This window comes from Phaseolus vulgaris, chromosome 3, assembly GCF_000499845.2.
Source record: "Phaseolus vulgaris cultivar G19833 chromosome 3, P. vulgaris v2.0, whole genome shotgun sequence".
Taxonomy (NCBI): domain Eukaryota; kingdom Viridiplantae; phylum Streptophyta; class Magnoliopsida; order Fabales; family Fabaceae; genus Phaseolus; species Phaseolus vulgaris.
This window is the reverse complement of record NC_023757.2, coordinates 48,232,813-48,300,928: the sequence shown is the minus strand read 5'-3', so window position 1 is coordinate 48,300,928 and position 68,116 is coordinate 48,232,813. Positions and strand designations below refer to the sequence as shown.

Sequence of the window (68,116 nt, the reverse complement as noted above, 5' to 3'; positions counted from 1 at the left end):
AAAAATCTAATATATAGAAAATAATAAAAACATTTAAACATTATTGCAATTAACATGGACTATAAATTAAAGTAAACTCGTATCATAAACAAAGGAATTCGTTATATAAAAAAAAATATTCCTCTTTTAGTCAATTCGTTTACAGAAATATTCTGTTCTTAAATTGGTTTTGTCTTTCACGAATCCCAAATTCAAAGAAGAAGGAAAATAAAAATAAAAAATTAATAAAATTTGATTAGTGAAAATAGTGACAGTAGCTTCACTGAATCCTTTCCACATGGATGTTACATGGTGGACCATTCAATGTTCCACATCCTCTCTTTCTTACACCTTCAATTCATAAATCGTAAAATAAAATAATTTGGAGTGTCTTAAAAACGAGCTCGCCAAAATTGATTAAAACACAAGTGTACTTCAATTCTTTAATAAATATTTGCATGCCACTTGTCTGTATTCATAAAAACAAGAAAAATGATACTTTATATGCGTTAGAGTTGTATATAATTTTTTTATGATATGTTTAGAAATAAATATATACAATAAAAAGATAAATTTAAAATTAAATGATATATATTAAAATAATAATATTAAAAATTGTAATATAATTATATAAAAAATTGGATTGTGAAATAATGATCTCTAAAATCAAACAATGAACATATGTAACATCATGTACTTTCTTGCAATTTCTTACAATTAATAAAAAAACACAACACTGGTACTACAACGTAGTCGAAGAAGAAGTTAAGAAGAAGAGTTATCGATGTAACTACGTCACTCCCATAATAACAATAAGCTACAAATTTAATTTGGTTGTTTCCGTTGGGTGCAACAGAAAAGGCGAAACTCTTCTTTATTTCTTATCACTTTCCTCAGATCTCTCTCTTTCTTACTCATCTTCTTCCTTTCTTCTCCCCAAACCATTCTCATTCTTCAACTCTGTCACCAACCCAACCTTAATTCCCACAAAAACCCAACCCATTCATTTCCGAATCTGTTTCAACTCTTCAAGTTCCCTCCTTTGACTTTAACCTGGGATCATATCACAATGGGTCTCTGCGGCTCAAAGCCTCGTGCGAATCCCACACTCTCTTCATCTCCCAATTCCAACACCCACTTCACAGACACCAATGCCAATGAACAATTGCCGAAAAATCCTATTCCTACTCCAAAAAAATCTCCCCTTTTCCCGTTCTACACTCCGAGCCCGGCCCACCACTTTTTCTCCGCCAAGTCTCCGGCACCAGCGACTCCCCGGCGGTTCTTCAAGCCTCCGTCTCCAGCGAAGCACATTCGGGCCGTGCTGGCCCGTCGTCATGGGTCTGTTAAGCCCAACGAAGCTACCATCCCAGAAGATGAAGTGGTTGCTCTTGACAAGAACTTCGGATTCTCGAAACAGTTTGAGCAAAAGTTTGAGGTTGGGGGCGAGGTTGGACGAGGACACTTTGGTTACACTTGTTCTGCGAAGTTCCTTAAGGGCCAACTCAAAGGCCAACACGTCGCCGTCAAGGTCATCCCTAAAGCCAAGGTTGTCTCATAACCATTTTCTGTTTCTGATTTCAAATCTCTGTTGTAAATTGGATTTAGAGTTAACTCAGTCCAAACCCAAAAAGCTAGTCATGTCCTTATACTTTAATACGTTATTTTGGCTGTATTATTATAGTCAACGTGGTATATGTAACTATCTGAAGTGAATAATGAGTTGATTTGAATTTATTTAAGATGACAACTGCAATTGCAATTGAGGATGTAAGGAGGGAGGTGAAGATATTGAGGGCCTTGACTGGACATAAAAATCTGATTCAGTTCCACGATGCGTATGAGGATAATGACAATGTCTACATAGTAATGGAGTAGGTTGAATTATTGTGTCATTTTCCTTCTTTTGCTGCTTTTCTTTTTGTGTGGTGAATGTTATAACTGTTTTTTCTTGCTCTTGTGGTTCTCAGGTTGTGCGAAGGTGGGGAGCTTTTGGACAGAATATTGTCGAGGTATTTGTTTATTAAAATGTTTGTTCTTTTGGAGGTGAATTGTTCGGATACTATGAATGAAAATGATTAAAAAGGAAAATGTGTGATTATTTGCCGGTGTGAGAAATTTGTTTCCTTTTGCAGAGGAGGGAAATACACGGAGGAAGATGCAAAAGCTGTCATCATACAAATACTAAATGTTGTTGCGTTTTGCCATCTACAGGGTGTTGTGCATCGCGATCTCAAACCAGAGGTGAAGTGTATTTGCAATTTCTTTTCACTTTTTTAATCTTCATCATAAGATTGAGTGCCATGGCCTCCCTGAAAAAGTGGGTGAAAAGAAAAAGGTGGAAATGGGTTGGTAGAGGATAACATAGGGACATGTGATCATCTATTAGGATGGTTTCCAATATCCTACTTAATGAAATGGTCGTGTTTATGTTTAGTTTTGGTTATTTGGCTTTATCTTATCAATTCTTATCAAGTATGATTTCTAACGATGGGTCATTTCTGGATCAGAATTTCTTATTCACATCAAAAGAAGAAAACTCTGAGCTGAAGGCCATTGACTTTGGATTGTCGGATTTTGTCAAACCAGGTAATTTTACAGTCCTTTTATGCATGATTGCCTGTTTTCAGTCCACTTCTGTTTGAGTTACAATTTTGGTTTTTCATCGCCTTACAGATGAAAGGCTTAATGATATTGTTGGTAGTGCATACTATGTGGCTCCTGAAGTTTTGCATAGAGCTTATAGTACAGAGGCTGATGTCTGGAGTGTTGGTGTGATTGCGTATATTTTACTATGTGGCAGTCGTCCATTTTGGGCACGGACTGAATCTGGGATCTTCCGTGCCGTATTGAGAGCTACTCCAAGTTTTGATGAACCTCCATGGCCTTCTCTATCAGATGAAGCAAAGGATTTTGTTAAGAGACTTCTAAATAAAGATCCAAGGAAAAGAATGACTGCAGCGCAGGCATTGAGTGAGTTTCTCATCTATCACTTGACGGTATTGATTTTTCTTGCACTCTATTCTGTTCCTTACAGGTGTATACTGCAGGTCATCCGTGGATTAAAAGTTATAAGGACGTAAAAGTACCTTTGGATATTCTAGTGTTCAAGCTCATGAAGATATACATGCGTTCCTCCTCTCTACGAAAAGCAGCTTTAAGGGTATGTATATTTCTGAAATTGCTTCAAAATCTTGATATTCAATGGAAAAGAGCCTTTGGTAAACTGTACGACCTTTTGTGTCCCCTCTTCACTCAATTGGTTTATAATCTTCACCTTATTAATAGGTGTACTATAAATTCAAGAGTTTAACTGTTTGTTTAAAATGAGGTTGAGTTGATTGTTGCATGAATAATCTGAGTAATAAACCAGTAGAATTTTGTTTTGCAATTCCAACTAGATGGACTCAAATTTAGTGAACTAATGAAATTCTATTTGGAAGTTAGAAGTTAAAGATGGCAAAATATTTTGATAAGCACCCAAGTATTTGAAGAGAACTAAAAACTTGAGTACTCCACCGACAAATCGACGTCTCAATGACTTTCATTCTACTATACTTGGTAATTCTTCACTTGACTTCCTTATTGGTTAAAACCGTCTACAGATATAACCTTGCCTCGTGACTAACAATTAGTTCTGATACCACTTGATACTAATCACCCAAAAACTAGGAAAACCCAGTTGGTAAGAGGAGAGAACCAAATACTTAGATACTTCACCCAACATCCCATACTACTCGATATGAGATTCAAACATTCCATAATATCTAAGTTCCTATATCAAAATTCTACATATGCATAGTTTCTATATATAACTGTCGAGGTAAGACTTAGAGACATCCATAAGACCTAATTCTATATCAAAATTCTATATATGTAGAGTTTCTCTTTAGACCTGCTAAGTGTGTCTTTTTGAGTACTGTTTTTAAAGTAATTTTTGTCTCTAATACTTTTCTCTGCTACTGTTCCAGTGCTCCCCATTGCTTTTTTTTTTTTATCAAACTTCCTGTATGTTTCCCAATAACTTACTAGCTATATGGTGGGCATTGGAACAGGCTTTGTCTAAGACATTAGCTACTGAAGAGCTGCAGCATTTGAAGGAGCAGTTTGCACTTTTAGAGCCAAACAAAACCAACACTATTAGCTTGGAAAATATCAAAGCGGTTGGTTTCTTTCCAGCTCTTTTTATACACTATATTAAGAGAATGATGTTTGGAATCTCATAATTTGAGCTGGTCAGGCCTTGATGAAAAATGCAACAGATGCTATGAAGGAATCACGCATTCCAGATTTTCTGGCATCAGTAAGTGCTTAGCTTTGGAATGCCTATATATATATATATATATATATATATATATATATATATATATATATATATATATATATATGCTATTTTGTGAATATACTGGTTGTTGATACAAATTATTTTGGATGGAAGCTTAATGCATTGCAATATAGAAGGATGGCTTTTGATGAGTTCTGCGCAGCCGCACTTAGTGTTCATCAGCTTGAAGCACTTGACCGGTGGGAGCAACATGCACGCTGTGCCTATGAACTTTTTGAAAAGGATGGAAATAGAGCTATAGTCATTGAGGAGCTAGCTTCGGTATGTTTGATTTGACTGTGATTTCAATTAATTTGGAATTCTTTATATGGATAATCTTACAGTGTCAACTATTTTGTAAATGAAGATATCTAACAGCTTCCCCTACTTTAGTTTGTTACAAATTTCTGACCAACATAGTATTCTCTAAATTAGTAAAGGAGAGCATTCTATGTTGCTTTTTTAGCAATTGTGTTATTCTAGTTTGAGTTTTTAATTTATCCACAACCAGTTCCTTTAGTTAGGAAATACATTTCATTTCTCATGTGTGGTTTTGACTGAATAATCAGGAGCTTGGACTTGGTCCATCTGTTCCTGTTCATGCTGTTCTTCACGACTGGATTAGGCACACTGATGGAAAGTTGAGCTTCCTTGGATTTGTCAAGTTATTGCATGGTCCATCTCGAAGTCTTGCAAAACCTCACTAGCATGTTTAGGCCCATCGAAAGATCCAAACGCACTCAATTATACTCATGATAATCAATCTGACCAATCAAATTCTGGTCCACACATTACAATCCAATATCATCTAAGGATATATGCCACTGTTGAATTACACTCAACATAAATCATCTGGGATTTTGTCCCTGGTTTTATACTGGAGCCCCTCTACACTTGAAGATGGAGTAAAACTAGCTTCTACAGGCATTAAATTATGTGTTCCACAGTAAAGTTGTAGAATGTTTAAGGTACAGGTGTTAATGTTTTGTGATTGTTGTAGATGATTTTACTACTCTTAATATTCTAACATCTTTTGAGGTTCACAATCGAGGGGTATCATTCATGTCTGAAGTAGCTATGTCTTGTCTTCCATTGCTTACTCCTGAAATCGACTCTGCATTGGTAAACTGTGTCAAATAGTTTTAACATTCTCACTAGCTCAGTTGAATTTTATATTTCAATTTTTATATTTGAATGCATCGGTAACACTGTTCACTTCCAACAAGTTGAGCACAAATAAATACTCACTCCTAATAAATCATTATTTGAGTTCTCATTAACAAACATGTTTATATTTAGGTTTAGTTGTAATTTTAGTTTCTATAGTTTACAAAATTAGCAATTTTAGTCTTTTTAATTTTTTGACAATTTTATTCTTTTAATTTTTAACTGTTCATAATTTTTTGTTAGTTTATGACATAGTAAGATTGAGAGAAAACATTAAATACTCATGACTTTTTAATGTAATAGAAAATAACAGTGCTGCATGACCTTATCACCAAATATAATTTGACAGATTAAAAAAATTAAAACTAAAATTAAAACAAACATAATAAAAAATTAAAAGATCAAGATTGTGTTAAAAAAATTAGATACCGAAAAAAAATCAATTACCCTTATACTAAAAATTTAATAATCCAAATTGTATAAAAAGATATTCAAAAACAAAAATAACACATAATTAAATACTAAATAACTAAAATTATGAAGAAAAAATTAAAAATAAAAATATTTTTGAAAGAAGATACCATGGTAGAAAAAAATAGTGTATACTGATTGGATTCTGAATTTCATAATGTGATCCATCAGGAAGGAAATAAGTGCCTCATAAAATTGATTGGATGAACAGTACTGTACTTTGCATGGACATGGTCCATATCTCTGAACATCACAAGTTGTATCATTATATATATGTAGTTGAAGGATTTTTTTTACTGAAACTAAATAATGTGAGTTCTTCTTCTATTTCCCATTTTTTTATAAAACCATTTATTTCTTCAACTTACACAACAAATGTATATCATCATTAAGATTTATCTTCTTTTTTCATAAGAAAGCTAAGTTGAGTTCTTCATCTATGTATCAAATAGAAAATCAACTTTATTTGATTCGGAAAAATCATATGATTTTGTGAATTCCTCTATATATATAATGAGATTTTCTCTAAATTTATCAAGAAAGTTTCATACTTGAGTCAAGCACTTAATATTGCATGAGATCAATGATACTGTTCTAAGTCCTTAAGAAGAATACTGTTATATGGATTTCTTTATATTTATTTAAGTGAAAACCAATTCAAAAAACTCTTATACATTAATCAACAATGTGATACAGTTGAATATGTACTGCTAATTTGCTGGGGGTTGAAGAATTCAAACTTTTGCTTACTAAATGGCTTGTTCCAGAAATAGGAAACATAGATTTTGCGTTGATATGAATTCACATATAGATCCCAACATTAAGTAGCCATATATGTACATTCTCATAAAAACTTTAAGCAGACTCAACTTTGAAGTGAAGGATTTGAATGTAGAAAAAGGTACAGGGTCCAGTGATTAAAGTCCATTTGTCTGTTCAAGATCTACCTCTCACAGTGAAGATTCAGACTCCATGCAGTTTAGTTTCCCTTTTTTCAAACCTAAAACAGTGGTAAGCCCTTTACCACACTATTTGTTTCACTCCTTAGGGAAATAAAGAAGGTGGGAAAATCTGTGGAGCTTAAAGTTGAACATTTGGATTGCTTTGCAGTTTCAGAAATATGGTTTTGGATATATAAAAGAAAAATATATATATTAGCTGGTTCCCATAGATTGTAAGCAATTAATGCAGAGCATACTCTGATGAGAATGTTAAATATCTTGCTCTTGTTTTGTTGTGGTACAGAGGATTATTGCAATGGTCCCCCAATGCATTATTCGAGTGGTTTTATTTTATTCTGAGTTCCAACTCATAAAGCTTTCTCCAATTGCTTTGTAGTCAGTCAAACACATTGCATCCTTTCTCCTTCTTTATTAAGACTGTAAAGTGCGGTCCTGCTTCATTACTCAGTCTTCGTTAACATTTTTTTTTCTCATTTCTCTTTTCTTTTCTCTTGTTCTTATCTCTTTGCTACATTTTTATAGAATATTAAATTAGCTTTTAGATATTAGTGTGGGCTAAATAGTAACACTATTTTTTATTTTTTCTGATAAATAAATATTTGTTTAGTATTAGATTAGGTAATAGATAAATATCTGAAAGCTGACCTAGCTAAAGAGTAACAAATGTTTTGTGCTTATAAGAGATTAAAGCGGTGATGTATTTGGATGGTAGGTGTTTTTTTTTTTTGGATAGCAATGTGGGTTGGTTACATAACGCAGGTGCTAAGAGTCTGTGGAGGGTATGGGCTTCATAGTTGAGTACGGACAGTACTTAAGGTCTAATCTGAAATGTACGATTGTAAATGTGTATGCAATGTGTAATATGAAAGATATAGTGGCCTTGTGGGAGGACCTTTTAGCATTAAAATCTGCTACCCTAAACCTAGCTTGGTGTTTCGTCGGTGATTTTAATGTGGTTAGAAGGTCTTACGATAGGAAAGGAGTCAGAGTTTGTGGTAGCCAAAAGAGTGAGATCTTTGGTTTCAATAACTTTATAGATAGGAACCTTCTGGTGGAATTTCCAGTCGTGGGTAAGAAGTATGCGTGGTATAAATCAAACGTCTCAGCTAAAATTAGGATCGATAGAGTTCTTGTATTTGATGATTGGTTACAACAATGGCCTATGGGTAAACAATATATCTTGTCGAGAGAGATATCAGATCATTGTGTAATAGTGGTCAAATCCTCGGTAAAAGATTGGGGGCCGAAACCCTTTAGGTTTATTGATGTGTGGCTGATGGAACCTGGGTTTAAGGATATGGTGAGAGATAACTGGAATTCTTATTCTGGTAAGGGGAATAGTATTTATGCTTTCAAAGGTAAGCTGAAGAGTCTAAAAGTTGATCTCAAGGTGTGGAATCGAGATGTGTTCGGCCACCTGGAATCAGAGAAGAAGAATTGTTTGATGGAGATTGAGGAGCTTGATGTCAAAGATGAGGGTGATGCTTTACCGGAGAGTTTGAGGACGAGAAGGTTGGTTCTCATCAATCGTGTAGAAGAGATCAATAAGAAGTTGGAATCTATGTTTAGGTAGAAAGCTTGAGCTAATTGACTTGCGTTTGGGGACTGTAATTCCAAGTTTTTTCATTCTGTAATTAGATGGAGGAGACTTAGAAATGAGGTTAAGGGAAGTGGGAATTTTGTGGGTTGAGAAACCTGAGGTAATGGGCAGGGAAGCGGTGAAGCTTTTTGAAGCTAGATTCTCGACTACTCAGGATTTTGGAGTCAGACTTGAGCATGTTGAGTTCAAATCCATGTCAGAGGAGGCTAGCTTAAGTATGGTGTCCCAGATCACAGAGGAAGAAGTAAAGGATGTTGTCTGGATGTGTAAGGGGTCAAAAAGCCCTAGACCAGATGACTTTAATTTTAATTTTTTTAAGAACTGGGAAGTGTTGAAGCTTGATGTGATAGTTGTTGTTCACTATTTTCACGGGACGAGTTATATTCCTAAAAGGTGTAATGCGTCTTTTATTACCTTTGTCCCCAAAGTTAGGGACCCTACAAGTTTGAACCAATGCAGACCTATTTCTCTAGTGTGCTCATTGTATAAAATTATTTCGAAGGTCTTATTGTGTCGCATCAAGCAAGTTTTACCTGAGGTTATAGATGACTGTAAATCGACTTTCTTATAGGAAAAGGGGATGCTAAATAGCGTTCTAGTGACTAATGAGATCATTAATGAAGTAATTGAAAATTAGTAGCATTTATTGTTCACTTCATTATTTTCTTTTTGTTTACCAGTGGTGTGTATGTAAAGTTAATAGCTTGTTGGAAACATGCTATACTATAATGATTTGATCGATGTAAACTGAATTTTCAAGCAAACATGTTCACAATTTTATCATTAATTATTTTAAGGTTGACACTAGTATTTCCTTCTCATACATTATTTGTTTTAGATTTTTTATTTTTTTCCTCTTAAATTAAATTTTATGTTGCGTACTAATTTTACCTAAGCTCCATTTGTTTTTAAGCTAGGAAAGGTAAAGGTTTATTGTGCATGAGTATAATATGAAAAACAAAATCATAAATAATACAAAACACAAAAAAACAAAACCGGTTACCTGCTTATAACTTTTCTCGCATCTTAAAGAAAGAATTGCGAAAAGAAAGTTGCTTTATAATTTACTTTAATCTTTATTTTAAACTAAAATTGTTATTATTTATATTTAAAATAAGACTACAATTTAAATATAATTAAAATTGTAAAAAATAATTATTTGAAATAATATAATTAAACATATTATATATATAATAAATTATAAATATAAATAATAATAATAATAAATATATTTTTAATAAAAAATATATTTATATAATAATTATATTAATTATAAAAAATAAAGATAAAATAATAATTTTATTTAATTTATAAATAAATCAATTCAATTAACTTTTTAACAATACTTAAATACAAAGATAAATTTTTAAATTTATATTTTTACCAATTAAAAAATATAATAATTTAATATATCACATCACTCTTAAATTTTCATAAATTTTTTCCGTATCTTTTATTTTATTTATTTTAATTTAAACAATTTCAATTTTTTTATATTTTTTCTTCAAATTATTTCAAGAGAAATGATGTTTTTACAATCCTAAAAATTATATAAAATGAATTTAGATATAAATATATATAATAAAAAAATTATAATTAAATAATATAAAAATATATTAAAATAATAGTATTAAAAGTGTTAACGTACTTATGTAAAAATTTTGAGTTTACAATGTATTATTACCCATATTTCATATCCACTCTCTAATTAAGAATATAACAGGAAAGGATAGTGTGTCGGAAATTGAGAAGTGAACAGGAGCATTAATGTGGTATTGTGGCGAGAGTAGCATGACACGTTGCTGTAATTAAACTTTTCAGATACGAGTTGGGACCTCTTTTATAGAGTGAGGCATATGACATGATTCATCACCAATCATCATATCATATCATATGGTTTTGCAAACAAACAAAAGCACCTCCAATCATGCAACTAGCATCATCGCACCAACCATTTCATGTGGTGGAACCTGCCTCTCGTCATCAACACCTGTTCCTATTTCTATTCCTATTCCTTGTAGCTGTCAATGCAGCTGCAGCTAGTGCCAGACCTAGTGCCACTGTTGACCTCAACATCTGTGACGGCTCCTCCAATAACTCTCATCCCTACTTCCCACACATTCTTCTCCCATTCATCAACCATCACTTCATTTCCCTTCTTTTTGGAAAATCAATTCAAGACCAGAGAATATATATTGCTTTTTCCAACTTCTCAGCGTAATAAATATTAAAAAAATTAATTTAACTCTTATAAAATGATATTTATACACAGTAAATTAATCTAATATTTAGTTAACCTGATATCTCCATTCATAATTCTTCTTTCCATCAATAGCATGAAAATAACAGCACTTAAACAAGCTTTAATACATACTTTTGGAGATTCAAGCAAGTAAGTACACATAGTTTTTTGTGTCCAAAATTAGAACACGAGTTCCTACTATTATCCATGCAATCATGTCCCCATCCTACGCCTTAACTTTTTCACAGCTGGGACCCATACCTCCCATCCTAAACAACTCGACCCATTATGGACAAATTACTCATCAAACCACGATTTTGTAAATAACAAATATATTTTGACAAAATAGAATAATCCAAAACCAAATTAGCACACAAAGGGATGATGACATGATATACTGATATATAATACATCATTGTCTTCTTGTTTTTTTTCTTTCCCAGTCTCTACAAAAACAGATATTACTCAACTCACCCAAATTGACGACACACCCTGTAATCTCTGTACACATAATTTAGGTAGCTGGCTAGCAAAGCAAGCAAACTGAGAAGCCCCCACACGTGATTGGAAAATCATAGATGAAAAAGGATTGAGATGTGAAACTGGAGAGGAGAATATAGTATGGCACAGAGTGAAAAAGAAATAATTGAGGGAGACATGAAATTAATAGGAGTGACTAGAAGAATCTGGCAGAAGGGGAACGAAGATCCATCTCCTGGGTCCATGCGTTCCGGTCCTGGACGTGCAAGTGCCAGAAGGTTTGAGCCAGTGCGTCCGGGTCCATTGTACCCTCACCTCCTCCTCCCACTACTCCACTGCTTTGCTCCCCCGACGAATTACCCCTCTGCAATGACGTCGTCAATGTTGCTCCTCTGCCCCACAACATGCAAATTCATCATTAACATCATTTCTTTGTTTTAACCAGTGTGATTGTAAACATACTAGTTAAAGGAATATGTGCATATATAACAACCTCTCCTAATATCAGAAATTAACCAAATAGTTATTGTTGGACAGCTAGATCCCATTTATGAAGCCTTTTCCAGACTATCTATCTATAGATACTCTAATTAAGGTAGGAAATGGAAGTGTGTAAGTGCATAAGCGAAAGCTTTGTGTATATAGGGAGGAAGAAGTAAAGAAAGAAAAGGAATTGACCTCGGTGGGCCGATAAGACCGTCAATGATAACATGAGCTACGTGCACTCCCTGAGGTTGAAATTCCTTGGCCAAACATTGCGATAGTGCTCGCAAAGCGAATTTCCCACAGCCTGTCTCATCTCCCCCATTGGGTCCAGTGTTCACACAAATTCAATTAATTCAACTCAATTTAATTACTCTTCTAAGAAGAAGAAGGAGAAGAAGAAGAGATAAAAAAAAAAGTTGGTATTTACATAGTTGGGAGTATCCAGCAATGCCGTTGAGAGACGCGGAACAGCCGGTGAAGAGAAGGGTTCCCTTCCCTCTTTCAACCATGCCGGGCAGCACCTGATGAATTAATGTGATGAAGGAGAAGTAGAGTGATTAATTAAGGGATTGATATATAGAAGGGTAGGTACCTGTTGAGCGCAGTGGAAGGCACCGACGGAAGAAACAGCGAGGGATTTGTGGAAGGAATCGATGCGAAGGTCATGGAAGGAGGTGGGGTAAGAAGGAAGGGGTTGGTATGCATTGTAGACCAGAATTTCGACGAATCCCAGAGAGAGGACTCCCTCGAATGCCTCAATGACGCTTTGGGAATCGGAACAGTCTATTCTTATGGCGAAAACCTGCGCCTTCTCTTCCCTCGCTATTTCGTCTGCGAATCTCGACAACCTCCCTGTACTTAATCAGTTATTCAATCATATCATATAATATAATATAGTAATAATATAATAGTAATAGAAATGGTTACGGACCCAGGTCACGAGCGAGGATGGCGACGGTGTAGCCTTCGTGAGCGAACTTCCGAGCGATGGAGAGGCCGAGGTTGGGGCCCACACCGACGATGGCTGCAATGCCTCGTGAGGAAGCGGCGCTGGGCATGTTTCGCATCTCTACAGCTCTACTGTATGAGAATGGTTTAAGAAATTGAAGTTTGAAGGAATGTAGTGAGATATTTAAGTAGTGGAGTGGAGTGAAGATAGATGAGTTGTGTCTGAATCATTGCCTCCCTTACAACCAGCATTCACTCTCCTTTCTTTCTCTACTACTTCCTCTCAACGTCACATGCCCCATTCCTAACCACAAATATTACTCCTTATTTTCCTCACCTCTTTTCTTCATTAATAGCCTGCGTTTCCATCTTCAATATTCAACCAACCTAAACATATCATATCAAAATCTCTTACTTCTTTCAAAATACGTTAATTAACTTGTCTTAAGAATATTTTGTGTTTATCAAAAATTGTGTTAAGTAAGTAGATGAAAGTGATAATAAGAGTTATTTGTAAACAATTGATAGCATTAATTAGGTAGATGGTGAAATGAATGGAATATGATATTGTTGGCTAACGGCACAGATAATTAGGACTTGATAAATTAAGCGAGGAATTGATTCCTCACCACTGGTTGTTACAGCTCGTTCGTAGGAACATTGCAGATGTGGTGTTTTCTCGCAGACACGGTGTTCCTGTTCAATAATTATTCACAACAGAACATCATTCATGTATCGGAATTCAAAGACAACACTCCTTCGCTGATGTCGCTTCATGCCCTCGCTCCATACAAATACTATCATACAACTTACACAAACACCACTCAAATATACTGTCCAACATTCATATCACTCAGGGGTAGTCAATTATATTCTTAGTAATTCTATAACTTACTACATTTTTTTGTTCAATCTCGAATTCTTAATCATAATAAAGGGAAAAAATATTTGATATTAAAATAGTAAGTTTTGGTATAACAATTTCTAAGAATTTTGATGGTGATATAAATAAAACAATTTGTAAAGGAATTTGAAGTGAGTAGAGAATCAAAATAAACAGATGAAAGTCAATTTGTTAGGGAAGTTAGAATTTATTCTCTGATGGGTTGGAAACAAAAGAATGATTCAACTACTTCTCGGTCGGTTTATTCTTTATTCTCTTTCGAACAAACTCCTTTTGTACCTCTCACTCTTCCACACCTCTCATTCTTTGTCTTTATAAACTCTGGGTTCAGATGGTACTTGCAATAGACACTCCGACGCTTAAGTAAGACTTCGATTCGACACTCAGTCTATTTAGTATTAGATGATGATATACCTGATTTTTTAAATATGTTCTTATTTATATGATTATTGTGGATAATTTGTTATTAGGTCTGATTAAAGATTTAATCTGTAATTAAGAATACACTATTTAATGTTTGATCTTTGATTAACCTCATCAATCCTCTGTTTGGATGTAATGGTCTTGGTCAGTCTTGATCGAATGCTGGCTTCAAATCGATCATACGGACCCGACCGATACAAAATTAATGAACAAGCTAATGAAAATTAGTTTAGCATATTATATTCGTTATGAAGAAAATTCAAGGATGAAAAATTTACCTTTTTATTTAGAAATATGCTCAATAAATTTGTTTAAAAATGAGTTTCGTGTTTCAGAAATTAAATTATATATGAATAGACTTAAAAAAAAAAAAGACAAGGCACAAAAGTGAAGTATATGACAAAATCTATAAAAGTTATCGAACATATTTGAAAGAGAAACTCATGATTTTCATGAGTATTTTTTTTTATCGTGTGTTTTGTTTGCTTTCTTTTTAGTTGGATTGAATATAAACAACGAACTTCCATGTATTGGATTTGATCTATTAATATATATTCAGTTCATTTATATTATATGATTAATATTTACTATACTTGAAACATAGTGATTTGCTTTTTATATATAAAATGTAACCATGAAAGTATTTTATATTGTTTGATCGGGTTGAAGCACATCAGTAGGTTATTAGTAGGACTCTTATTTGACTCATTAATTATTAATTTCTGATAAATGATCAATTTTAAAATAAAATCTTTTATTAAACTATTAAAGAATTTATATTTGGTAAGAGAAATTAATTCAATCATTAAAGAATCAGTAATTAATAATTATTATCAATACATTCATTTTGGATGAACAAACACAAATATTAATAAGGATAAAAAAAAATACATTAGATGTAGACTGGGTGTAGGTCAATAATCTTACTTATTTATTGATATTTTTTTTCTTAAATCGTACTTATTTTACTGATTTAATTTTTTATATATTTAGTTGAATGAATATAATTACAAACAACAGAATATTACAGAATTCCCTGTCCATAACCTTATTTATTGTGGTTTGGTATCAATTCCTTGACCAAGTGCCCCAAAAAGTTTGATTTCTGTTAACATCATTGTGGGAAGAAGAATATCATCACTCAATTTGTACGTGCTTAAGGTCCCAGACCATGTTAGTCATTGCTTGAATAATTTATGTCAATAACATAATAAAAACACACGATCGTATTAAATAAAAAATATTATTTTTTAAAGAGAATTCAAATTTTGAATTCAGAGATATAGGGTCTTTTGTTCAGTTCGGTAATGACGGATTGGAGAGAGAAGAGCTTCTTAATGGTAGTGGTCATTACGGTGGAAGAATATTGAGAAGATTAGAGAGGGAAGATATATAGTAAGAGTGTCTCTGAAGAGGGTGGTGATAATAGTGGAGAAGACATGGTGTGGTGGTGTTTGAAGAAATTCACACGAAAAAAATGCTTGCATTGCACCCAAATAAGCTCCTTTCATTTTAATTCAAACTAATATTTTTTTAGTTTCTATATTAAAAACATTTTTTTATCAATAAAAATTATTTACCATTCCAATACAATTTACACATATTATAAAAAAATTTCTATGCGTTCGCTATGTGGAGAACCGTAAAAATTTATTTAATATTTATTTTTCGAGTGTTCTATTGTTTTACATATTTGGAGTTAGGTTTGGTAAATTTTTATTAATTATCATTTCTCTAATAAAGATGATCTTTTTTTTATTAAGAGTGGTGATAGTCTTTTGGCTAAATTGATTAAGCTTGTTGTAATCACTTTTTCTATTTTGATGATATGACGTATGAGGAATTATATTAGATTTCAGGATAAGATTGATGTTTCTTAGGTTATTTTGGTCATTAAAGATCTCAGGTGTTTAGTGGAAAATTCGTCTAAAGCTTCAATGAAAAATGATGTATTGGATTTCAACGTAATTAAGTTTTTTGGTATTCATACTAGGAGTGGTAAAGTTCTTCGTCCTCTTCCTGTTAGATGAGAGTTTCCAGGATGAGTTAAAATTAACACTAATGATGCAGCTAAGGATTATTTGGATCTTGCTACTTGTGGAGGTATTTTTTGTGGGTGTATAGAAGAGTTTATTGATGAGCTTTGTTTGCGTATAATAACGTTCAAACTGCTTCTGCTTTGGTTGCAGAGTTTTATGGAGTTACATATGCTATGGAGAAAGCTCAAAAGATGAGTTTTATTAATGTATGACTTGAATGTGATTATGCTTTGGTTAGTGGTGCATTTACTACTAGGACTAAGGTTCCGTAGATGCTCCGTAATTGGTGGAACGTTTGTCTTAATTATTGTGGGAAAATAAGGTTTAGAGTTATTCATATTTTTCATGAAGGAAATGCGTGTTCGGATAAGCTAACTAACTTATAATTTATTATTTCATTTGTATAATAGGTTTTTATCTAGTCTATTCTTAGAGTTCTTTATGAATAGGTATAGTCTACCTATATATCGTTTTTGTTAACATATGAGTTTTGGTTTAATCTCCATATTATTTTGTATTTTTTTTAATAATATTTTTTTATGTGATGACATATGATTATTTTTATTTGGAGGTGTCAATCTAACAATTATCTATAATATGAAAGCTTTATAAAAAAAATATATATATATATATATATATATGAAATGTTAAAAAATAATTTTTCATATTTCTATTTTGAAAGGCCATTTGAAGTTCTCATATATATCCGCAAAGAGCTATACCCATATTTATCCATAAAGATGATATTTTAGGTAGCCCAACAGGAATAAGATTCCACACACCTGCCCTCTGTTTGTCTACCTATAACTCTACTTTGACCGTACAAGACTACGCTTTTTTTGCATTGACCTCTCAAGTTTTAAAGGGCTAAAAGGATCACAAACTACCTCAAAATTATAGCAGCTGATAAAAGGACACATACATACATATACATACCTACATACATACATATATATGTATATAAAAAAAAATGTATTCGCACATATATTTGATTCAGATTTTTCATGTTTATTCACAATCAGCATGCTTTTATTTGGCAGGACTCATTGATGATAATAACGGAATAAACTATGTGGATAATAATAAGATTATGGAGTAGTACTCAGAATCCATGATGAGGAAAAAGACACGCATTCAATCATTATGCTTTTGCGCCCAAAGTAATCTTCAGTTGAATCAGGGAAAAAAACACAACTCCCTCAGTAAGCCAATCTCGCTGCGCCATTGTGTTGTTCTTTGTATGTTCCAGATTTCGGCACATCCTACGTTAAAACTTGAAACACATGAAAAAATAAAAATATCTAAGATAATTGTTGCTGGAACACTTATCATTCATAGGTACTGAGATCACATCAGAAGAACAAATTGATACCATATTGAAACTACGGTCCCTTGCAGACATGTTTCTTTTTCTTCCTTTTTGGCAATCATGCGAATTCGGAATCGGAGTTCGTAATTTTAAGCCACATATGCGTGTTGAAGTGCTTTCTGGTTTAGTGGTCTAATAGTAAAGTAAGAAAAAAATAAAATAAAGGAGGAAGTATTATTTTCACGCACGACTTGTCATTTTCATCACATTCCACCAATATTCTTTCCTCATTTGCTAAACCTATCACCCCCTCTCTCTCTCTCTCTTAACATTTTAAACCACTGAGGAGAAGAAACAAAATAATTTTACTTTTATTTTTTTAAGTAAAGATTAAATGAATCAAAGAGAACATTTTAACTTTTATACAATATAAAACACACCCAACATGTTCTTTAAGAAACACATAATTTGTAAAAATTTAATATATATTTCTTTTAAGTTTTTAATTATTATTGATATTTTTTTTATTGTTTCCAATTATTATTTAAGCTTATTTTTAAGATTATTGTTAACATTGATCATTATTAAATATATGTTATTATAATTATTATTAATGTTAGAAATAAACTGCAACGAAAAGTCAAGTCCCTTAAATAACTAAATAAACTTTACATCAATAAAATTTTGTTGTAGTGTTATGATTATTATAATAATTATTAGTACGATTATCAATATTAATATAATTAATAATATTATTAATATTATTTATGTATTTAATATTATTCATATTATTAATTTTATTATTATTATTATTTAGATTAGCAGAAACATATATCCGCATTTTTTATTTTTATTTTTATAATTATTATATATGTATATGCAGTAGTTTGTCAAATGTGGAACCAAAGAGTTTATTAAAAGAGGAACAAATTTTTCATTATAATTGTTTTTAATATATACAAATTTATTCTTATTTTATTCTTTTATTATTCTATTTTGGTTATACTATCATTTTACATGAGTAATTATAAAAGCATATTTTTTTTATTATTTAAGAAAAAATCCAGAGAGCAATTTTTTAATTTAGATAAAATATATTGTCATTTTTTCAGGAAACGAGCATTTGATAAAGCAGATTTTGAATTTAAATGAATTTAAATAAATTTAAATAAAATATATTGTTATTTTTCACATTTTACGGATGATGTTAGTGTTTCTGACTTAGTTCATCCCCGTTTTATCTCTTTTCTTTCTCAATCTCTTCAAATTAACTCACTGGCATCAACGTCTCAAAAATCCGGTTCTTCTAACATGGCCTACTATGTCATTTCAGACCTCTTCCCCTCCTCTAATCGTCACGACACCTTATGCGACTTCGAGTCCCAGATGAAGACGACTTTGCCGAAAACCCCTTCCTCATCGCCATCTATGATGTTTGGCAAAGAAAGTATAAAGAGATTAAGACCACTTTTTGTGTGTTTTTTTTTCGGTCGTTTTATTTTTTGGATTATAGGTTTTCCTGACAATTTTTGTTCTATTTTGTCCTTGCTAAACACCAAACCCATAAAAATGAAGTTTTTTGGATTCAAATTTTGGGCAATTTTGGTGTCTTCCTCTCTTAAACCGAGGAATGGTTACTCTTTGGGTGTTGTCTCTTTGTCTAAACCTCTCTGGGATATTTTGCATTCCTACAGTTTGAGATTATTATTTTGTATTCAACGTGACGATGATGATGAGTGTGCATCATTCCATTGGAAAAGAATGGAAAATGTGAGAAGACAGAGCTTTTGGTTAAAGGAAACTACATTCGGAGACTTTGGTTCATGTTACCAATAAGAATGAAAGTAATAAAATTAATGTTGAAGGAGAGGTGAAAAAGGTAATGATGTTTGCTCTGAATGTATAAGAGCAAATACTATACACTAATAATTGTTTTGCATCTATTTTTTTATTTATTTTATTTTACTTTTACTTTACAACTCTTATTAATATTATATTTTAAAAAATTTTAAATAAATTTCCAATGTTTATTATTTTTCTAGAATTTAATAGATATATAACAACAAAATGAAAAATATAAGTGATAAAAGATTAACACTAGAACGTGAAAAACAAACTTGGAGACTAAATATTGCAAATAGAAGACGAATAATGATTATTGAACAAATACTTTACTAATGACAGGGAAAATGAAAGACATCTTGAATATCAATATATATATATATATATATATTATTAAACTTTTTAAGACACCAAATTCATGGTTAACTATTATGTTGGCCATGTAAATTGCATGATATTTATAAATTTACCATATTGCATGACATTTATAAATTGAATGACATTTGTAAATTTTTCATATTGCATTACCTTTGTAAATTTACTATATATAACAACTATTATGTTGATTATGATTTTTTCACAATATATTAATTGTATTCATATTTATTTAATTAAATTTTAATATTAAATATAAATATATATAAATGATAAATAAAAAATCAGATAAACACTCGCTTGTTTTCTCTAGTTATATTTTTGTCACGAAAATTTATATTTCTTTATATTTATATTTCTTTACTGTGTGTCCTTCCTATAACGACTTGCTACAATTTAAAATTTTCCTTAAAGTAACACTACATTTTCCTAATAATTGAAAAAAAAATTAAATTATGTTATTTTAAGTTTAGATTGAAATCTGTTCTTATTTGTCCAAACTTAAATATAATTTTAAACTATATAAATTAAAAATATTTTTTAATTGTAAAATCTTGATTACGTTCTATAATATAAATTATGACACCTGTAATACAATTTTTTAAATTTTAAAATTGTATATTTTAGAATACAGTTTCTGATTATACAATCGAAATTTTTTCTCATCCATGGATAATCCAAATTATTTCTTAGAAATTTTCATATATATATATATATATATATATATATATATATAAAAGATACCTTCATTTGTTCGGTCACCTCCATATAAAACATGAAAAATATATTTTTATCCTTTTTGTGTCACCTCCACAGAATAGCTGTCAGATTATGTAATCCATAGACGCATTTGAAAAAACACTTTCGGATTACATAATTTAAAAATTAAAAAAGATTTCTAGATTATTTAATTCAGAAACTAATCATGCATATGAAAAAAAGACTTATGGATTTTATAATCCAGAATGAAAAAAAGACTTCTGAATTATTTGTAAGTTAATTCTAAATTTGAAAAAAAACTTTCGACTTACATAATTCAAAATATTATAGAGATATTTTTGAAAATATTAAAATTTATGAAGGTGGGAGAGAAATATGTGGAGGTGCAGGAAGAAACATTCATATATATAAAGGTGCAAGAAAGTATGAGGTTCTACAAGTCATATATAAGGGAATTGCTTCTTGCACCATATCCGATTACGAAACTGTCCTTAAAAAAAATTTCCAAAATATGTGTTTTGGATTTTTTTTCCACAACGAAATTTTATATTAGGAATTTTTTTATCCGAAATTGGTTTTTCATTTCTGTTTCTGGATTTTTATTTTTGAAATACAAATCTCTTTTCCAGAATTTTTTTTTCAGAATGTATTATTTTCAATTTTGGATTTTTTATCCGAAATAGAATTTTAATTTTTATTTCCGAAACTCAATAATCACTTTCGGATTTATTTTACCGAAATATATTATTTTCAATTTCAGATTTTTATTTTCGGAATAAAGGGTATTTTTGGAAATTAAAAAAATATGTTGGGTGCAGGTTAAAAATGATTGGGTGTAGGAAGTATTTGCCCATATATAAACGCGGCCCATTTAATCCACCAGCCGACAAGATAGGCCCGTTAAGGAAATTCGCATGACCCGGTAAGAAAATCAAAATAACTTTCTTCTCTCCCTCTTCTACTGTGGTCTCCATCTCCGACTACTGCACCAGGCTGTTCCAATTTCTCACCGTCCCGCGATCTCACTGCTCATCTCTCCTTGGATTCTCCGCACTCCATTGCAGATCGATAATTGCAGCACTGGAAAGCACAGTTTCTTGTTTTTCGCAAAGCGCGAACAAGATCTGAATGAGGTGAAGTAGTGTTGTTTGTTGGTTTCCAAACGCGATTCATGGAGTGGACGACGCTGCAGCACCTGGATCTGCGCCACGTTGGGCGCGGCGTTAGACCTCTGCAGCCTCACGCTGCTTCCTTCCATCCTCACCAATCTCTCGTTGCTGTCGCCATAGGAACCTACATCGTGGGTGAGACACCAACCACTATCTCTTTTCTTACCTGTTCGATTCCGCGAACTTAGTTTAAGTTGCTAATTCTTAATTCAGTTTGTATGACTGTGTTCTTGTTATGGTCGTTCAATGGTACTTAACTTGCACTTCAAGCACTTTCTTAAGACACTAGTAGAAGCAATCTTGTTTACTGATTTGATCCGTGACATCTGAGCTGTTGGTAATTAACTACGATTTTGCTGTGTATTCACAATCACCTACATATGAACTATGAGGCAGAAGCTTAATTTGAATTGAAACTTTAGTTTTTTGAAGGCACGCAACAATAGAAGCTATCTTGATTTGATCCGTGATACCTGAGCCCGTTGTTAATTGACTAGTTTTTTTTACTGTATATGTACAATGATCTTGTTAGGAACTATGAAGCAGACACTCCATATATTACCGAATCCAAGTTTTGAACTATGAAGCATACACTCTCTTAACATTTTGGTATATGTCATATTTTCCAATTAAGGTTAAAAATTGTGGTCATGGTTTCGTCATTATCTTTAACATCTCGGCCAGAATTCCGGTTGTGCACCTATTTTTAAAACCTTATCGCCAACACTTGCTATTACTGAGCCGTCTGGAACAACGTATAGATAATTTCTCTTTACATTTTCCTAAAGGAAATTCGTAAGCATATGCTGAGGAGTGGTTCTTTTGTAGGAAAAGAGGGAAGGGAGGCAACTTTTTCAGTTCTAATAATTTTTCTCTAATTAAATAAATATTTTTTTTAAATAATTGAAATAAAGCGAAACATTAGTATAAACTTGACATCAACCTGTCCTAGTAGACCTAGCCATGTAAATAAGAAATAATTATGCATATGGGCAAAAGTATTCCTGTTATATTTTGTGTTTTTATAAAGAAAGTTGCTTAATGTGAAACAGACTCAACCCTTACCTTCTATTGTCAAATTTTAAATGTATCAATAGTGTATCATAACATAACCATAACTGGAAAAATTTAAAATTTCAGATGTATGTATGTCTGCTGGTTGCAGGTCACAGGTGAGTCCCAAAAGGGTCATGTTGGGTCTGGTCTGACAAGCAGACATGGAACCCAATTTTTTTTTTTATAAATAAATGATTTATTATGAAAGAAGAGAAAGATTCAAATGCAAAGGATAAAATATCCTCAAGGAAAAAAGATGTAACCAAAAATAAAAAGAAAAAACTGGATGAAAAACATGCAACATTGCATGCCAGTCACTTGTGGGTCTATCAAAGATACTCCCATATAAATGGAATACTGCAAAGAAGCTAGAAAACTTCTTGATTCCTAATAACTCAATAGAAGAGTCCAGAGAAAATTCTAGCTTATCATTTTAACAACAGACACCAAAAAATAGCCAACTCAGAACAATGCTAAATCTTTACAGCATCCCTAGCATTACTGAATCCTCAACATTAACACACAGAAGCTACTGAAAATTCTTGGGATAAACCCAATGTTCACCAAATCACAAGACCAAGTTAGTTTTCTAGAAAAACAAAGCTGCCAAACAATGCAAGAACAATTTGCAATCCACATTTCACAACAATCAGGAGATAAAATTGGGGATCTTTGAATCTGAAGTAAATAATTGGTTTTAATCCTATCAAGAACAGCAGTCTGAACAAAGGATTTGATCAGGAAGGAGTGCATGATTTCCACAATAACTTATCCAGAGGGAAGGAAGCATTGCTGTGAGATGAAATGAGAAACTGAAAATAGGATTTGCAAGAAAATAAATCTAAAAATGTGTAGAGACCAAATCCTGTAATCTTATCTGGATTAGAGGACAAATGGATTAGTGCAACAGCGTCATAAGAGACTGAACTACTGTTTATAGCTTTAGGGTTTAGGGTTTAGGGTTATGAATAGCTGTTATTGTCAACTACTGATAGAAAATATGGGTTTAGTTTGTCCTTTTTTTTACAAGAATTTAGTTGTAATTCTAATCGATCTATTGTCTTGTGTAAATAAAGTGGTTCCCCATATTTAGAAATCTTGTTCGAGTGTTTGAGTTGAGTGGACTTATTGTTGTTGCATGATGTATTTCCTTGTGTGTTGCCTTGATTTGGGTTCAGCTGTTTTACTTTATGGTTTGTTTCAATGTATGCAGAATTTGATGCATTAACAGGAAGCAAGATTTCCGCCCTTGACATTGGAGCACCTGTTGTGCGAATGTCTTACAGTCCTACAAGCGGGCATACTGTGATTGCAATCCTCCAGGTTGACATACCTACTCTTTTCATGCGCCCTCATTCCTCTTTCAAAATAATCATGTTGCTGTATCTTAAATTCTTAATGGAAAGAGTAGACATGCTTTCATTATGAAGGAAGGATTTACTTTTGCAAAAGATTGTGGTTTGTTCAGAAACATTAATTTTCTCTCTCTTGCACACTGATTTTCAGAACTTTTTCTGTAGTTTTTTGGCTATAGAGGTGGTAATGTGCAAATAAAATCTTGATGGATGTATTGTGGATGGTGTGGTTAACATTTTAGGAATTAGGATCTTACTGAACTGATGAAGCATTTTACTTAATGAAGTCCAGAAAAATCTTAAAATTAAGAATTTCTACCGAAAAAAAAGTTTATTTTATTCTTTGATTTTAATATTATTGTTTATTAAGAAACAAAAATGTGTAAGCACAGATTCTTCTATTCATTTTTACTTTTGTTTTGTTTATTTTTTTCTTATAAGTTTTGATCTTTTATAAATTTCGTTTGTTTCATATACTGTTACTTAGGTCTTAGGAAGTAAGACTATCCACTTGCTATTCCTGTTTTGTTTTTTAGTTATGCCCCTCAATTGTGTTCTGTACTAGTTTATATATTGTGATTGGGTAGTTCTTTTATTCTTATTACGCCTGTTGGTTGCTTTTACATCTGTAGGATTGTACAATACGGTCTTGTGATTTTGACTTAGAGCAAACATGTGTATTACATTCACCAGAGAAGAAGACAGAGCAAATTTCTTCGGATACAGAAGTTCATATGGCTTTGACCCCACTACAACCTGTTGTTTTCTTTGGGTTTCATAAACGAATGAGTGTGACAGGTTGGATCTGCTTTATCATGTGCTTAAGCAAATGTGTTTGTACTAGTTTGGTTACTAATGGTGATTATTTCTGTTAAATATTTTTTTGCACAAATGAAGTTGTTGGAACTGTTGAAGGTGGTAGAGCACCCACAAAAATTAAGACGGACTTGAAGAAGCCTGTTGTCAACCTTGCTTGTCATCCTCGCCTCCCTGTATTGGTAATGTTTTCAGTGTACATTATTTTATGAGATTACATCTTCTTGTAAGTACATGTGATGTTTATCTGGTGTAAGACGTTTCTAGTGTTGAGTTTCATATGTTAATGATATACTACAATCCTCCTATCTTTTTTGAATTTGACTGGATTGTTTTTCCATCACAGTATGTTGCTTATGCAGAAGGTTTGATTCGAGCATATAATATTCATACCTATGCTGTTCATTACACACTACAACGTAAGATGATTTTTTACATATTCATATACTATAGATATGTTTTCATATTAATATTTTTTGTATTTATATTGTGTTTTCTACTCAGTTGACAATACCATAAAGCTTGTTGGTGCTGGTGCATTTGCGTTTCATCCAACTCTGGAATGGATTTTTGTTGGGGATCGACGAGGTACACTTCTGGTATGGGATGTATCAACTGAGAGACCTATTATGATTGGAATGTGAGTGTAAATTACTCATGATCTAGTTTTTTTTCTTGTACCATGATTGAGGCTTAGCATCATTGTCACCTATGGTTTCTTATTTGTTATTATGCTGTGGTTATATGTAAATATTTGAGTTTAGGCTTATTATGGACAAATGTAATCATTTTATTGTTATTGAAATTTCAGAAAACAAGTTGGCTCTCATCCTATAACATCAGTTGCTTGGCTCCCCATGTTGCGTTTACTTGTAACTCTATCTAAGGATGGAAATCTTCATGTTTGGGAAACACGTGTTACTGTTAATTCTAATGGACCTCCCACTCAGGCTAATTTTTTTGAGCCTGCAGGTTCGCTATATCAACTCTTCCTGCCTTTACCCTGATGACTTCTTGTTCTTGTTGAATTTTGGTAGCTTATGTTAATTACAATGCAGAATATTTTTACTTCTGCTTTTCCTCTCTCCTTGTAGTTATAGAATCTTTATATATATAACAATAGTCATGCTTCATTCTTGTACTTTTCTTTCTGTAAGTGTTTTGGCTAATATGTATTAATTATGATGCAGCTATTGAATCAATTGATATCCCTCGCATCCTTTCTCAACAGGGTGGAGAAACAGTTTATCCATTGCCACGCATCAAATCTTTGGAGTTTCATCCAAAATCTAATTTAGCAGCACTAGTTTTTGCAGTTACGTGCTACCTTACTTTGTTTATACCTTGCTTGTCGGTGAATGTGGAAGATAAATTGGTGATTATTTTAACAGAATGTGACAATAGCCGACAATTCAAAAAATAGGGCCAGATACAGTAGAGAAGGGAGAAAGCAACTTTTTGCAGTTTTACAAAGTGCACGAGGATCTTCAGGTAATTGTTTTCATCTTGTATACAATTAACATTAAAGATATGCTGATGGGAGGTGCTTTGCAGCATCTGTTTTAAGGGAAAAACTTGCTGCCTTGGGTTCTTCTGGAGTGTTAGCAGACCATCAACTTCAAGCTCAACTACAAGAGCATCATCTTAAAGGGTGAGTTAGAATTTGCCGCTGTGTTGAGGAACAGATGTCTATAGTCTCTTATAAGAAACATGATGGTCAGATTCCATAAGGTTAATTATGCTATGCTGCTTGGACTAAGGATCTATTTGGTTTAATTTTTATTTTATCTGGTTTCATGTTTTCATTGATAATTACAAAATGCATTACTTTGTTTTCAAACTTCATTTTGTTTCCACCATTTCCTGTTCTAAAATAGGAAATAAAGTGAATATGGGCAATGGGAATTAAAACTTTTTCTTAAACCACTAGGCTTATATCTATTCTACTACTAAGAGTTTGGTCTTGATTGGGTATTGCTCCCTTCTATGTGACTTGATACCAATATCTGCATATGGGTTTGGTTAATAAATCTAGTAGTATTGAAGTTGTTGAAACATTGTGCTTTAATTAGTGAAATTTGAAGTACTGCACTGTACATTTTCTGCTTTGTTTTGTTATACACACACATAGACGCACAGGCTAAGTTGGTCATATCATTAGCCAAGGTCACTACCAAACATCTTGAGTTGCGTATGTGAAGTTTGCAGATTCAAAATCTGTAGATCGTTCAATATGTCTAACAGCTACTAGGATATGCTCTACAGTATCATCTTTCAATTTTGTGTTCAGACCTAACTCACCTTGAAAATCAAGCTCATAGAATGAGTTACACTCGACTTTTGTACTCTAATTTGGTTATATCATTTTCATTGATCGGTTGATCCAAGGGATTGAGTTTGTTTGCGCTACATTTTCTACTCATTGTCATGGAAAATCCAATTGATTATTTACTGTTCAGTTTAGTTTTGGTCGCAGAGATACTATTGTTCAATCCTCTGCCTTTTTTTACAGCTGTAGTGCAATTTTTTGGGTCAGCCACTGTTAGTGCTGACCCATGGCAGCAGGTTCTTAAGTGCTTGAGGAGGCACCTTTGCATGTCTCTGGAATGTGCAGCTGGGATGTCAGCTCTCAAGGGGTTGAGATCTCGCATAATATAGAGATATGTTTTAATGGTTAGGATTAAAAGATAGTTTTTTTAAGTAGTCTTATGGTCACTAACTAATTTTTAATCTGGATCATCTATGTATGGTTGTATGACTTATGTTTATATTTCTTACATTCTTAAAACGGGGACTGTTTTTACTATACATATATATTGTAGTGACAGCATGAGAGGTAACAGAAGTAAATCTTGATCAAATAAACATACCAAGATGGTCAAGATTATTTTCTGGAATTTTAATCTTAACCATCCGTTTTAATAATACAGTTGATGCTCACTTCTCTCATCTCTTACCTAATACATTTATATTTACATGTTAGTGTATTTATGTTTGTATTCAATTGTTATATGCATTTATGTTCTAAAATCAAACTGGTATTGTTATTAATGACTATTTTTTATAATATCTTTTAGGTTTGTTTCTCCCTGTTGCATTAAGTTGTTGTCATATATGCATAAGTTGTTATTACAGTAGCTTATGACATTCTTTTCAAATTATTATATTGATGATCATTGTAAAGTGGAACATAAAAGAGTGTCTTTTCTATTTGATTTTTAAGTACTCAACCTTAACTAAGATGTAGATACATATATAACTGAAAACAATGTTCTATTCTATTTAGTAAGCACCAGATGCAAAAACAGGATACTGTTATATTTTTTTTCTATCGATACCAAAAGTAGTCTTAACTAAACAAAACAACGATGTTCCATTCCATTTGGTCCTATTTTGTTATGTTCATTCATGCTACTTTAGGGGTGAGATGGTGAGATCAGTTGCTCCTGTCAAATTGTAGGCTCCAAGATAATCTGTTATTTGATAATCACTATAAACACTCCAGATTTAGATTTCTGGTAAAAGTTTTGTTGAGTTTAAGCATTAAGTTATCAGTTTGAGATTTGACAATGGTCGGATTCTTTCCTAAATTGTGCTTAATAATTTGTTCCGGTAGCATCGTATGTCATTGTTGATATCTGTACTATTTCTTGCAGCCATGGGCAACTTACAATGTCAGACATTGCGAGGAAGGCTTTTCTTTATAGTGTATGTTTCTAATTTTATTTATCTATTGTTGTTATTGAATTGGAGTTTATGTTGCATGTGGAACTAATCTTATGCTGTTATCAAATTAAGTCTAAAGACAATAAGGGATCTTCAAGAAATAACAAAAGAAACATCTAAAATGGAGTCATTTAACAAGGCTTGTCAATCTCTCTTCATGTATAACAGAGAAAACAGTCCAAACAGTTGTTGGCAGAGCACCACAGACTAGCCAAGAAAGTAGCCTTATCCCAATTTGTCTTGAGATCACAGTGCCTTTGAAAATTCTAGCATTTCTTTTCTGCCATAGACACTAGAGAACCACAAAAATACACCACTACCACAGAAGTTTAGCTTCTTTAGCCATGTCTTCTAAATTGAATAAGGAGAGAAAAAATTGAAGTCCTCAGGGTAGACCCAATTTTTATAAAAAATGTATTCCAGAGAAAATTTTCTTCAGATCAATGCAATTTTGTTTTCTGTTTCCATATTAGATCAGCACATTACACACTTTACAGGCAAAGAAGTGAGAGGTCTGTACTTTTGTTTCTTACATCAATTTTTTCTGAATGATACCTTTACATATTTTTGTAGCATTTTATGGAAGGCCATGCAAAAATTTCTCCTATATCACGCTTGCCCCTTATCACTGTTCTTGATAACAAGCATCATCTGAAGGACTTTCCGGTTTATGAGGTATGGTACATGTGACAATTTGTTTTGAAATATTTGTTGTATTTTCTGTTCAATCAATTGACACCAGTTATCCACTGCCAGCCTTTTCATTTGGAGCTAAATTTCTTTAATAAAGCAAACCGAGTTCTGCATTATCCTGTCAGGGCATACTATATGGACGGACTGAACCTTATGGCACATAATCTTTCTTCTGGATCTGACACTATCTACCGGAAGCTATATAATTCGGTAACACAGGGAGTAGTATTTTTGACAAACATCATTTTGTATTTGTGATTTTTGTTGAGATTTCCAATACATAATATTGATATGCTGGAAGTATTTATATATTTCTACTGAAAAATTATGCAAAATTGGCAAATTCATCCTTGTAATGTTATTAATTAATTTTCTATAGATTCCTGGAAATGTGGAGTACCGAGCAAAATACCTGATACACAGTAAAATACAGCGCTTATTTCTTGTAGTGTATGAATTTAGTGGTGCTACAAATGAAGTTGTGCTCTACTGGGAAAATAGTGATGCACAGGTAGCAAACAGTAAAAGCAGCACAGTAAAAGGTATTTCTAACTGGAGTACATTTTTTTCTCAGTCAGGTTTCAGTCGTGTGTTACATGTTAATAATTCAAGTAACTGTCTTATAGGTCGAGATGCAGCATTTGTTGGTCCCAATGAAAATCAGTTTGCAATACTTGATGAAGACAAAACAGGATTGGGTGTGTATACTCTACCTGGAGGTGCCTCTCAAGAGGCTAAGGACAATGATAAAGTTTTTGAAGAGAACCCAACTGCAACTGCAGAGACAACTGTTGGTTCAATTCGTGGCCCAACACCGTTTCTGTTTGAAACTGAAGTTGATCGCATATTTTCTACTCCATTAGGTGCTTGAATATCTCTCCCATATGTGAATCCATTTATCTATCTATTAACAGACACAAACTCGTCACTTGTTGAAATTAGAGTAGCATTAAGTATTGAAAGTGGTTTCTCTGAATGTAGATTCGTCTTTGATGTTTGCTACTCATGGAAACCAAATTGGAATAGTGAAGCTCATACAAGGGTACCGTCTATCAACTTCAACTGCCAATGGCCAGTACTTATCAACCAATAGTGAGGGGAAAAAGTCAATTAAGTTGAAAAGAAACGAGATTGTACTCCAGGTATCATTTCGAAGTGTGTTTTTTAAGTATGGTTACAAAATTGCTCTTAACTGCATCTCTGAAGTTAAGTGAAAATAGTTGGAAAATATTAGTTAGAAAAAGAAGGAAATAAATTGTTTAGTAGTCTTCATGTTGGCGAAGGTTGGGTTTTCCTCAAGGATCTCCAAAAGAAAGTGTTAATTTTAGAACTTTTGGCACCAATAGAGAGATGCTAAAATGATTTCGTGTTATGATCAATTTGTAGTTCTGTGGGTATTTTGTTGGACAGAAGTGCTAGAATTTTGTGCGGTTTATTCTTTGCCCTTAGAGTTCAGTTCATTTGGATTGTAGTACCCTCTGACTTCTTTGTGTTATGTTATGCTAAAGGACATTTCATGGTGGTTGTCATTGGTAGACATTTGTTTATGCATCTCCTTTCATTTGAAACAATATGGAGAATATACTTTCTCAACTAAAAAATATTTATAGAATTTATGTTGCAACATTAGAAAGTCAATTGGTCACATGTGTGTCATAAATAATAGTCATTGACATGTGGCTCTTAGGTATGTTTAGTTTCACATTGACCAAAGATATGACTTAAATACAACTTCGGACAATTCTCCTTACAAATTAGTTTATTGACCAAATTATAGTATATAAGCATGTGTAAATCTTACTTTACTAACCAATTTAGTAAGGTTGAGTTAGGCTTAAAACTTAATTTCTAAGATGGTATTAGAGTCTATTATAGCAAGGTTTGTTAGGCTTATCGTGTCACCCACTACTGGATCACTCACAAATACTTAGTTCCATACTTAAGATGTTCAGTCCTCTTGATGTGAGAGTGTGTTTAAGATGCCACATCAACTAGAGATATGATCAAATTATAGTATATAAGTGAGTGCAAATTATACATCCATTGATTGACTACTTGTATTACCAATTTTCCATGCTTCTGGTCTATAGCCCTAGGCATTAGGATGTTGGAAAGCCACCTTAAATTTGGTCACCCTTTGGAAAGGGCTACATATGGGAAGGTTTACTGGAAAGGTTAAGTTAAGCATCATGGATTATAGCCACTAAGATGCAGCTTTTAGGCATTCTTAGTATCACATTGACTAGAGATGTAATTTAAATAGAGCTTATAAAGCTTGAACAATGCTCACCTTTGAAGTGAGTATTTTTGGGTTGAGTTAAGCTCTAAGTCCAACCTCTAAGAAACCATAAAAATTGACTCACCCATATTCTAAAATGATATTAGAGCTTATTTTAGATCCATTGTTGGGCCACCTACATTTGTCACACTCCTGCTGGTGGCCCTTAGTGTGAGGGGAAGTGTCGGAAAATGATGTTAACTACAGTAACTCCTACGGTTGTGATCTCTTTGTGGACTGTCTTAATTGCAGTCTCAATAGGGGTGGTATAGTCCCACATCAACTATAGATATGGTTTAGATAAAACTTGTAAATCTTGGGTAGTGCTTACCTTACAAGTTGTCACACTCCAGCTGGTGGCCCTAGGGGTGAGGGGGAGTGTTGGAAAGTGATGTTAACTGCAGCAGCAGCAGTCACTCCCTACTGTAGTTGTGATTCTTTGTGGACTGTCTTAATTGCAGTCTCAATAGTGGTGGTTTAGTCTCAAAACAACTAGAGATGTGACCTAAATAAAACTTATAAATCATGGACAGTCCTTACTTTAAAAATTGGTTTTGTTGGGTTGAATTGAACTCATCTAATTTCTTAAAGTAAGAATGGGAGCTAGTAGGATCGAATATGCCTTTTCTATCCTCCCCCTACCCATAAAAAATAAAAATGGTTGGATCCTTCATTCTCACTTCAGGTGATTATAGGGTCCTTGTTTGTGGAAATATGATCAAATAGCTCTGTTCTATTGTTCTCCTAGGGACTAATTTGTATTTCTTCAAATTTGACAGGTGCACTGGCAAGAAACTCTTAGGGGATATGTTGCTGGAATATTAACAACACAGCGAGTCCTTATTGTTTCAGCAACCCTTGATATACTTGCTGTCACTTCTGCAAATTTTGATAAGGGACTTCTTCCAATATCCTTTATATTTATTTCTCTACAAAATGAACAAACCATCTATTTACACTAATGAACTGATTTTAAGAGGAGGGGATTGGAGGGAAAATAACATCCTCTCTATTGAAGGGGGGAAGGTTTCTTGGAACCTCTGCTCCAAACTAATAGACCAAAGGGTTTGTTAAGATTTCTCCCCGCCTAATTTTAATTTTGTGTCACATATTCTCTTTGTAGAAACCTTAACTCATCTCACTTTAGATCTCTATTGTGGGTTGGACCAGCCCTCCTTTTTTCCACTGCTACTACTATCAGTATACTTGGTTGGGATGGAAAAGTTAGGCCTATCCTCTCAATCAGTATGCCTTATGCAGGTAATTTTTCTATGTCATAACATGTTAACCATATTTGATAGGCACATTTTATTTTTTTCTACTACTAGACATTTCTTTGCATTGTCCTACCGTGCAGTGTTGGTTGGTTCTTTGAATGACCGATTGTTGCTTGCTAGCCCCACGGAAATAAATCCCAGACAGAAGAAAAGGGTTGAGATCAAAAGCTGTCTTGTTGGTCTTCTTGAACCAATTCTTATTGGATTTGCCACAATGCAGCTAAGTTTTGAGCAGAAGCTTGACCTGTCAGAAGTATTATACCAAATAACATCAAGGTTTCCTTCTTTTTCCCCTTAAACTTTTAGAAAAATTCAACTTATGTTTATATAGAGGAAATATTTAGGTAACTTTACCTAACAGGTGTCAGTTTGATGTGCGCATGTCCATTTTGCTGAAAGTTAGATTATTACCCGAAATGGTTTAAATAAATTAAATAGTAACACAATATGGTGTTCGAAATTTTTATATGTATTACTGAAGTCATATGGATAAAAGTCACGGCTTAGGTAGTCTCACTTTTTTAAAATATTAGTTCATGAAAATGATGACCGTGAGTCAAGACTACTGTTGACTTTTTTAATTGGTTTCTGATTGTTGTCCTACTATGCCTTCATAAGAGAAGATGATTAAGGATGATGAAGACCTTCACCATTACAACAGATTATAAAAATCACATAGTTGATGAGGTTAGATTGAAAGGAGGCAGTGCCTAATTTTTGACCTTGATCTGGAGTCATGACTTCAGTAACATTGAAAAATGAGACACATCCAAGTTGTGGTTTTTGAAAACAACAAAAGGTTTTAAAAATAACTAATAGTGTTGTGGAGCTATGGTCTGTGCTAAACAATATTCTCTTTACGCCCTTATAAATTTTTAAGTGGCACCAAATTTCTAATATGTACTACATAATGAATTATATCCATTGGGTATAAAATCCAGGTTGTAGACTTCAAAAACACTTCTCATATTTTAGTAAATTTATATTAAAGCTTGTAACACTTACAGTATAATCTCTTATTGGAGTGCAGGTTTGACAGCTTGCGCATAACACCAAGGTCTCTGGATATTCTTGCTAGAGGATCTCCTGTTTGTGGAGATTTAGCTGTGGCTTTGTCACAATCAGGTCCACAGTTCACGCAAGTAAGCAACATAATTCCTTGCTCTTGGCATTTGCATTTTGGTTTCTTTGAACGTATGAGCAGGTGAGTATTTTGATCATAGGTGATGCGAGGTGTTTATGCTGTGAAAGCTCTTCGTTTTTCCACTGCTTTATCTATTTTGAAAGATGAATTTCTGCGATCCAGAGATTATCCAAAATGCCCCCCAACATCTCATTTATTTCACCGGTTTAGGCAGTTGGGTTATGCCTGTATCAGGTAGGCAAAATTGGAAATTTGATTGTGCTTTTGCTATTTCTGTTGTACATAAAGGAATTATTGAACTATGATGTATGTTTCATTTATTACTATTTTGCTTAAACTATATCTTGAAGATCTAGTCTTTGTTAATATGTTAATGCTTTAGTTTTGTTAGAATATATGAAAAGTATCTTATAATGTTTCACATTCTTTTGATGATATCTTTGAGCAATTTAGAATATCTTAGATTATATTTTAGGATAGTTTTCATATTTCCTTATATTCTCTTAAGGATTTATTTCAATGTCTTATAATTTTCTATTTATTTTCATATTTAGCTAAGGTTAAGGGACAGGTATAAATATGACAAGGAAATATATATTAAAGATACAAATATGATTTTCTAGATACGCTTCTCTGTCTTCTGTTATTCAATCCATCCATTTGCTACCTATAGATGAGTAGCATTGATGAAATGGAAAGGGTTTGCGTATTATATTATTATTTCTATTTATTTTTGGTTCTAGCTTGATTTGTTTTTTGATTTTGTGATTGATTGCCGCCTACTCCTTATAATGCTTAAAATTGGCTTTGGCCGGCTTTACATGTTTATCTTGTATACTGCTTATATCAGTGTTATTTTCCTTTCATTTAATAGCTTAGATGTATTGACTTGATTTTATGACATGTATCTGTTTTGTGGATGTTGGAACTTGGAGATCCCATAAGTTATTTAAATGTCATGATCTACAAGTTTGTTACCTTTCTAATTGAAGGTTACTTTCAGGTTTGCTCAATTTGATAGTGCAAAAGAAACATTTGAAGTTATAGCAGACTATGAAAGTATGCTTGATCTGTTTATATGCCACCTTAATCCAAGTGCCATGCGGCGTCTTGCTCAGAAATTGGAAGAAGAGGGTCTTGACTCAGAATTGAGGAGATATTGTGATAGGATATTACGAGCTCGATCTACTGGATGGACACAAGGTATATTTGCCAACTTTGCCGCTGAGAGTATGGTTCCAAAAGGACCTGAATGGGGTGGTGGAAACTGGGAAATTAAAACACCTACTGCTGTAAAGGATATACCTCAGTGGGAGCTTGCTGCAGAGGTGACACCATACATGAAAACTGATGATGGTACAATTCCATCCATTATTGTAGATCATATCGGTGTGTATTTAGGCTCAATCAAAGGAAGGGGCAATATTGTAGAGGTGAGGGAAGATAGTTTGGTTAAGGTTTTCATGCCTACAGGTAATGATAAAGTAAATGGACCTGAAGCATCTTCTGTTAAATCCGTATCTAATCATCAGTCGAATGTGGTTGGTAATACCAAAGGTGATTCATTGATGGGTCTGAGCCTTAACCAACAGCTTGTCAGTTCCTCTGCTGATGAACAGGCCAAAGCTGAAGAAGAATTTAAGAAATCCATGTATGGAGCTGCTGATGGCAGCAGCAGTGATGAAGAAGGAGTATCCAAAATAAAAAAATTACACATAAAAATAAGGGACAAGCCAATTGCCTCTTCTACTGTGGATGTGAATAAGATCAAGGAAGCCACTAGACAGTTTAAACTTGGTGAAGCGTTAGCTCCACCTACGAGGACCAGGTCCTCAACTGGTGGAAGCCAAGATCTTGGCCAGATTTTGTCCCTGCCACCAGCAACTACAGGGTCAGCTTCTTCAACTGTTTCAACTCCTGGTGACCTTTTTGGTACAGATACATTGACTCAACCTGAACTAATTTCACAGTCAACTAGTGGCGTTGTGAGTGGGGGACTTAAAGCAGGACCTATTCCGGAGGATTTCTTTCAGAATACAATTCCATCCCTTCAAGTGGCTGCAGGATTACCTCCTGCTGGAACTTTTCTCTCTAAGTACACTCCAGGGGTTGAAAATATTAAGACAACTCCTAACCAAGATGCTTTTGAAGCTGATGCTGGTCTTCAAGGTGGTATTCCCCCTCAAATCATTCAGCAACCTGTTGTTCCAATCGAGTCCATAGGACTTCCTGATGGTGGTGTTCCACCGCAATCCTCATCTCGGGCTGGGGTCATACCTCCCTCTCAGTTACAGGCTACTCAGGCTCAAATTTCTAGCCAACCTCTTGATCTTAGCATACTTGGAGTACCAAACTCTCCCGATTCAGGGAAACCTCCACAAACTGGTTCTCAACAAATTGCGGTGCATCCTGGACAGGTACGTAGAAAATAAACATGTGGTTAAATGGTTCTCTGAAATATTTGTCCTTTCGTGAGTGCCATGGGAAGAATGTGGGTACTTATGGGAGAATTTGATGTTCTGGATTGAACTTCTAAATATAACAAATGGAATACACCCTTTAATTTCCTGTCATAATTTTGCGGATGCTAGAGAAGAAATTAGGACAATTTGCCTGGGAAAAGATCTTGATTTGGTTAGTGTGCTTATGGACGTGATAGGTTATTTCTTTGGATAATGACAAATTAGCTTTTTAATGAACCTGCTGGGCATATATACTGTTTCATCATTGTTTCCAATCTAATCTCATGAATCTTCTGACAGGTTCCCCGTGGAGCTGCTGCTTCTGTATGTTTCAAAACTGGACTTGCTCACCTGGAGCAAAATAATCTTTCGGATGCGTTGTCTTGCTTTGATGAAGCTTTTCTTGCCTTAGCTAAGGAGCAATCTCGTGGAATTGATATAAAAGCTCAAGCAACAATCTGTGCTCAATACAAGATAGCAGTCACACTTCTCCGGGTATGATAACGATTATTCAATCTTAAACACAAGTAGGATAGGATGGACATCTTATAAAAAATGTACACAAGCTTTTGTTTTTCTAGGCCATGACTCCTGTTGAATAATTGAAGTACACATCTTACACTCTACATTATAAGCATGAAGGGGCTAAGTCCAATTGATTCAAACTTTTGAATGATACACCTCTTATGTTTGATACACATTCAGCGATCCAAACTCCTATTGGGCCTGTACTACACATTCTAACTAGTTTAATCTGAATATGTGCAACGAAAATGTCTCGTTTTTTTCCCTTATTATTTTATTTGACAACACAATTCACAAATCACAAGCTTGTTTAGTGATTGGGTACTGGTGGATCTAAGCTGCAAGACAGAAAATAAATCGTAATCTACACTATTTAAGCTGAAACTATTTTATATAAACTCGGACAGTAAAGTCAGAAATGTTGGTTTTCTCTGTTTAGACATGAACCTCCAAAATTGCTTCGACTCTAAAGTTTAGTAATGCAGTGGATAATTGGAAAATCGTATTACCTTCATTATTGCAGGAAATTGGACGTCTGCAGAAAGTCCATGGTCCGAGTGCAATAAGTGCAAAAGATGAGATGGCAAGACTTTCACGTCATCTTGGTTCGCTGCCACTTCTAGCTAAGCACAGAATAAATTGCATTCGAACTGCCATAAAAAGAAACATGGATGTACAAAATTATGGCTATTCGAAGCAAATGTTAGAATTACTATTGTCTAAAGCACCTGCAAACAAGCAGGAGGAATTTAGAAGTTTGATCGACCTGTGTGTTCAGAGGGGCTTGGCAAACAAGTCCATTGATCCTTTGGAAGATCCCTCACAATTCTGTGCTGCCACCTTAAGCAGGCTGTCAACCATTGGATATGATGTCTGTGATCTCTGTGGAGCCAAATTTTCGGCCGTAACTGCACCTGGATGCATTGTCTGCGGAATGGGAAGCATCAAGAGATCAGATGCTCTTGCAGGAGCAGGACCAGTTCCTTCTCCGTTTGGTTGAGTCTCAAAGATGGATTATATTTGTGATATACGACCTTTGTTACCCACGCGGAAAGTATTTCAAATAGAGACAGCCTTGTAGAGAAAGTATACAAGAGATTATGGGGTATCAAATATTGCGCTACATCTGAAAGAGGTTATAAGGTTTACCATCTATTGCGAACACTGCTTTCGAGTTTTGATGCGATTGTGGGCTTTTTCTTTTTTCCTATGATGCATTGCTTGTGATTACAGAGCGTGTTGTTCTCCTGTAATGTTGTAGTTGTATTGAGCCTTTGCCATATAGAAAAACGAAGTTGCAGATAAATTGTATTTCGTAAATATTGCTCTCGTCGTAATACATATCTCGTCCTTTACGGTCAGTTACAAATTCAGCTATGCATATGTAAATTTGTGATGGGATCTTATTTGATTTGCATAAAAGAAAATCCATATTTTTTTTTCCAGTATAATGTGAAAATCCCACGAGAGAATTTTGTCGCACTTGTATTTATGTATACAGGTATTTCAATTCAATTTACTGTTTGGAAAGCTTACCAAAAGGAAAAAAAATGATCGTCTCCTTAAGGAGAGAGAAAAAATGGAAAAATGAGAGTCTCCCCCGCATTTCGTCCGTAAAAAGCGAATGGCGCATCTGTCATATGGACCAGTTCAAAAATTTATTTTATTTGAATGTTTTATATTTTTGTTACTTTTAATTTGACAATAAAATTAAAATAACTAAATAAACATAAGATTAATATATCAAGTATTTGTTTAAGTTACTAAAAAACAATAACAATTTAATATGATCTTGTTATTTCCTTTTAATAATTGAATATAAAATATTATGCGTGTTATGCAGGTGTTTCATAACTAGCCTAGTCTGTGCAAGCTATAAGTTGTGGGGGATGGATCTAAATGGACCATGAGATTAACATAGTCAATCAGTCTCAGAATCTAAATCTAACCCACATTGCTATTTCTAATTTTTATTTAATAATAATGTCTTAGAAGATATGATATTTAATAAAAAGTCTTGTCAACATGGAGTTTAAATCTAGATATTGTTTAGCAATAAAAGTATACTACTATGTTAAATGTCTTTTGTAAATACACCTTTTGAGTTTTAACATGTTAATTTGATTAACCTTTGAACTTCCAGTAAAAACAATATGAACTTAAGGATTATCTAAGGCTATCGATAACGGCTGGACAGTTTATTATTTCTCCTTTAATAAAAACATTTTTTCACTCTCTTTCATTATTTATTTTCTCCCTTTCCTTTTCTTCTCATTATTTTCTTTCCTTCCATTTCATTTTCTATTTACTAAAGAAAGCATACACGATGCATTGCGGTGTACAAATATTTTCTGTGATCCACTGCTTTGTTTTATACTTAAAATCTCTCGCAACTTAAAAGCTATTATCTGTTGATTTTTATATTTGACTTTTTTCTAAATTTGGTGTATTCTTTTAAGAATTAAAGATGTACTTTTAAATGATAAATTACACTTATAAGCATGGTTTTTAAGATACTTACTATAAAAATCAATAGATGTAACTTTAAAATTAAATGATAACATAAAAGTTACCCCAACGAAAATCCATGTTATGCTGACGTTATTGAACGTTGTTCTATTTGGTGTCATGGTGTTAAAGCAACACATGATATTATTATAAACCCAAAAAGTTGCAGCCAAAATGAATGTCTAAGATTTAAAAGCTCTCCATTTCTATGTATATCTCCGAAAAGCATAACTAACCAGCCAGCAATGACCCAAATGCCAAAACCCATTCCCAAACAAGAAAACATTAAGTGTTTTGGCTTATGTACTTTATGTGTTAACCACCAATGTACAAAATACCCACCACATCAAACTTAAGAAACCTGAACACTTCTCAGAACTTACTGGTGTAAAAGTAACCTGAAACTGAAATCATAGGGCATCATTTGTACCATCTGTGTTAGAGAATCTCTTCCCCTTTTTTCAAGGCATTCAACTGCCTGGTTTCTCATTTCGTCAGGTAGTTGGAGGCAGACCCAGTCCAACAAAGATTCTAAGTCCTTTGCAAAGTCCAGTAAATACCAGTCCAACAACTTGGGAATTATTAACTTGTTTGATTTTGTGATGCCAACTGAAGCCTGTAAATAGTCTCTCTTTGCTGCTTCTAACTCATCATCAACTTGTGATGCTGTATAAACTCTCACCTAAATGAAAAAAAAGATGATTTGGTATGTCACACTGGTTAAGAAAACAAAAGTAAAAATGTTTTATTAAAAAAGAATGTTTATAGAAATAGAAAAGGCAGGTAATATATATGCTTTCTTTAGCGATGATAATGAAGGGCGAATGAAATGCTTCTTAACTAGTGATGACATTGACAAGCTCCTACATATAAAATATACTCTCTAGTTTTGATTAACAAAAAAAATAACACAATAATCAACATCCTTGTGTAAAATGGAAAAGTGGAATTGGAAGAACATTTTGTTCTTTCTTATAAGGTGTTTGGTTTCATGTTTCGGATGTGATGTTCATAAAGTAATTTTCAAATTTTCAAATCTAAATTTGGGTGCAGAACACATGATATTGGTAACATGCCAACTTCTCCATAAGCATTTGGGATCTGACAAATTTTTCCATAGATACTTCAAAAAGAAAATTGAAATTATTTTCTTCATAATCTAAAATAACTTGTGTAAGTTAATCTATAGAAGCTCTCTTATAATTTTTCTGAATTTTTATTTTTAACTGTGTAGGCTAATTTTAACTTGTGAAAAAATTTAATTTAGTTTTTTCTTCTTGTTTTTCTCCTTCAGAAATGTTTATGGAAAAAATCATCTAAACCGTCCCTAAAGCTCAAGAACATTTAACCGTTGCCCACATAATAATTTTATCATCTAAATTAAGATAGAAAAACATACTGCAGGTGAAGACCAACTTCCACAGGAAAGTGCAAATGTTACTAAGGGCTCAGACCATTCCAGGCCAAATATGCCTGGTGCTTTAACCTCATCATTTTTTGCAGCTTTTGGACACGTCTGTCACAGGAAGCCAAGACGAAATTGAGGTTTTTAGGGCATTTAGAGTAGTATAATGCACATGAACACAAAAATTAAGGAAAGTCAACTTTATTTTCTATGAACTCTAACTTCAAAAGAAAGGACAAGATTATTGCACTTACAAACTTGAGGTGATAAGGCAGTCTCAAGATGAAATGCTCCAGTGTAATTGCATTGAGCAACTGGCCCCCCACTACAATAGTTGCCTGACACATGCATTGCCATGTCTTAGTTAATTAACTTGCACATTTTATATATATATATATAGAAAGGACATTACATACTTAAATAGTGTTTGTAGGAAATAGGTATAAGAAGTTCGGAACTATAATTGAAATGGCCTTTAGCATTACAACCACCTAGCTAATGAATTAATTTCATAGGGACAGTCTGAACATGGTTTAATGTCAGACCTCAGATAACATTAGAACCTATTATAGCATCGGAAGAGACATGGTGAGCTTGAGTCTAATGATTTTTTTCCCCCGTTTTTTTCTTTCTGTAAATGGGATTTATTGGTAGATGACCATAGGGCTCAGGATTAGTATTTTCTAGCAGCATACAAGTAAACTGAACAACCACTAGAAGTTAGACAGAAGGACCAGCAATGCTTCTACTGCTTTGAATATTCTTGTTTAACAACATCATCATTAGCAACAATAACAATAATAATAATGAATGTTGAGAATATAGCGCAAATCATCGTACCTTCTGCATTAATGCTACAACCATTTCTGGACTCTCAGGGATGCCGTGCTCTAAATATGCCTACAACATTGAAACCAAAATCGTTTTAAATGTTTGTTCTCAGCATATTAAGCAAGCTAAGATGACGTCAAATTCAAATTCAAATCTAGAACTAAAAGACCCATTTCTTCCGCCTTGCATTGTAATGAGATGCAGTAAACCAATAGCACAAAGGTGTCTTACATTCATCATGCAGGAATTGTAAATGTTTATCCAGAATGCAAGTTTTTCCTGATGAGTAAGACCCTTCAAGTTGAGAGAAGCTAGTTTCCCGAGTAAGAACCTGAATTTGTCAGCAAGATTAGATAGACACCAATAGTTTCCTCAATCAAAACAGTTAATAACAGTCGATAACTACTTACTTTAATCTGTGGATCAGAAACACAGCATTTGATGCCCGGTTCAGATCAACAGTGGAGGCTTTGACTTCACATAATCTTTTATACGGACCAACATCTCCTGTTTTGGATTCTGAACAGATACCGTAAGGATCACAAAAGTGATCCCTTTCCTTGCCGAATTGGTTGAAAGCTGATGCAGAGCGTGAAGGCGTTTTTGCTTCCCCAATTTTGTCCTTGAATGTACCAATTCTAACAAAAATGCTACTCAAGCACTTGACAATATCCTCTGAAACTCTATTGGGTGTGCTATCAACTTCTGAAACCTTATCATCTGATGAATTTGAAGAACTCTGAGCCCTTTCATGGTCTACTAATCTCCAGTCCAACTGAGCAAGCAAAAGAAAAAGCAATGTTGTTGAATGGACAGAACGATAAATACTAAGCACATGTTTGGTTCAGCTTAATTTAAAGAAACATTCACTTATTATGTTAGCTGTAACAAATAAGCAGTTCCAAACCTCAAGTGACTAATTGAAATAACTTTGAAATTGGTATTTGTGAGGTTGTCATACAGTTACCTGTAACCTCAAGTGATCCATGCACTTCTCAGGTGTTTCTTGTTTGAGCGGAGATTTCTTTATTGGAGAAGTAACTTTGGCTGTAGTTTTCTTCTCCGGTGATTGCTTATCCTTCACAAAGTTACCAAATGATCGATTCTCTTTTCCCCTTCCCTCTTCTGGAATAGATGAGAATGAATCTTGTTTTCTGTGCAATTGCTTTCCATGGACTAGCTTCCCAGTGTGTTCATTGATAGTGTCAGAAGAGAACAATAGCTTTCTGCTGGAAGCACTTCTGGCAAGAGAAGCATGAGGCCTACCCATCATAGTTGAATTGAACTCACTTTGAGACATCGATTTTGATCTCTGATGCTTAGAACTCCTGATGGTGTTTTGGTCAATAAGGTCATTCAAATTCTCTGCATTCCTCTTGGAGGAAATGAACACAGCTTCCTGATATAAACCTTGACGAAAGTTCACAACCTGCTCTTCAAGTCTAACCACCTCCTCCTCCAACACTGCTACTTCAGCCAACAGCTCCAATGTCTAGAACAAGTACACACATTCCTCATTACTCTCCTTGTATTCATAAATCAGCACATCACCAATAAAAAAAAGTAACAAAAATTCAAGTAAATTCCTTAAGTATTTCTCCTATCGCTATTCTAAAGCTTCACTTCAATTTCCTGTATGGTATCATCATTTAATGCAAAACTTTATTCCACACATAATTGAGATAAAACTTAAATTAATTAAAAAATAATGCCAGCAATACTTAGAAAACCATATTAAGTTTTAATGATAAAAAAAATTAGTCTGCAAGTACTATAAGTCAAACAAGAGGAATTGAGTCTAGCGAAAGGAACCAATCCCTCAACATGACAAATTAATATTTGAATGTCCGCTGGAAAAAGGTATTCACATTAAGTATCGAACAGTATCTTGATCGTGATTGATACAATGAAAAAACTCATCGCGTGAAACTGATGGGGTTTTTGGATTTCCTTTCAAACAATCCAAACTTAAGTCCATTTTAATTCACTTTCTTTCATACTTCTCCATTCCAACTGACTTGGAATGTGTATTAACAATAAAACACACAGTTAATGTGTGTGATTAAACAACAAGAGAGAGAGAGAGAGACTAACATATGGAGGAAGATAAGGAGGAAGACGAGGCAGAGATCCCAAAGGCCTTGTGAATGCTCTTTCTAAAGCTCTATGAACATTCTCTTCATGTCTGAGCTTCCTCTTCAACTTATCTACCTGCATTTGCACCAACCTTGAAAACATGAAGGGCTAGTGATTTTGCATAACGAACCAAAAACTTGGATGAAAGAAAAAAAGGAACATAATGTGAAAACAAGGTTTGAGGAAGATTCAAAGTACATCTTGAATCAAAGCCATCTTCCTTTCTCGATTGGATCGGCGCCCATTCTTGAGCCCACCCATTGTTTTCTTCCCTCCCGTTTCCATCTTCCCCTGATTACCACATTCGCCAATAAGCAAATCATCATAATAAAACTCAATTTCCCCCACTCGAAAAAGTACACTAAAGTAAACACAAAAAATAAATAAAACAATAAAGTATTCGTTTCGTAAGAGAAGCTGAAGAACCCAGTTTAGATTTGGATCAAAAGCGCACACCTTTTCTCATCATTTAACAAGAATCATTCCCAAACTGTTAAAGCGGCTCATAGTCTATGCTTCAAAATGAAGTTTTTTTTTTTTTTTCGAAACAGAAAAAAAGAAGAATGTAGGAGAAGAAGAGGAAGAAGAAGTTACTTTAGAATCTTTTAAAGGAGGTTTCACTGAGTGAAGAGTGCTGCGTGTTCTGCTATTCATTTCTCGTTCAACTTTCTCGTGAAACGAGAAAAAGAAGAATGAAATCTGGTTCAGAAGAACAGGGTTACCAAATTGCAAAAGCGGGAAGCATTGTGAGACAGAGATGAAGGTGGTTTCATACAATTGAGGGAGCGGGAAATGTGAGTTTTCTGCAAAAAGATTTTTTTTCCTTAAGCTTTTGTGTGCAATAAGAATAAAAATAATAATATTGTTGTTGTTGCTATGACAAATCTTGAACAGAGTGAAAGATGGTAAGAAAAGGGCAGAGCAACATAAGAAGAAGCAAAACGACTAGGTTGTCCAGTTTCTTGCTTCCTCCAAGTATAGCCTTCCACTTGGTTTCAGTACCTACCACCAACCAACCTCTTTTTTACTCAAATTAACCATTAAATTTATATCAAATAAATAAATAAAACGCCAAACCAATTAATAACATACCGTCTTTTTTCTACTTATTCATTATAACTCTTTTCAACAGTGTAAAGACCATTCTTTTCTGATGATAAAGATAGTTGAATCACAGATTATAAGTTTATTGATTTTTATAATACTTATTCTGAAAATTATATATTACTTTTTAATGAATTGATTCTGTAAAAAAAATTATATATTACTTTATATCTGGTAAGAAAGTTAGACTCTTGAATAATTATTAGTTTCTTGAAGCATTAATCTCTAGTTCTTAATGAAGAGATACCCATGTTAAAAAAGTGTTTCCTTTTTTATAAAAAGAAAATCTTTTCTAACCAAATATTATTATGGTATATTTTTCTTAATACTTAAATCTACTACGTATCAGAAAATGAAGTAAAAACTTCTGATTAAACTCTGAAAGAATCTTGGGTTGATTTATGTGGTAATAAAAATGTATATTTTTTTTTATCATATATGGAGCATTGTTTGTGATGGGAATATTTAATTTGCTTTGGGAGCATGCTTTGAGAGTGGGCATGGAATTTGATGCATTGCAGAGAGTGTGTTTGTGTGTGTGAAAGAGAGAGAGATGGTGGAAAGGAAAAGGGAGAGAGAGGATATGAATACACTTTTTGCCTTTGGCATTGTGTGTGAATCGTGAAAGTGAGGGTGACAACCCCCTCTCATAATGAATTAACGTGCTACCCACCTTCTTCCTCCCTCTTATTCTCTCTCCTCTCTTCTCTTCTCTTTTTCTCATTCTCTTCTATCCCACATTTCCCACATTAACTTCTTCATAAGTTTCAAATATTACTATTAATATCATTATTCATGATCTACTCTCTTCACTTTCCTTTTATTCCACTTTCTTAATTCATTGAACTTATTGGTAAAATGATTAAAAGTCTAGACTAATTCTCACCCCAAAGACATCAACTTTTTACTAATCACCACTTTATTATGTTTTTGCCATTGAAGTTCAACTCAATGTAACGTGTGTCAAAGTGAAGTTTAAAATGGCTTAAACAAGTTTGATTGAAATCCATTTTTTTCCTATCACTTTCCATGCTGAAAGGTGAAAACTCCCTACTTTCACTTTAGCTTTGGTAAAAAAACAAAAATTTGGAAAGAAATGAAAAGGAGAAGAAAGTGAAAGAAAGAGTGGAGTGAGGTTTGTCGGGGCATGTGATAACAACCAAACTTTGAAAGGCATCGTCCTTAAGTAGCATGGCAAAAGTGCAGAGGGTCCATCATCAACTAAATACTTCATCGGATTAAATGTCTTTATATTAATTAATCATAAGCAGAATCATTAATGAAGCCATTTCCATTTCCTTACGTATATCCTGGATCTGCTTCATACCTTATTCAAAATCATTAACTAAACTGCCTTTTGAGGTAAGCAAGCCAACGTGCTATTTAATAACAACACATTTTTTTATTTATTATACACTTTTTCACTACAGTACAAATTCTTAGTTATCAATCCCAATTAGAGAAACACGTAATTTAAACAAACAAAAGCACTTTTTTTTATATTCCTGAGTTATTTTACTAAAAGTTTTTGGTATCATTTGGTACATTCTTAATTAATGATAAACTATGAGTCAAACCAAGCTCCAGCTTTCTCTGCCGCAACCTGTAGTCTGTTTTTTCTTAGCTCTCTCTGTATATAAGTAATCACTTCATTCCATAATATATAGGTGTAAAGTGCAATTTTAACTCTCTCTCTCACTCACACTCTCTCTCTCTCTCTCTCTCTCTCTCTCTCTATATATATATATATATATATATATTATTGGTAATTTGCAATCAATAGGAAACTTTTGAGTTTTAAGCTGGACAACTACATATATATCAATTTTTGGTGGGAATTGTTGGAAGAAGATTATGTGAAGTGAATAAATATAAAGATGCTACTTGCTTATCATATCAAAGTGAAAGATGTCAATGACACCCCACTTTAATTCTTATAAGGTGGATAATGTTGTATGCATGAAAAACTTTTGACCTGTTAGTGTAATAATTTGCCTCACAAACAATGTGTCTTATAGGATAATTACTAAGTTGTTGGATAGAAGAATTTGTCTGGTGATGTAAAAGATAACATTATTATTATTGTGAAACAAAAATCCAATCAACAGAAGAAACTGCAAAGAATGAATGAGAATTAAAATTGACTTTTGAGAAGACTTACCAGTACATCACATTTCATTGGCATACCCAACAGTCTTGTGTTCCTCCTTTTGTATTGTGTTTCTACTCACTCATTGTGTTTTTGGAATAGTGAGGCCTGTGAGAGTTTTACTACTGGAGTAGTACTCTCTAAGGATCTAAATATAAAAAAATATAAATTTAAAACTAATTAACTATATTTTTTCAAAAGTATCTTTATGTTGATTCAAATATATCAACTATAATAAATATGATTAAAGATAGTTTGTAAATGATTTTTTATTTATTTAACTTACATTTTTTCACCAATAATTACAAGCCGATAATACCAGTTCCTTAAGCCATTTATCAAATACGTTGGTAGAATGTAAGAAAAACTGCAAAAGAAGATACTGCAGTTTTTGAAGTATTGAAGTGTTTATTACCTTGCACGTAATGAGTGAAACATAAGGAGGCAATCCATTTAACGTATATCTTATTCTCCAAATGTCAAATTGCAAATAATTTATGGGTCGTATTGGAAACATGTGATTAAGATTGGAGACATGATTAAGAAGCAAGCAACGTGGTCAGTGTCTCTACTCGAATGCTCCAATATTTTTACATTTTTTATTAGTAAATACAATTCACAATTAATTAATATTAATGTTATCAATTAACTATGTGCTCTGCCACAGATTCTTGTTTCTTGCTTCTGGAAATGTTTTATGTTTGGTTATCGGTTGTGCTGATTACTGCAAAACAAAATTTGAAAATAATAATAAAAATTAAATATATATATATATATATATATATATATATCTTAAAAAACTATGACCGACTCATGTAAGAAAATCATGAAATATAAATAAATTTTAGAGACTAAGAATAATTAGTTTCTATAGTGACTAAATTAGAGACCATTTTAGAGACTAAAAAAAATTTTGGTTTCTAAATTAGTTTCTAAATTGATATCTAATTAGCTATCAAGGTTTTAAATACTAATTATTTATATTCTAAATTTGGTAGCAAAAACTTTCCTTCCCACTCCTCAAACTTTCATATCCCTTTCAAATCTTTCCACCAAAGAGAGACTTTAGTGTTATTGTCCCTCTACTTTATGGTAGCTTTCTTTTAGTTGTTAAATTAATATGATTAGCGTAGTCTAACGCTAGAGATATGATAATATAATTATGATCAGATAACTCCAAGTCGTCTCCCAATGAATCCAACCATATAATAAGTCATTATTAAGAGCTTAATCATAATAAAGTATTAACATACAACAAATCATTGTTAGCACATTTTATTCTAAGATAAGAACTACAAATCCATCTTCCAAAATAAAAATAATGTGTATATAAAAAGCTAACAATTGTGCAACAAAATCATTAAATAGTAACCAAATTTAAAGACAAAAAGTAATTAGTCACTATATTAACTAAATTAGATACTAATTTAGAGACTAAAAAATTATTTATATTTAAAGTGGTTCTATTATTAATAAAAATTATAAAATGGTTTCTGAATTGGTATCTAAAAAATTTTAAATTAGTATATAAAAAACTAATAGAGACTAATTTAAAATATAAAGTAGTAAGTAGTTAAAACTTTAGTAACTAATAGCTAAATACTAATTTAAAAATATTATATAAATTTTTATTAATAATAAAAACTACTTTATGTACCAATATTTTTTTAGTTTATAAAATTGTCTCTAATTTAATTAAATAGTAACTAATTATTTTGGTTTTTAAAATTATTTTTTATTTAATTATTTTCATGTAGTGGAATTCGTGATAGAATTATTGGTCCATTGCCATTTATCATCCTTATTTGTTTTTATTTTATTTATGGGGTTAGAGTGGTTATTATTATTTTGTTTTATGTTTGTATACATGTTGAAGCATTTTAAGTATTTTTTATTATTTTATTTTTTCTGAAAATAATTACCCTCATTTTATTAAAAGAAACAATAGATAATAATGTCTGAAACATATCTATGAAGCTCGGACACTCCTCTTAAATGACGTGTCCGTGTCAGATACACGTGTCGGACACGACACTCGTATGACACTTATCGGTTAAGTATCTAATTTAAAAATATTTATTAGATTTCTGACAATTTTGATATAGGTCTAACACAATTTTAAAAAGAAAAAATACATTAATTTTTTAAAAACTCAAATTTATTATATAAATTATTATTATGATTATAAAAATAAGAAACAAATTCTTTTTAACCAATCATAAAAATATATTTTTGTTAAAAAAAAAACTGAAACATACTTAATGCATACGTATCTCTATCTCTGTCTCCGTGTCTCGATGAGAGTGTCTCTGAAAGTGTTGTCATCCACATACTTATATGGAATAGCTAGAGAAAACGTTAATATCTGAAAGTAACTTGAAGAAAATTATGACTATACCCTTTTACAAATACAAAATATTGATACATATAATAAAGGCACATTAAAAATTATTTTTGTCATGTAAAAGAGTTCCTTAAATTTTTCCCAAAGGAAACTATAGCAGACAGCATAAGGTGTTAGGGAAAAAAAGGCACATGTACTTTATATATTTATTTCAATCAAATCAGTGAACAATAACAACTGTAATATGGGTAGACCAAAATATATATATATACAAACTACAAAAACAACTGTGATATGGCCAAGAAAACAACTACAACAGACAAACATAAAAGAACGTATCGGTAGATGTTTGCATTTAATATGATGCTTACATTTAATGATGCAACTCTACATTTATATACACCACTCTATCTTATTTATCTGTTGAGTTTCAAAATAACTTTATTTCTATTTAAAACTATTATAATACTAATTATTTGTTACCTATATCCCTATTTCTTCTTAAGTTTTAAATGTTTTATACTCATACATACAAAAAACATATTAAAAAGTTAATATTAATAATAATAATATATGTAATTTCATTGTTTAGTTTGCGTGATATCCTCCTAAGTAGACATATTAAAAAGAATAGAAGGATATATTTAATTATATATTAGTAGTAGTAACTAAAAGCAAAGGGCAAAGGCACGTGGTTTGAGTTATAAGCATCTCTGGTAAAGTGTATTTAATGTGTGGTTCAACGTTTGAGCATGCATTTCTGGCAAAGTTGCACGCTGCATTCACTATCTGTCTCCTTATCATAAGCCAACTACGCATGTAATGTAACTCAGCTTTTACTACTCAACTCATCAAACATTATTTCAGTTACCTTTGTCAGGTGGAGGCAAGTTTAATCAAGAAAAAAAAATTACTGAGTTTATAATAATATCATCTATTCAAATAAGATTGCTCAAGTAATTATCGGATTTTACGTAAATGGTATAATTTATTTTGGATATTACAAAAATAGCAGATTCAATATTTATTATAGAAATAGAAAATTTGTGTTTATGGAGTACAAGTTTATTATTTACATTAATGATTTTATCTAAATAGAAAAAGTTATACTAAAATTGTTAAATAGTTCACATAATTTTTATTTTGAAAATTTAAAAGAAGAACTCGTACTCAATATAATTTTGACTAACCTTAATTAACATAATTATATTTATTTTAATTAAAGCTGTCATAAAATTTGACAATTTTTTAGTGTAAAAAAATTACACTAAAATGGTACATTTGCCAATAAAAAAACACTAAAATCTTACATGACTATGCATATTTATTTGTAATTTTTGTATATAAATTTTTTTTATATTTATAGAATGATGTAATTTAGAGCAATCACTACAAGAAAAACATGAAATATAAATCAATTTTGGAGACAAAAAATAATTAGTTGCTATACTAACTAAATTAGAGACCATTTAAAAACTAAAAAGAAAATCACTAGTATGCTGATCACTTAAAATAAACACTTTACTTTTTGTGTAATTAACACATAAATAGTTATTGGTCTCACCTAGGCTATTTTGAGACTTTAAATTTTGTTTAATACATAAATAGTTAACATTGGTCCGACTTAGGCTATTATGACAAACTAACGATGAGCGAGAAATTAGATATGTTATTAAAGAGACAATGAGAAGAAGGGTGATATTAAGAAATTGTACGATCATGATAAATAATACAACATGGACCAAGGATACGAGGTTAAAAGTAGGTTACGGCAAAACATTAATAACAATATTTTTCTTTACCAATTTATCGAAAAAACATATGGGGAAAAAGGAAAAGAGAAAATATTTCATAAATGGAGTTTTATGGAGGTTACACACCGAAACAAATTTGTTAGAGACTAGAACGATTTAATGTCTAACAATTTAGGAGTACTAAATGATCCTTTATTTTAATGATAATAAATATGTAAACATTAAATCGGTTATTTTTTAGAAAGATATTATTTTTCACATATACATGTGCACGCACATGTGTGTTATAAACAATAAGTTAATGTAATTGCACATCTATAAATACTTTCTATAAAAAAAATTGCACATCTATAAATACTTTCTATAAAAAAAATGGATAGGATACAAATTGGAACCTATAAATTGAAGGTAAACCTACCTAGGTTTTTATCAAGAAGGAAGGAAAAATGAAGAAAGAGAAGAAGAAGGAAAAGGTAGGAGGAGGTAAGATATGGTAGTTGGAAAAAAAGTGCACATAAATATTGTACATAAATTATTGAGAATTGGGGAGGGGGATTTTCGTTAAAGAAGTGAATATAACGAACAAAACAATATGAAAAGTAAAAAAAAAAACACAAATATTGGCACGAAGAACAAGGAGAAGGTAAAATAATGGACATAACTATAATTTCACATAGATAAGGAGGACATAAAAGGGTTGGAGAATTGCTATATTGTTGGAGTCCATTCACCAATAATAAATATTTTATTCAGGATAAATTGCTAATAGAAGGAATCACAACTATTGAAATGTTCTTCTTGAGAGATGACTTGGTGTTGATCAAGGATTTTATCTTGGAACTGGTGAAAGAAACTAAAGGAATATTTGAGAATATTTTTTTTATCAAATATATTTATGGTTTTCAAGGGATGTGACAAGAGAGAGTTATGCATGGATTTGGTGCATAAGCATTCTCAGATATGCTTGCAACCAATTTTTTTTATATATTTTTTTTAAATTCTCTATTGGTAATATTGGAAAATTCGTTTTAATGGTTTCATCTGCATATCAACAACATCATGGTCAACTATAAACTCGGTTTACAAGGGTAATACTATTGATGTTGCTGCAAACCGATTGATAAAACAGATTTTTGTAGCTACTCAATGCTACACGGGACCAATACAAAACTATTCCTCCTTGTATCATTAATATAACATTGAAACAAAAACGGTGATTCATTAAGAAGATGATTTTCTTGGAGAGAAATGTCTATTTGATTTTTTTTTTAAATCTCAAAATTAATGGTAATGAGATTCACAATTATGAGAAGAAATCTGTTAATTATTAGGGCAATTACATAGTAAAAGACAACTATGAAGGAGATAAGGAGAAAATGGAGTTATTAAAGAGTAAAATATGCGAGAGCATATAATTTGTGACAAGGTTGAGAGAAGAGGCAGAAAATGTTAATGAAAGGGGAAAAAAAGAGAGGAATGTGTTTTTTTTTGGAAAAGATTTATGAAAAAGATTAATACCAATGAATCAATGAAATTTTGTATATAAGAAATCATGGCATTATTTATAAAAAAAAAATTAAATTAAAAATTTGTGAATTTTTTTGTATAGTACTTAATTTTTTTAATTTTTTATTAAATATAATACTTTCAAATCATACTTAAATTAATTATAGAAGTAAAACATAAAACAAAAATATTCAACTTCAATCATATTTGCAACGGAATCTAGCTAGTTATTTATTTAAAGTACAAATTTAATATTTTTTATGTTTGAATAACTTAAACACATATAATATAATAACAATTATTTTTTATATATGACCAGGAATGATGTGGAATGGACCGATCGATAACTCGATAGAAAAAATCACATGATAAATTGATTATTTTAATTTGTTGGCTTATTTAGGCTTATCCTACCATCCACAAAGGTTAGATATAAAGCAAGTGAGTCAATCTACATATCTTAAAATTTCATTTCAATCCCTAAAAATAAGAGTTAGACTAACCAATCTTCTACATCATTCCTCTTCTTCTTACATATAGCTCACGCCTCCATAGCCAATATAGTAAAAATAATCCAATTATTTAGTAAGAGATCTTTTTATGATTAATGAAATTTCATTAAGATATATTTGTATTTATAATTATTTTCAACAAAAATTAGTCCACAATTAATTATTTTTTATTTTTAAAATTGATTTATATTTAATATTTTTTTGACGTAAAAATAAATTAAAATGCTAAATAGTGCATGAGGAGCATATTTGAACCCCAGCATAGACCCAACACTGTTTAATATTTGAGACCATGTACTGTTAAATATTTTTGGCTCGCGTTAATCAAATTTTACTTATTAGTTCTTGAGAGATTTTTCAAGTCTTGAATCAGTTTTTTTCATACTCGAAATATTCAATTGTTTATTTAAATTTAAGGTTCAGTGGTTTGGTGGGTCGATTTACATAGAACACAGTTAATGAAAGTGGACTATGATCCTAAATAAATTTGTCTTGTCAGAAGATTGGAATCTGATAAACCATAAATTTGAGAAGCAGTTTGTTAATTAAAGTATGAAATAAAATGGTAGTAAGCAATGAAAGAAAGGCTTATGACATAAGTAAGGTAAAAGGTTTAGAATGATTAAAAGATGGATTATGAAAGTTGTTTGATCCTTTATGGATGAGGGATGAGTGGGGAAAATGAGGCAGCACACTACACCACCATAAATTTCCGGGCTTATTCCAGAACTATCTATTCACTGACACTGAGGCCTTCACCACATCCAAAAGCATAAAGTGCAAACACCACAACTTAATTCCATGTGATTTGTGGAAAGTGCAAAGACAGCAAGTCACCAATATCTTCTTGTGTTATAAGGAACTATTTTTTTCATTATTATTTTTTGTTTAAAATTCTATATCTCTTTAATAGACTGGTGTACAAAATTCAAATTTCATATCTTGCTTTTCTTTATTAGTATCTTCTTTTTTCTTTATACGAATAATACTTATAAAAAAAAGACTGGTGCTAAAAAGAAAAGTTCTTCATTAATAGCATCCACTCACTTCTTAGATTTATCACTTTAGGGAGGAGTGATTGTGAAGCTACTTGTGCTCTGTTATCCTTTTAAAATATATCTCATATTTCATAAAATCAATTCTTTCACATGAAACCAACAGGACAATAATGATTTCACTTTATCCTTTTCCTTGCATATCTTGTTACAAATTATGTGCTGTGTCTTATCTTATTTTATTTTCTAAAATTAACAAGTGTAAGAATGAATGATTCAATAAAAATAACATGCACATAATATTGCTTTAAAACCAATATATTTTTTTATATGCAAAAATTAAATGAAATAAAACAGAACATTCTAATAGTATTCCAACCTTTATATAAATGCCAAAGAACTCTCACCACCTAACCATATTCTAATACTAGTTAGAAAAACTAGGTTTTTTGACACATCCACCAGTGATTTAAGTGGTGTAAATCTACAACAAAATTCTGCAGAATCCAGTAATAGCATTATCTAATGCACCATTTTTTTTATTGAATAAAAATGGAGGTATTTCAGAGATACCTCAACTTTTATGCAAAAAAAACAACGACATCCTTTAACCTACCACTTGCATTGTGAGTTTTAAAGCAGACAACACGAGACATGCAAACATGACGTTTATCCTTGTCCATCTACAAAAACACCATCTCTAACCTGAAACGATCCTGCTCAACCCAATCTCTCCTCTCTAACCTTTCTTTTTTTAATTGACCTCATGCAAACCAATGAAAAGCATGCTAATCATATCTTCGAAATAACCCATGACCAAACTTGCAACTGTGCCATTGTGAAGATTTCCATATGATCTATGCATCCATTCTTAAAAACCTTCTTCTTTATTTTCATATTTCGCCTATAACTGTTACCCACACGCAATACCAGATTCGGTTAACATTTTCGCTTTCCTCGTTCATCCTTAAGTGTGAAAACATCAATTGTAGATCTTGATGAACCACCGTTGTCCTTCCAAACCATTCATAGCGCTTAGACCAGACCAACCATGCTACCCGCAAGTACTAAAAAGATGGGGGCGTCATCCCTTATGACCATTCTGTTCCGTTCAAGCTCATTCCTTCAATATCTTGGAATATTAACATGTAGCTTCATGTTGCCAATATAAATTTGGTCAAGCTCCTTCTTCGGTCATTCCATGTTTCCCACTTCAAAGAACCTTTCAAATCCAAAATCTTCTTCCTCACCTATTCAACCTAAGTGAGATGAACATTTCTTTCACCCTTACTCATCTTTGAAAGATCTTGATCATGTTGTGCTTCCCAAAGTTACTTGAAAAATTAGAGAGAAAAAAATTGTGATTGTTTGATAATCTTTTCGTTTACAGCCATTGTCGTGAAGACCATCAGTTATTTCACCCCTCATCATGTTTTTTAACTCCATGTGCGTAGTTGGTGGTCGCCATAGGTATGCAAAGATCAACATGATCGCCTAGTCGGAGGGTGCTGAAGTTTTACAAGGACAACATGATCGTCGGTCGATCAACGGGCGATCTCCATGTGCGTAGTCGGTGGTCGCCGTAGGTATGCAAAGATCAACATGATCGTCGGTTGATGAAGCGGCGATCTCCTTAGGTCAACATGATCGCCGATCGATGAATCGACGTCCACTATATGTGTAATCGGTGGTCGCCGATGTTGGTTATTTTTTGGTAGGGTTTTCTCACTTTAAGGTTGTTCTGCTCCAACCATAAAGGTGAGTTTCGCTTGTGGATGATATAGGAAGTCCACTTCTGGTTACTGTATATGGGTTGGGATACCCTTGAAATATCCCCTTTAATTTTATTTATTCATTGCTGATAAAAAAAAAATCATATTTTTTAACTGCAAAGTATTAAGTTATAAATCCCTTAAATCCTTAAAATATAAATCAATTTAGATAAACAATTAAATAGCAGCTTCGGAAATATAAAGTCATTCCTAATTCAACACACATGTTAAAGTATTTAATTCATCCTATATATCCTACCATCATTATTAAAATGTTCACATTTTATTATACTCTTTTTGTAAATTTTTTATATAAATTTGAAAAAAAACACAAAATTCTTGATAATTTTTGTATGAATTTTAAAGTTCCACGAAATATTTATTAAAGAAACTGACAAAATATAACATTTTGTAATTTTACTGCTAAATGTGTATTTTCTTAATTTTACCATTTATCATAAGACGTGTCACTTAATTGACATACTTTTAAGAACAAATACTTTAATTCAATCATTGGAGAAAAAAATATTCAGTCTAATTTAATCTCTGAAAAAAGACTGCGCTGAATATCCTTCAAGGTTATAAATTTATGAATTTTATTTCTTCACTTTTTTTTAATTAACATTTTTAAGAGTTAATTTGGATCACTCATAATTTTTAAAGGACTAAATTAACTTACATTCAATGCTCTAAAAATACAAAAATAAAAATAAAAATGAAGGATTAAGTATATCCTATATAATAAATGAAGGATTAAAGTACATCCTATATTTATTCTTTTTAAAAAAAATAAGCACATTTAAGTCCAATCAGACCCTCCTACTGTGGTGTTTTTGTAGGAAAAAAGATATATAAAAGATAAAGAACTGAGAGAATGAAGGAATGCATGCCGATAATACAAAAAAATGTTAGAAAAATAAAGAGTTAATTAAAATGTGGAGATAATATAATGTTTGTGGAAAAATTAGTATAAACATATCTTAACTCACCAACCTAGCTACTGAAGAATTGGTTATACGAAGATCTTTGCCCAAAGGATCTGTTATCTTAATCCTGCGTGTGATCCAAAGATTATATGTTAAAAATAAAAAGCCTTAGTGCTCTTGTTGTTGTTGGTGTCACACAGAGAAACCAGCTTTGTGTGCCACTGGTGCTCACCTCTCTCTGCATAATATCTTTATATAAAGTCAGTTTTCCACTTTTGTTAACAAAAAGATAGTTAGGTTCTAAATGACAGGAGATCCTTCTCAAGAAATTTGTCCACTCAACCAGATTTTTAGTGACTTATAAATTAAATCCACGTCTATAAGATGAGATATCTTACCACTCTTTTTACCAAGTGGTGAGGTGTAAAGCAAAGAACATAGTTAGTGTTAGAATTGTATGAGTGAATAAATGAAATGTTTTTAGTATTTAGACCTAAAAAACAGTATATGGATCCATTGTAGCATACAGTGGCAGCAGGAGTCATAGTCTGCGCATGCTGTCAAAAGTGGTCCTCACAGATTTTGGACCACCACCTAATAATCCAACTGCATGATGGTCCAACTGAATAGACTTAACCAGTGGTAGATTTCTACTTGTGTAGAGTCAGAGACAACCAACTATACTTTAACCGTTTCATGCAAACTAGGAATATGCATGGCTCAATCAAGAGATGCACATAAGCTTCAATCTCAAAATACAAGTCACTGCTATCTATCGCTCACCAACAAAGATGTTAATAACCTCTGTGTACAACTATATATGCACAAATGCTAAATTTGGATTTTAGTTGTTTGGCAGCTTGGTTGGCAAGGTCAATGTCTTGCTACTGTATTATGCTCGTACATGACAAATCAATTTCTGCCAATTGTGAAGGGAAATTAATGGTCCCAAAACATACAAAGTTGGATGTTTTTTTCTTTTACGTGGAAAAATGATAGAAAAAGGAAACATCTCCAGACTACCAAATAGGTTAGGATGCCAATGACATGTTAAGAATGTTTGCTGTAACTCATCTAAAGGATTCTTATAAACTTCAATTTTTCTACTGATTACATCTGCTTAACTCCTCCTTCTACTAGGCAATGATTTAGCTGTTATATATGGTTTTGTGTTATTGAAGGTTCATCATCAAGAATATAGAGGCATGATGATTCCTCTTTCGTCCCCATCACCCTGCAGGCTTTGAAACAGTCTTATCTTCATATCTGTCCTTTTTAGATGAGATTGAGTTATTGCATGGAAGAGACCTACCTCCTAAGGAAGCCCAATAGCCAGTGGAGGAAGTTACAGCATTTAATAATCAAATCCACACCCAATAGAATGGTAAGTAGTTGAGGGTCTTTCGGTAACATACAAGTCCCATCTCTCTAATCTTTCACCTTTTCTATATAAAATAGGAAATCAAATGAGGAAAACAACATAACACATTTAAGGCTATTTCTTCTTCTGGTATCTATCTAGTTACAAAAAGTCTAAATTGTTCATAACATACAAACATTTCATATTGTATAATTTAAAAATACATTTAAAGACATTTTATATTGTATAATTTGAAAATATATTTTGAATTGTATAATCCAAAATATAAATTTATATTTCATATTATTAAATTCATAATGAATATATTTGATATCTTTAAAAGTATGGGGGTGTAGAAAGAAATCGTGAAAATATAGGAATAAATCGCCTAATGAAAGTTGGTGAAGAAATCATGGAATGGAATGGAGAAAGAAAAGGCAGACGTTCTATTATATAAGACCGATCACATAAAAGCCCTGCAATAGAAGAAGTCAATGGTCATTCTAAAATAAATAAATAAAACTCTATTTTTTACTCTTCGCACTCTTTTATTATATATTATTTTCCATTCCAAAACGCTAAGAATACATTCTAAAAACAATTTCTAAAATTTTGTAAAGAGAAAAAACGTGTGAAATTTTTTTTATAATAAAATATTCTTATCCAATCCAAATTTGTTTGAATATAATATTGGCATGGGAACATTATAAATTCAAAAAATATTTTAAAAATTAAAAAAGATAAAAAATACTATGATTTTTTTATCCAAATTATATATATATATATATATATATATATATATATATATTAGAGATCACATTAATAACGATAAAATCAATTCATAATACATAAATAAATATATAAATAAGTGTAATTCTTATTTTATAAATTAAATTACATTAAAATTTATTAAATTTATTGTGTGACTCATTATTAACTAATTTATAAATATATACTTTCACGTATTAATTAACTTATATTAACATGGAGCTACTTTAAAATTTTCTCACAACAAATGTTGCCACACACAGGTTTACCAAGTTGAACATTTTTTTTTTAATTCTTAACATATATTATACTACTGTCACTTATTTTTATTTGGCAACATTATAGTCTCTTATCTTGTGTATCAAGTTATTTAACAAATTTTGTAATTATATAGCATAAATAAATTAACTTAATTTTTAAATTAGTTTTCAAAATCATTGAAAATATATTCTATTTTAGAAATTATAATTTTGAAATATAATTAAATGTTAACTTTTCAGAATTAAATTCCGGAACGTAACTCTTTTTCCGAGAGGCTGGGACGTAATTTCAAAATAGTTTCCGAATATTTTTTTTTAGGACTTTACAAAATTATAAATATACGTTCCAGAAATTAGTTTGCAGAAAGTATGTTTTTATAAAAATAAAAAAAAAACAATACAAAGAGATGTGAAATATTTCGTGGTTAACTTGGGCTCTTTGGCGAGAAAAGAGTGGTACATTAAAATGGGCTTCATGGTTTAGAAATGAACATTTCCTTCTTGTACCTCCATATATTTCTTCTACGCTCACAAATATCAAAAATTTTATTTTATTATTTTAAGATTATATAATTTGAAAGTTATTTTTAAAATTTGGAGATTTAGGGTTTAGAGTTTTATAATGGAGAAGTTTAAAATGACTTTTAAATTGTTTGAATCCAATTTTTTTCTTTGAAAATGAAGTTTAGATTGTGTAATCTAAAACTTAAAAATAGTTTTTACATTGTATAATTTGAATTTTTTTTACATTGTATAAATGTACGAACTTGGAAAATGTCCTTCAGAAAGATCCTTTCTATTATTTTTTTAATGGGTATTATTACTAGCACTCCGAAGTGGCTATTTAGACCTACCTTTTAGAAAAGCTATTTGATGAAAACATTGTTGGGTTCGACAACAATGAAAACAAGCTTTTGGTTGAATGATAATGGATACAAAATAAATATTTATTTCAGATGCATTATTATGAAAGAGAATCATAACTATGTGATATATTATTTATTTGAATAAAATATATTTTAAGTCTTCTATTTTTTTTTAATTCTCGAAAATATTTTTATTATTTTTACAATTTTGTCATTTTCTTAGTGTTATTCTTTTTTATTTGTTATCCTTAATTATAATCAGTCATATTAGAAAATAGAACATTTCGTAGTATATAAGTGGGTGTAAACTTTACCTTATAAGCTAATTTTATAAGATTGAGTTTAATTTAAAGTTCACTTTTTAATACGGTATCAGAGTCATTTAAAGCCTTTTCTAGCCAAAGTTTATTGGTCTTATAAGGCCACCCACACTATCAGACCACTCGTTATTGGGTCATACCATTTATAATATATAATCTCACTCACGAGTTGGTAGCTTCGATGTGAGGGAGGATGTATTGAAGATCCCACATTGACTAGAGATTAGAACATTTCGTAATATATAAGTGGGTGCAAACCTCACCTTATAAGCTGATTTTATAAGCTTGAGTTAGACTTAAAGCCCTTCTTAATAATTAGTTTAGTCTTAGAAATTAAAGTTATTATGAAATAATCAAGATAATAAAGAATAATTTTATTAAGATAATTAGATTATTTTTAGGTGCAATATTTAATCACGTAATGCATTTGTCAATTTACGATTTATTTTAATTTAATATGATTTTAATACTATTTTTATTTTTTATTCATCAGTAACCTTTAAAAATTTTAATTTATAAAAAGATAATTTAATTATAAATAATTAAATATATTTTTTTATTAATCATTTTTATATATAAAATAATAAACACATAATTTATAAAGTAATATAAAATAGTCTTTTTTTACTACACTCAAGATTGAATGTTGTGTACTACTAAACATCTTATTAACTTGATTGGAACTCTTAACTTACGCTTAAAATTTTAAAATGTAGTGATAAACATTTTTGTCCCCCTTAATAATAGTCTCTTTATTTATACTTAAAACTGAAAATTATATATTAGTTTATATTTTACCGACTGATAGTTTCTTCTCTAAAATCATTAAAAGAAATGAAAATATAAGACTCTTTATAAGGATATTGCCTTTATAATTTTATCTACAATAAAAAAATCCTTTTTCACTGTTAAATGTTAATCATATAAAAACTTATACTATTAATAAAACTTTATTCGAATTTACTACTTAGCTAAATCAACGTAATATAATAATAATAAACTAAGTGCTACAAAATAAGAGTCTATTTTTAAATGCATAAAGCCTCTATTATGCCATATCTCATCAAAACCTTTACGGTGTTCGTTGTGCTGGGTAACAAATCTGGGCCTTATCTTTTCTTTGTTTATATAGGAAGAAAAAATGTGATTACGTAAATTTGTAGATGTCACAACAAAGAATATGTTTGGTTTAGTGATTTAAAGATTACAATTTTAGTAAGCTGTCCATATCTTTTTAAAAAGTAATTTGTTTTATTTTTCAAATTTATCAAAGTAAAACAAACAAGCACGAAACAAATTGCATTTGGGCATCGGTTTCAACATTATGAAAATGGTCCAAAAGAACAGAATGTTTGGTTAGATTTAGGCCTAAATGATATGGCATAGTTAGGTGAGATGCTGACTATTATCTTATTTTAGGTTGATATTAGGCATTAAAATCTTGGCTTATGCATTACTCCTAACTTTTTTGTTTCTTTACTTTTTTATTCCAAGCCTACAGAATATATATATCTACCTATTCTTAAACAATGTGCTTAAGATAACAAAAAAAGGAAATGAAAATTTGACAATGGAACGTGTAGACATGCATAGCCCAGAAACGAGATCAATTAGAATCATCTGTTACATAGTTAATTAACATTCAGGCAATGCTACCTTAATAATATTTGTGCTTCAAGAATCTTGCGAGATGATGAGGTTAAGATATTTTTAAACAATGTACCTAGAACTCCACATGGGCATACACAAACATAATTGTACTGTTATAAAATGATAATAAGACAATTATTTTTAATCAATAGTGAGAAGCCAAATATAATATTACTATTGTTTTTTACAAACCAAGCAATTTTGTATTAGCTGATAGATTATAATAGGGCTAATAAGAGTATATTAATTTAACCAGATCATAAGATAGAGCATGCTGCAATTTGTAAATTTGATTAGTTGAAGGTGGAATGGAAGAGTGCTCTTGATGATGGACAATAATGGTCTAAAGTAGAATATATAGATTTGAGTTTAAGGTGCTTACCAGATGGTTCCACTTGGGAAAATGTGTTTTGGATGAATTTGATAAAATGTAGACAAAAAATGTTGAAAAGGAACAAGTGGGGTTGGATTCTACAGGTGTATGGCTTTAACTTAAACTAGCATACCCTGGTTAGGCCTTCTGTACCCTTAATTAAGGGAAGGTATCTAACAAGCACAAAATATTGTACTACATTGTGGCCTCAGATGTCTCATCATCAACTTCAGTGGATTCATCTCTACCATTAGCCACTCATCTTCAGTGGACCAAATTTATTTGTATCCAAACTGCATTTACTTCTAGGTAAGGTTTTCCGTACAGAACAAAAAATAATCCATGTTAACAAATAAAGTGATGTTTGGCACCAAAATTTCATTCTCAATTAATCTACTTTGTCAGTCAGTATTTTTTAAAATATATCTAGTTATTAATAATATACTTCTACATTCAATTACAATGAGAAAAGTTAATAATTTTACAATCATGTAGAGTTTATTAATTTAGTCCATGAATATATATATAAAAAAAGTCAATATCTCCAAATACTTAATGGACTTAATATCTTATATCTTATCTTATCACTCGTAATGGGTGAAAACAAAATTGCTTCCTTGTTAACTATAAGTTTTAGTTTAATAATAAACGCGCTATTAGAGTAATTAAGGTTTCATTACTACTCGATAGAATCCTTTTCTTTTTAAGTTTATACTTAACTCTAAACATTTTTTTGAGGAATTAAATTTACATATTTATTATTAATAATTATAACATTTTATTTAAAAAGTAAATTAAGTTTAACTCATTTTTAAAAAATCAATTTTTGAAAAAAATGAGTTACATTCACCTTATATAGAATCAAATATAGCGGTTAAAATCCTTTCTTTTTAAGTTTATGTAATTCTAAACATTCTTTTTGAGGAATTAAATTTATACCTTTATTATCATTAATAATTATAACATTTTATTTAAGATTTTTTTTTAAGAAGTGAGTTTAAGTTTAACTCATTCTTACAAAATCAACTTTTTAAAAAATGAGGTAAATTAACTTGATCGATGTAACATCTTCAACACACATTTCATGTTGAGACATATAGATCTAACAATAAGATTAGAAATAGTGAGTGAAACAATAGACCCAACAAACCTCGTTAAGATAGACTCTGATATCATATTAAGAAGTAAATTTAAGTTTAACTCATACTCACAAAACTAATTTTTGAAAGATGAGAGGATTATACTAATACAAAATCATTAAATAGAAATTAGTTGCTATATTGACTAAATTATATATTAAAAAATTATTGATATCTAAATTAGTTTCTATTATTGATAAATAGTTTCTAAATTGGTATCTAATTAGCTACCAAAGTTTTAAGTACGTTAAGATAGTGCAAGTCAATGAAAATATCAAAGGTATCTCATTAGCAATAACTTATGAGGATAATTGTATATTTATTGGAGATTCATGTTGATTAGAAAGAAGATCAAACTCTATATATATATAAGTTGAGTATAAATCTTGTTCTATAAGTTGTTGGTTTTGTGATCCTAAGTTAAACAACTTACTTGTTAAGTTGATATTAGAATCATTTAAAATCTATCCTAGTTAAGATGATATTTGTATTACTCACTTAATCACTCATAAATACATTTTTTTTTATCAATAAGAAAAAATAAATAAATAAAAACCACTTCAGAGATGATTCAATCCTTATACATAACAATCATAAATACATAATCTCACATTTGATATATTTATTCTTTAATGCAAGCACAAAGAATATTATTATCTTTCTTTTGCTATAATTATATATCCTAATACTGTTGCAAGCTATTACTTGATGGAAAATGATATGGTGATTGCTTCGGTCTTTCGTCTCATACTAATTAAGGTTAGACAGTATAACTAGCTTTCGTAACAATTCAATAGATAAATTCTTTATAATTTTTTTTTATTGAACATAAAGGAGCTTGAAGAGGAATGTATTGTTAGGGTTAAAATGGAAAAGAGGAAAGACAATGTTATATATCTTTTAAAAAAAATATTAATTGATTTTTTTTAGATAGATATTTTAAAAATTGGTCACATTATCTATTTTTATTATTACTATTGTAATCAACTTCAACACTATTTTATTTTAATATGAATGACTTTTTATTTTCTTAAAATTTTAACTATATGATTTATTTTCATACTATATATTGTCAAAATATCTAACAAAAAAAAAACTAATACTAACTAAAACTTATGAACCATCAACTTATGATATTGTTTTAATTAATATTTTTTATTGAATATATTTAAAGGAACGTTTCATTGATTTTGATTTTGATAAGATACATTAAATAATTTTAACATTAATAGTTCATATCATACTTGGAATTCACTTTTCTTATATTCTTATTTCTCTAATACTTATATTTTCCACCAATTCAGTTCTTAATATCGAAAACACAGGAGTAAATAGTACATTTAAAAAAAATGAAAATAAGGATTAATTTTCACTTATTTGATTGACGAGAAAAAGATTAACGGGAAATTGTTGTTTCAACATAACATGAACTAAATTGGTATTTTTTACCACAATAAAGTCCCTAAGCTCAGCCTAAATAGAGAAGCACTGTTTTGGGCCATAAATAGTTGGCAAAAGTAACAACGCAACGTGACCCAAAAATTATAAATTAGTATTCTTGGAATAATATTTTTCAGAAATAATGAGACAAAATAAGGATAAAAATTAATATTTTTTACAAAGTTGAAATTAATTTGTATAGAAATAAATATGTACTTTTCAAGAAAAATAAAATAATATATATATATATATATATATTACTACAAGAAAATCATTAAATACAAACTAATTTTAGACACTTACTATATTAATTAAATTAGAGATCATTTTAAAAACTTAAAAAAAAAATTGGTTTCGTTTATATTATTGTTAAATAATTTCTAAATTTGTATCTAATTAGAGACCAAAAATTTTTCTACCAAATTTAAAATCTAAATAATTAATAGTTAAAACATTGGTATTTAATTAGATATAATTTAGAAACTATTTAACAATAATAGAAATTAATTTAGAAAATATTTTTTTTTTAGTTTCTAAAATGGTCTTTAATTTAGTCAATATAGTAACTAATTATTTTTTGTTTCTAAAATTGGTTTCTTGTAAAGTTATATAAGTTAATTTTAATTTTTACAAATTTATTTTAATTTTTTATCAAATAATAGTTTTATATATCATATAAATTTTTAAAAAATAAAAATAAAACTTATATATATATATATATACTTTTTTATAATATAAAATCTATAAAGGAAAAGTATTTATAGCAACATTTTGTAACATATATTTATATGTAGTAATATAAATTAAGAATAAAATATTTAGTTCTATACCTAAAAGTTATATTATATACTTAAAATATAAATTAATAAATATGTAAATATTTTTTATTTATATTACACATGTTTCTTACATAGATTATAATAATAATTATTTAAAAACATTAACTATAATATATAGTTATTACATAAATATTTACAAGTTCTAAAAGCATAATTATTTTGTTTAATATTTCTGATCAGTTTAATTTTTTAATTTGAGTAAAAAAAATACCACAAAATTTTCAACAGTCAAAATAATTATCTCTGTTTAATATGTCTTATCCGTTTAAATTTTTAATTTGAGTAAAAAAAATAATACAATTTTTTCAACAGTCAAAATAATAATCTCAATAGGGTCACAATTTACAATAATATATTGAAATAAAAAATTGAATCCTATAAAAAGTGTAAATGGTCTTTCCTAAAATATATATTTGAATGTATGATAATTTTAATAATATTTTGAAATGTATTTAATAATGAAAAAGTGGAATGTGATGGAAGATAAAAATGTGTAATTAATTATTAAATATCTCATGTTTATTATTTTCTTGAAATGAATTCATGTAGTCTAATGTGTCTATTAAAACGAGAGTCATTAATTTATAATTGCTTTTTTTTTCATTTAATATTTTGAATAAAAATATCTGTTTAAATAAAATTGATAATAACATGTTGAGGGCATCCTATGACTACTGAGATTATCTATTGTGTGCTATTAAAAGAAATTATTTACCAACAAGCGTGGGGAGATAATTATGAGAAGTAATGCAAACATCTTAAAACCATTGCTTAAAACTAAATTGCACGTCGCAATAACTTCTACATGTAAATTCATCTTACTCTCTAAAAATGCATTGATTACTTGTCTTTAGATTTGTGTAATTGCATGGTATTACAACACATGGATTGTAGAACTATAATCAATCCACCATGTGTTATCATTAAATCTCATTAAAGCTGACCTATTTATATTCATAACAAACAAAAACAAACGAAGTACCTTTATTTTCTAGCCAATTCTTAACATTTTGACAATCTTTCTTAATTTATCATTTTCTTTGAAAGAAACATTTTCTTTATGTTTGATTGAGCATGAATTTTTCATTTGTGTTTAGATGGTTTCTTCTTACTCTTAACAAAGATTTTGTGAAGTTCACCTTTCCTCATGAACATTACATTAAGACAATCAGACCTCTTCCATTTTTCATAAAGATAAACTATATCTATAGTGTTGTTCTCGATAGTAATGTCTTTCTTTCCTAATAACATACTAAAGTTCCATTCAACTCAAATCTTATAGTTGTCATCCTTTAACGTGGAAATACAATACTTAATATCAAAAAGTAATTACAGATTAAGAAAGTTGATAACACATGTTTATTATCATAATTTCATACTAAAATAAATGTCATGTTTTACTATAATACAAACATGTCTATTACAAAATAGAATAGAGATGAACAAAAGAGAACAAAGATGAAAAAAGAGTAAACTGAAGACAAAGGATATGAGAATGAATATCTATTCTTTCTTCTTATTCAAATCAAAACAAATGGTCTGAATATATACAAGTAATACACTCATTCTAGGTTTAACTAAAGAGAAAAAGAATCAATAATTAAATACTAGAATCATAACACACAAGACAAAATAAAGGTTATTCACCTCTATAAAGAGAAACAACTGATAATTAGAAAAGACACTAAATTACAACTGATAATTAGAAAAGACATCAAATTATTCTCCTCTATAAAGAAAACAACTGATAATTAGAAAAGACACTCAATTAATATTAGGATCCTTCTATAACTCTGGTATCCGTATCCTTTAATACCCGCCACAAGCTGGGGAGCAAATATTGATGAGACCCAGCTTGGAACAAATATTCTTAAAAGATTGAGGACTTAAAGCTTTGGTATAAATATCATCCAGTTGCTCTGTGGTGGAAATGGGAAGCAAATGGATGAGACCTTTCTTCAATTTTTCCCAGACCACGTGACAATCTATTTCTATATGTTTTGTACGCTCGTGAAACACTGGATTTGCTGCAATGTATCTTGTTGAGTCATTGTCACAGTATAAAAGAGATGGTTGCTCAAAAGGAACTTTGAAATCTTGAAGAAGATAAGTTAGCCATTGAATTTCACATGTAACAGTGGTCATTGTCCTGTATTCAGCTTCACAAGAACTCTTTGATACTGTTCCTTGCTTCTTTGATTTCCAAGATATGAGAGAATTTCCAAGATACACACTAAAACCAATCACTGATTGTCTTGAATCACTACATGTGTCCCAATCACTATCACAAAAGGCTTTCAGATGAACAGAGGTAGTGAAAGAGAAAAATAGACCAAGACTTGGAGCCCCTTTGATATATCTGAGAATTCTAATCGCTGCATTATAGT

The 68,116-nt window shown here is 31.3% G+C and overlaps 5 protein-coding genes across 11 annotated transcripts; 3 read left to right on the top strand and 2 right to left on the bottom strand.

Annotated features, from left to right (window-relative positions):
- The first annotated feature begins 767 nt into the window (after positions 1 to 767).
- On the top strand, positions 768 to 5,374 carry LOC137808317 (CDPK-related kinase 5-like). The gene is made up of 11 exons (XM_068609367.1): positions 768 to 1,528; positions 1,723 to 1,853; positions 1,950 to 1,991; positions 2,115 to 2,223; positions 2,490 to 2,568; positions 2,656 to 2,952; positions 3,030 to 3,142; positions 4,035 to 4,142; positions 4,220 to 4,282; positions 4,418 to 4,585; positions 4,873 to 5,374. The coding sequence occupies exons 1-11, from the start codon at positions 1,049 to 1,051 to the stop codon at positions 5,008 to 5,010; spliced, it is 1,728 nt and encodes a 575-aa protein (XP_068465468.1). The 5' UTR covers positions 768 to 1,048; the 3' UTR covers positions 5,011 to 5,374.
- Positions 5,375 to 7,684: 2,310 nt separating this feature from the next.
- Positions 7,685 to 8,476, top strand: LOC137805685 (uncharacterized). Its single transcript, XM_068605623.1, has one exon. The coding sequence runs from the start codon at positions 7,685 to 7,687 to the stop codon at positions 8,474 to 8,476; it is 792 nt and encodes a 263-aa protein (XP_068461724.1).
- Positions 8,477 to 10,846: 2,370 nt separating this feature from the next.
- On the bottom strand, positions 10,847 to 13,424 carry LOC137808316 (uncharacterized). Of its 4 annotated transcripts, none has more exons than XM_068609363.1 (6): positions 13,289 to 13,424; positions 12,643 to 13,046; positions 12,304 to 12,563; positions 12,139 to 12,232; positions 11,904 to 12,015; positions 10,847 to 11,617 (listed from the first exon to the last, which is right to left on the bottom strand). In XM_068609363.1, the coding sequence occupies exons 2-6, from the start codon at positions 12,776 to 12,778 to the stop codon at positions 11,422 to 11,424; spliced, it is 798 nt and encodes a 265-aa protein (XP_068465464.1). In that variant the 5' UTR covers positions 12,779 to 13,046; positions 13,289 to 13,424; the 3' UTR covers positions 10,847 to 11,421. The 4 variants fall into 4 exon arrangements, with proteins under 4 accessions (XP_068465464.1, XP_068465466.1, XP_068465465.1 ...); XM_068609365.1 differs by having other exon boundaries at positions 12,643 to 13,016; positions 13,289 to 13,423; XM_068609364.1 differs by lacking the exon at positions 13,289 to 13,424 and having other exon boundaries at positions 12,643 to 13,235.
- A 7,735-nt stretch (positions 13,425 to 21,159) lies between these two features.
- LOC137808315 (uncharacterized) lies at positions 21,160 to 38,217 on the top strand. 2 transcript variants are annotated; one of them, XM_068609362.1, is made up of 24 exons: positions 21,160 to 21,575; positions 23,710 to 23,819; positions 24,484 to 24,649; positions 24,749 to 24,849; positions 25,014 to 25,086; positions 25,172 to 25,307; positions 25,479 to 25,639; positions 25,858 to 25,982; positions 26,059 to 26,158; positions 26,222 to 26,318; positions 28,324 to 28,375; positions 28,967 to 29,068; positions 29,150 to 29,296; positions 29,466 to 29,628; positions 29,713 to 29,949; positions 30,068 to 30,228; positions 32,144 to 32,272; positions 32,507 to 32,624; positions 32,722 to 32,917; positions 33,672 to 33,783; positions 33,865 to 34,019; positions 34,789 to 36,202; positions 36,548 to 36,742; positions 37,296 to 38,217. In XM_068609362.1, the coding sequence occupies exons 1-24, from the start codon at positions 21,443 to 21,445 to the stop codon at positions 37,770 to 37,772; spliced, it is 4,860 nt and encodes a 1,619-aa protein (XP_068465463.1). In that variant the 5' UTR covers positions 21,160 to 21,442; the 3' UTR covers positions 37,773 to 38,217. The 2 variants fall into 2 exon arrangements, with proteins under 2 accessions (XP_068465463.1, XP_068465462.1); XM_068609361.1 differs by having other exon boundaries at positions 21,224 to 21,575; positions 29,150 to 29,308.
- Positions 38,218 to 39,406: 1,189 nt separating this feature from the next.
- Positions 39,407 to 44,705, bottom strand: LOC137808314 (uncharacterized). Of its 3 annotated transcripts, XM_068609358.1 has the most exons (11): positions 44,428 to 44,705; positions 44,247 to 44,351; positions 43,851 to 43,943; positions 43,611 to 43,727; positions 42,484 to 43,008; positions 41,927 to 42,291; positions 41,748 to 41,847; positions 41,526 to 41,585; positions 40,940 to 41,023; positions 40,680 to 40,796; positions 39,407 to 39,962 (listed from the first exon to the last, which is right to left on the bottom strand). In XM_068609358.1, the coding sequence occupies exons 2-11, from the start codon at positions 44,304 to 44,306 to the stop codon at positions 39,660 to 39,662; spliced, it is 1,824 nt and encodes a 607-aa protein (XP_068465459.1). In that variant the 5' UTR covers positions 44,307 to 44,351; positions 44,428 to 44,705; the 3' UTR covers positions 39,407 to 39,659. The 3 variants fall into 3 exon arrangements, with proteins under 3 accessions (XP_068465459.1, XP_068465461.1, XP_068465460.1); XM_068609360.1 differs by lacking the exon at positions 44,428 to 44,705 and having other exon boundaries at positions 43,611 to 43,743; positions 44,247 to 44,264; XM_068609359.1 differs by lacking the exon at positions 44,428 to 44,705 and having other exon boundaries at positions 44,109 to 44,248.
- Between the last annotated feature and the right edge of the window lie 23,411 nt (positions 44,706 to 68,116).

What these genes read in the sequence shown, in the direction of transcription:
- LOC137808314 (XM_068609358.1), bottom strand. Translation starts at nt 44,306, where the DNA reads ATGAATAGCAGAACACGCAGCACTCTTCACTCAGTGAAACCTCCTTTA. An exon ending in CTCCTTTAAAAGATTCTAAA is followed by an intron (nt 43,944 to 44,246) that starts GTAACTTCTTCT and finishes TGTGGTAATCAG; the next exon opens with GGGAAGATGGAAACGGGAGG. An exon ending in TTTCTGATCCACAGATTAAA is followed by an intron (nt 41,848 to 41,926) that starts GTAAGTAGTTAT and finishes TGACAAATTCAG; the next exon opens with GTTCTTACTCGGGAAACTAG.
- LOC137808315 (XM_068609361.1), top strand. Translation starts at nt 21,443, where the DNA reads ATGGAGTGGACGACGCTGCAGCACCTGGATCTGCGCCACGTTGGGCGC. An exon ending in CAAGAGCATCATCTTAAAGG is followed by an intron (nt 26,319 to 28,323) that starts GTGAGTTAGAAT and finishes TATTTCTTGCAG; the next exon opens with CCATGGGCAACTTACAATGT. An exon ending in TAGCAGTCACACTTCTCCGG is followed by an intron (nt 36,743 to 37,295) that starts GTATGATAACGA and finishes TCATTATTGCAG; the next exon opens with GAAATTGGACGTCTGCAGAA.
- LOC137805685 (XM_068605623.1), top strand. Translation starts at nt 7,685, where the DNA reads ATGGGCTTCATAGTTGAGTACGGACAGTACTTAAGGTCTAATCTGAAA.
- LOC137808316 (XM_068609363.1), bottom strand. Translation starts at nt 12,778, where the DNA reads ATGCGAAACATGCCCAGCGCCGCTTCCTCACGAGGCATTGCAGCCATC. An exon ending in TGCTGGATACTCCCAACTAT is followed by an intron (nt 12,016 to 12,138) that starts GTAAATACCAAC and finishes GAGATGAGACAG; the next exon opens with GCTGTGGGAAATTCGCTTTG. An exon ending in GGTCTTATCGGCCCACCGAG is followed by an intron (nt 11,618 to 11,903) that starts GTCAATTCCTTT and finishes GTTGTGGGGCAG; the next exon opens with AGGAGCAACATTGACGACGT.
- LOC137808317 (XM_068609367.1), top strand. Translation starts at nt 1,049, where the DNA reads ATGGGTCTCTGCGGCTCAAAGCCTCGTGCGAATCCCACACTCTCTTCA. An exon ending in GTCGGATTTTGTCAAACCAG is followed by an intron (nt 2,569 to 2,655) that starts GTAATTTTACAG and finishes ATCGCCTTACAG; the next exon opens with ATGAAAGGCTTAATGATATT. An exon ending in TACGAAAAGCAGCTTTAAGG is followed by an intron (nt 3,143 to 4,034) that starts GTATGTATATTT and finishes GCATTGGAACAG; the next exon opens with GCTTTGTCTAAGACATTAGC.